Source organism: Plectropomus leopardus, chromosome 12, assembly GCF_008729295.1.
Source record: "Plectropomus leopardus isolate mb chromosome 12, YSFRI_Pleo_2.0, whole genome shotgun sequence".
Lineage (NCBI taxonomy): Eukaryota > Metazoa > Chordata > Actinopteri > Perciformes > Serranidae > Plectropomus > Plectropomus leopardus.
The window spans coordinates 16,965,783-17,037,871 of record NC_056474.1 but is presented as its reverse complement, the minus strand read 5'-3'; the positions used below and the strand labels follow the sequence as shown (position 1 = coordinate 17,037,871).

The window sequence follows — 72,089 nt, the reverse complement described above, 5'->3', positions numbered from 1 at the left end:
CAAGTGGTGTTACATCTCTGACTGTGGTCACAAAAATACCGCACACTTCTCATATTACCTGAGCTATTTCCCATCAAGTAACTCTATACTGAGGATGTGGTGCTCTGACTTTCTAAAACATAACGTTGTTATGCATTAAAAATATATACATGTAGTACTCAAAGTTTGCTCAAAATTTTGTAATTAATTTCATCCTGAAAAGTCTTAAAGTACAAACTTGGGTTCTTCTAGTCAGTGAAGAGTTGTTAGTTGCTATAATGTCTTCTGTTTAAACTGTTAAAAGATCCCTTTCTATCACACTCATAGACGTAGGAAAGCTAAGTAAATGTAATTAAGATTTTAGAATACATATGGTTAGCGGATTTTTGAACAATTCTTTAAAACTGAATAACTATAAAATATATCATATTTATCAGATTTTAGTTACATACTGAAACTGGTGCTGTGTTGTGACTTCAGCATTTATGTATTTTTTTGTGTTTCAAATATTTGCATTACTTTGTGCCATTTATGTAAATACGTAATTGTGTTTTGTAATGTGTTTGTGTTGTAGTTATTTACAGTGGTTATGTGTTTTCTAAATTTGACTCATGTTGTCAAAGTGGTGAAGTCAAACTCCTCTATTTGCCTGAGTTTAGGTTACAGCCCCATATTGCTTCAGCTGCACAAGGACTACAGATTCTGTCCAGCATCTCTAACACTGTAGCTGTTCTAGGAGGGGATCTCTGCACAGAGAATTGGATCAATAATTACAGCGACCCATAACTCTTTTAAAGTGCGTACAGCATGTGCAACCCAATCGGCAGAAAAAAATGTTGGAATTGTATGCCTCTGCAAACCACGAATATGTTACATTTGCACGTTACTGGTGAATTAATTGAAACTTACCGTTTCCACAGTGCTGTGGATAATACTGGTTAGGTTTAGGCACAAAAACAACTTTGTTATGGTTAAGAAAAGATCTGGTTTTGGGGGCATACTCCCTGCTTAAAATGCAGCAACTGGTAGCTACAAAATGCCCTTGTTTGGTACCTAAAAAGCTACTGGTAACAAGCTACAGGTTACAAAATTACAGCTGGTTTTGTTGTATGTTGGTCTCAAACAGTTCAGCTCACATACACTTTGGAAATGTTGATATGATACGTATGAAACATGCAAATTTAATGTATGTGATACCAACATTTCCTCTGGCAACTTGGTTATTAAGGTAGACCTCTTAATACCTATTTATCCTGCAACATTGCTAAAATCCCAAATAAAATTCAATTTTTCCAAACCATCAGGAGACCTTATATTTACTCAGGTATATAAGCAAGTCAAATCACTTGAAAACAAAGTATCCTAAGTAGTATTTAAATACAGAGAAAATCAGAAAAGTATATCTAGACTTTGATACTGCAGAGCTTTTCGACACAGCGCCTCTGTTTGTATAATGTTCTGAATTAAATTTGAACTTTTCCTTTTCAAATTGATACTTGTGTATCATATGTTCCTGTCACTCTCCTCGAGAATGCCGTCAGTGAGGTCTGATAAATGTAGCATTAATTGAGACTTGTGTTTATTGGTGCTTGATTGGGAAAAAGTCTCTGTTTGTGCGGCTCAGACAGAAACACTTTATCTGTGCCTGACAATAATGAACTGACTGCCCTGCAGCTCAGCTGGTGGTCTCAGATAGAGCAGCTTATTCACCACTCTCTCTACCTGAGCCGGCCATGACATGTCAGGTAATAACTTTGTTTTCAGTCCGCAGCCCCAAACAAAATGGATTTACCAAAAAAAGAAAAAAAAGGAAAAAGAAAGGACTTATTGTCTTCTCTTGTTCACCTTGTCCCTCTCTGCTCTTTTTCTTTCTCTGCTCGCTGCTTCTGTTTGGCTCAGAGAGGAAGATCACTGATGACACATTCATTAGTGATGATATTAGGGAAGAGAGGAGTAGCAGTTAGCTGTAATGCTAACTATGTTGGCAATGCAACACCGTTATCTCTTCCTCCGCGCGTGCGTGAGTGTGTTGGTGTTACGGAGAGTCTTATCAGTGGAAACAGACCTGGACGTGAGCAGGGTGGTGAGCAGGAGGAGGATGTGAAGGGAGAGGGGGTGTGGAGGTAGAAAAGCAACAGTGAAATTGAAGGATAAGAAAAGAAATGAGGGACTGGAAGCAGGTAGAGACGTGGAGATGGAGGATAGACACATGGAGGATATCAAAGACGGATAATGCGTTGTGAACGAGAAGAACGTGAGATAAAAGACAAAAAAGGAGGAGAGTGGGAGGGAAAACAGGGAACAAATGGGACAATAGAAGTTGGGTGAGGGAGAAGATGCTGAAAAGGTGATAAAGAAGACTCGGCAGGTGAGGGGAGACAGCCTCTGAAATTAAGTTTTTGATGGACTGATGGTGCCTCGAGGGCGGGCAGATGCCGCTGATCTCTAACTTTTGGCTTAGAGTATTGCGATGCTGGTTCAGATTTGGCCCAGAGACTGAAATTTACATCATGTATTAACATGCAGGACCTTCCAACAAACGGTTTGTATGTTATTCTATGAAAATGCACACGCAACAGTTCATATGATATCCTACAAATTAGCACCCCACGAATGACATTACGTCCTTAACGTGCCAGCACATTGGTCACATGATCGCAACCTTTCAAAATTGAGCATGTTACTTTTTGTAGGAAAACAGTTCATTAGAACAGCCTGAACCGTCACACGGTGGTTTTATGCTGACCTTCAGCGCAGGCAGGTTTGTGGATTCACTGCTGTGCGACGGTTATTTCTTTCCTTTACCTCCACAGCAACTGCTATGCAGTAACGAGCAGTAAAAACTCTCTGGATTGGATGTAAATCTTCAGCATGGCACAGATGCACAGTGTGTTTTTTTCAGTGATACCATCAGAGAGAAAAGGGCATCATCAGCGTTTTGCCCTTTAAACGCTCTGCAGCTATGCAGCGCCCTGAAGACACTTCAGACACACATGGCCTCGCTCAGAAGTCAGAACAGAAAGTCCACACAAAAGTTTGGACATAAAAAGACAGGTGAGGAGAGGGGGAGATGAAAAGGAGTGTCAAAAAATGTAAAAAGTGAGAGGGTCACAGCTAAGAGGGAGGGGATGTTTTAGAGGAGATTGATATAAAAGTAGAAGAAGAGATTAAGAATAATCATATCTGGAAGGGAAAGGCCGATAGAGTGTGTGCCTCACAGAGATAGCTGGAGATAGAAAAATGATAGAGACGGAGGGAGAGATCGTGTTTGTGTGTGAAAATGGAAACAACCCTGCAAGGTGGAGAGAGATGGAGTGAGTGTGGGAATTAAGAGATATGGAGATATGACAGGAGAGGCCTTGCAAAAATCAATACAGCTATGACTGGAGAGAGATAAAGTGGATTGAGGGAGAAGTGGGGCAGGGGAGGAGGGTGACAATCCAGCTGAAAGAAGGGTAAAGGAGGCAGGGGGAAGGGGCGAGAGAAGGAAGGAGAGGGTGACAAGGAGAAAAAGAGAGAGAGGAGAGGGTGTGATGAATATAAGAGAGCGCAAGATGATGTGAGAGGAGCTGTTGTTTGTCCTCAGGCTGCTCTCTTCGAGGAAGGACAAGGATGTGGGGGTGGTTAGCAACATTTACTGACACAAACTGTGAGCGTGTGTGTGTGTGTGTGTGTTCATTTTTCACAGCAACCAGCCACCAATAACATTATATAAGAATGATCAAAACAGAAGAAACCATGGCAACTGTAAGCCAACAGCCACTATCTTCACACACATAGAGCGAACACACAATATTAGGTGTGACAGTGCAATTACAGATGCTAAATATCTTTTCAGATATCAAAAATATGTCTTTAATAATCCACGCCTGATGTTTTTTTTTTTTTTTTCAACCATGTGGAGAGAGGAGCTCGCAGCCTAACAGGGAAGAGATGTTTTTGTTATCGTGCCACTGCAGACCGCAGGGCTCTTAGTCAGAAAATTCCTGACGGGAGCCCAGACAGTGACGGGCATAGCTTCTGGGAGATGAGCATATTTCAGGCCTGAAACAGAGGCATGATGGACAGAAGATCAGGGCATCTGGGTCACCGGCCCAAATGACTCCCTCGCTTCCAAAAACTCAGGCACGAGCCTCCAACGGCTGTCTGGATCCCCGGCTTAGGAGAGGATGAGGGGGATAAATGAGGTAGCTCCAGAGAATGCCGCTTCACTAGCTACAGCTTAAAAGCTCATTTACATCTGTTTCACCCTCACACAGGGCTAAACTGGGCCCCGGATGGCCTAAATACCAGTTAGCCCACCTGTCTTTACTCTTCTGCCCACAGACCATCGAGCCTGATCGCAGATTGCTTGACCCGAACAGAGTTAGATTCACAGCAGCATGTCTAAAGCTACTGACGGAGACACATACCGACACTGATATTTAACCATTTCTATGGATGCAATCTTTGTGTGATTATTAGGTTTATTTTGTTTTCAGTTAACCCTTTGACACCTGGTCAATTTGGCTTGATCTTTTTCAAAAAACATTGTTTATCGTTTTGAAGCCTTGAGTTTGTCAGTATAGCAGTTTGGCCATCGCCATCTTGTTTTTTTTGTTGCCACAAATGACTATATTTGGATGAGAGGGCGAAGCCATGGAGGAGCGAGGGATGAACCTGACAGAGAACAGAAAGACAACAGTGTGGTAGTCATTTGTCACAAGGTAGCAGCTCCCTAAGGCATCCCCTGCTTTAATGTCTTTTCTACTCTAAATGAGACCATCATTTACAAAATGAACATCAAGTGGTACTGAAGAAAACTTTGCAGTGGGTTTCATGCAAAACATGTGATTAAAATGTTACACCTGTCCTGCCGGCTGTCCTGTTCGCACAGACACCATCTCAGCACTGTAACTATAAACGACTGAAAGGCGATTCTGTCCCCTTCTTCTGTAATCTTATATACAGAACGGCGAAGCAGCATGAGATTGTCCTTGGTCTTACTTCTCTTTTAGTTTTGTTAAACTTATTAGGGTTGAACCACTTAAATTCTTATCATTCTTTCTGGTGAGGTCACATAACAGCAGAGGCCTAATCGATTACAACTAAAAACACCTGTGTAGATGCGTGGCTTTAAGGCTGTGTTACTGTTAAGTGGTAAAATGCTCCTGAAATTCTTAGAAAGTAAAGTCAATATCTGTGCTTGTTTGGTCATAATATTCACATTTTTTTAATACTGTATGAACCCTCCAACAGTGAACTACGAAATATTACCACATTATATACCAATATCATTAAAAACATTGTGATATTAGATTTCGCTGCTGTGTTCTCGCCTTATCCTCCTAACAGCCATTAGAGGAGAGATGAATGAATGAATAAACTGTGAGATTACTGTCTGAGTCCATGAGGTCGTTTACCTCCAACACAGTGAGAGATTTAGAGGCTCTCTTAGTTTCAGACTTAAAAAAGAAAGGCCTGGCTGCTTCTTGATTTTCATATCGACTCTAATGGTCAGGAGTCCTGTGGGGACCTGTGGGCCGTCTCAATGAAAATAAGGAAATAGCAGCTTGAAAATGGAGTCAGCCAGAAGGTCCGGTGAGGCCTTTTATGCGATAATTAAAACTTTACTATCAAATGTGAAAATCACTAGAGGCCACTGCAGAGAGGAGAGCAGAGGAGTGCTGTCTGATGTGTGTTTAGATTTCATCAGGAGGACACATGTGGAGCAAAAGCAGAATTAATGTGGTGTTCTCCTCAGTTTTCACGACTCAGTTGTCCAGCTTGAGGTACACATTACTTCCCTGACTCTGAAAACGTTGGTGTGCATGGAGTGTGTGTCGGCGGGTCGATGGTGGAATTGTGGCTGACTGCCTGCCTCTTAACATCACCTGCTGATTTAATATCATCAAAAATGTGGCCGGCATAAACAGAAAACAGAAGGCATCCTCCCTGTGAAGCAACAGTTTCTATTCAGGGCCAATAATAGGGCATCTGTCACAGTTGCTCATGCGATATTCCATCACATCGTCCCTCCATATGGGATAAAGGCAAGTTCTGGGTATTTAACCAAGCATTTCATTACAGTATGTTGTCTTTCTATGCTTTTATTGCAACAGAAGTAATGGTGCTGAGGATGTACAACCACACTCAGTTTACAATGTTTTCACAGACATATTATCCTTCACCTACAGTACACTTGTTTACTCTGTGCAGAGTCACAGGGGCCTGGAGCCTGGCCCGGCTCATATTGGGTGAGGGGTGAGGTACACCTTGAACAGGTTGGTGTCTGTCACAACACATAACAGACGGTTGTTCACACTCACATCCACAGCTACAGGCAAACGCTGTGAGTTTTAGCCATTCTAGTGGCATAGTTACAGATGGCAGATGGCCAGTCAACGTCTTTGTTCCTGACAATAATGGATGGATTTCTAGGCCCACTACAAAATAATTAATAACTAATTAACACGTTCCAACCAGGTGACTCAAAAGACCACAAAGAGATGCAAAAGAACTGCAAAGAGACAAAAAGTAACTGCAAAAACAAGAAAAAACAACCTCAAATGACATAAAATTACCACAAAGAGATTACGAAGATAAAAGAAAAAAAATAAGTAAAAAAAAAAAATAAGTAAAACAACCACAAAGTGTGTGTGCCTCATATGTTGGATGGGTGATGGGGCCTTTACGTATCTGCTCAGAGGGGCCCATTGTCTTATGATCTGCTCATAACTGAATCAACAAATTGAGATGAAATTGTGTTGACGTTGGCAACCCTTTGACTTTTTGTCTTGCACCATCATCAGGTCCCAATTTTAATATGTCTAATACTTTGATTTATGACCAAACAATTATAAAACTAAACATATTCCCATCAACTTCAGCTGTAGGCCTACTTTGTGTTTACTGGTAGCCTGTTAAGCGAATGTTAGCATGCTAACATGGTAAACTAAGATGGCGAACATGGTAAATTATCACTATGTTGGCTTTGGCAATAGTTAGGTTTCCATGCAAAAGTAACACAAATTTAAACCAAATTTTCAGAAAATCTGCAATTGAAAATGTGAATGTATGCACTTTTCTGTCCTCTGTTGTCATGCATCACTGCCCTCATACTTCCATGCGTCCTTTATGATGGTTTAGTTACAGCCAATAGATGACACTAGGAGGCATTGACAAAAGTTTCACATTACAATAAACAAGACAACAGCGGAGGTTGTAATAATGTACCTCTTAACAGAGGTATCAGACTGTCTGTAAGGACGTTAAATACCTTGTTACTTGTGGACCGAAAATTGTTTTCACTATATTACTGATTTGTTTAGTTCCCTCAATTTTTTTCTTTAGTCATATCTTGCTGAAACGCCACACTGCCCCCATGAACTAGTGTTACTGCTTCAGAAAACATGCACACATACGGACGAAATGAACGCAGTATGGAGAGAAGACTCCATCGGTGTCTGTATACGTATCTAACATTGAGCATGAATGAGTCCTACATATTTAAGTAATCACTGCGGTTTTAAAATTGAGAGTTTACAGTGGATTAAGAGAGGGAGTTTATCAATAAATGCACCCAAAATTGCTTTCTTTATATAAAAAATATGTAAAAATAGAATAAAACAGCCTGTAATGAGCTACCAAAATACAGTCAGAAATCTATCTAACAGTGGTTTTTTTTTAAAAACTGGAACAAAAACGTGCATTTTAACTCATCCTGTGTGAGTACAATCTTTCACACATTTGTGTTTCTCCTCATTTCACAATAGGTTTGATTGCTGTGTGGGTACTCAGGTGTGCACTGCACCTTCTGTGTCTGCTGCTGAATTGTATTTATGAATATCATCATAACTGGAAAGACAATGCAGCGATTGTTGAACAGTCTCTCTCTGTTGTAAGAGCTACTCTCTTCATGATACCAACTTCACCAGATGAAAAGCTGCTGGCACACAAAGATAAACAGCTTTTTGCCCACACTCACTTTAGACTTAATTTTTCTATTCATAGAAAGAAACATAAGGCACAATCATTTATGCACATATTCATTGTCATTGCTCCCTTTTTCTGTTCATTATAATGTCTGCAATAGATGGGAGCAGAGCCTGGAGATGAAACCTTGTACAAGCTGGCTAGAGATGAAATGAAAGAAAGATGAGTCAATTAATGGGAAGCAACAAGAATAATGTCTTCTGACATGTGGAATGAAGTGTGAGGATCACATATTGTCACTGCAGACGGGCAAACACAAAAACACAATTATTGCGGCTGTGCTCCCCTGCAGTGTGCTACACGCTCCGCAGTGTGTGTGTGTGTATGTGTGTGCGTGTGTGTGTTGCATCTGATGATCTTTGAAAATGGTTTGTGACGTGTGGACAGCCAGAGGACACCGCACTGAATCATATTGGTTGCTCCTCATATTAAATTCTCTTGTTTTCTTTTTGTCACGTGACGTGAGACACATCTTATACCTGAGGCTGCTCTCACCTTCCTGTTATTGTGGAGTTTAATTTTCTCACAGCATCGATCTGATCTGGACCGCAGAGAAAAGAGAGAGAGAGAGAGGGGTAGAGTTGTTGATTTTCTTTGATTCTGAGAGTCGAAGCATTATCTGCTTTTTAGAGGGTGTTGTTGTTCAGAAGCAGCCGGCTGGAGAGCCCTGCCTGCTGTACCTAATCGGAACCGAGAGCGTGACGCCCTGATTAAAAACCCAATGAAAGAACTCGTACACACACACTCACTCACTCACACATGCACAAAATCCATGTCTGCTTTGAAAACAGCTCTCTCCGTACCTTTTCTTGGGTTCATTTAAACACTTTGACCAAAGTGCATTACTTTGGAGGTGCACAGCTAAAAAGCCATATCATAAAGAGATTTTAATCAACAGTTTGTTCTGCTGGGTGAAAATAATGACTTTAATGTAGCAGGTGGCATGTCTGACGAAGGAGTGCAACTGTGAAAAATCAAGAGTAAGGTACAATCCTCCACTCTGAAGGGTGATCCAGACACATAATAGCACATGATATGGCTGTGACTTGAATCCCAGAGTGTCTGTGTAAGTCTCTATCAGGTCCTAATTTCCTACAGAAAGAAACTGATATATAATTGTAAATTCATAGGGAGGTTCCCAGGGACCTGTTTTTGTAATGTGGATTTAATCCCACAGGGGAAATGGGGACAGTGTTTAATTGTAACACTTTCAGTTAATCTCAATGAATACGAAACATCCGCAAGACATTATCATTTGTCTGCCCCTTCTAAAAATCACTGTTGAAAAACAAATCAGCTTTATGATGTAGCCATGCTATTATTAAGGTTTGGTTAGGATTAGACAAAAAAATGACTTTTGGGTTAAAATAAGTACTTTGTTAAAGGGAAACTTAACCAATTTTCAGCCAGTTCTGTGTCACTGCAGTGTGTGCAAATGGAAGGTGTTTGGTTTTCCCCCATGCCAGGACGGCCCAGAACTCCCCACCTATCCACCGGCAAAAGTCCACCGGGTCTACAAAACCTGGTGGACTTTGGTTGATAGGCAGGAACTTCTCGCAGCATGGGGGTGAGATAAACACTGTCTGTCTGTCTGCACACACTGATGACAAACACCTGAGTGGAAGTGGTCTCGCTTTAGGGTTAGGGGACCTAACCTTAAAAAGTAATAGACAGGTTAAGATTGAGGAACAAAATAAGTAACAAAATTAAAATTTCAGTGACGTTAATCAATATATGCATGAGACTCTTATCAACATCAGCATAGACCCACAATGACCCACAATATCATCATAGAGTGCATTTGATAATTTTGCACCTATCGTTATTGTATTATGACATGCGTCTGTTTACATTATTGCTGTGCCACAATTGTATTTCATTTGTTATTTACGACAACTATTGCACGTCTGTCCGTCCTGGGAGAGGGATCCCTCATCATCCTCTACCGCTCTTCCTGAGATTTTTTCCTTTTTTCCCCCCATTACAGGGGTTCTTTTTTCGGGAGTTTTTTCCTTGGGTGATGTGAGGGTCTGAGGGCAGAGGGATCTCCTGTAAAGCTCTCTGAGGCAAACCATTGTTTTGTGATAATGGGCTCTATAAATAAAATTGACTTGACTTGACTATGAGAATGGCTCTTAAAAAAGTTTAGATGGTAACTAATGGGACAAAAACTTTACACATTAAATTCAACTGTCATACTTGTAACATCGACGTTCATCTTCAATGTTTTTGTAGGCCTTAACTCTTTAAGATTCAAATATTGCTAAATTCTGATCTGTGCACAGAAAATTATGACGCCATCCTTTTTTTAACTAAGCCACTAAGTGAGTGAAAACAGCTCAGACAAAAATCTCTCCTGGTAATTAACCAAAATGGTTGACTTGGGCAAAAACTGTTAAACTCATTATTCTTAAAAAAAAAATGGATGATAAAATATGTTTTCAGGGCCTTTAAAATTAGTTTTTAATAACCCTGTTCTTTTCAGGGAGCATTTATTATCAGGTAATTATATTACCGTAAAATAAAGTGTCACCAAAACACTTTCCCTTGTTAAAAACTGCTGTTGATGTTCCCAATAACAAAGCCTGGAGGCTGAGAGTGGATGAATTGGGCAGTTTCCAGGTGTAAAGATGAAGCAGATGTCATCCAAGCCCGGTAAGCCTTCCCTGGATGAATAAAGGTTTAACAAATGCCAACACACACACACACACACACACACACACACACACACACACACACACACACACACACACACACACACACACACACACAAAAACACACACACACACACACACACACACACACACACACACACACACACACACGTGCTGTGGATATAACTACATCTAATAGCCTGTTAGCAAAGGACAAGGCGGTTATTAATCTTTCACCTTCATCATTCTTCTCCTCTCTCCGCCTCTCCCAGTCTCAGTGTGGCCCTCTCTCTCCACTCTCACCTCTCATTCTCTGCCCTCCTCCCAGTTTTGTGGCACTCCACCCTGTGGTCACGAGCAGTGAGTGGTTAGGTATGCATAAAAAGAGAAGGGGAGGAGAGGGAGAATTTTAATTAATTTCCGTGTCTATATCTCTCTCCATCCACCTGCTCTATAGTCCTCGCAGGCAGAATGTAACCTGGAGTCAAGCCCGAGCCTCCATGACGGGAGAATTGCAATTATTTCTTCAACGCCCTTATCACACCTCATAACCACATTCATCCACCCAAGTTCTCTCTTTTAAAACCTTCATCCAGAAATTGAGGGCTGAGCACAGATACTCTTTCCCATCAGCGCTTCAGCTTAAAACCTCCACGAGTAAATACGTTCACGCCTGAGTGTTACTCGATGTGCCAACATTTTCCATTTACTACGGCACGGCTCTGGTGGCTGCAGCAGTCGGGGATTCAAAGACCAGACATGTTTTAGCCGATTAAGTTAACTACAAATTGAAACTGTTTTAAATTGCAGGCTTCACTGCTTACATTGTTGTCCATTACTAAAAGTATGTGACACAATAAACACTGACTCGGCTTTACTTAAGTCTGTATCTATTTACGGGAGTTTTATTTATTCAGTTTGTACATACAATTTGTACATAAGAATTTTGTTGTTTTTCGCATTTAAAAGGATTATGCAAAAGCAACTTTTGCACACGCATCCTCTAACCTGTAGTGCTTTTTATAAATAAAAATTGTTTTGGTGTGAGCTGCAAAGTGTTGGAGATAACGGTCATAAAGATGTCTGCCTTCTCTCCAATATAATGGAAGTAGATGGTACTCAGCTTGTGGTGCTCAAAGCATCAAAAATAAATAAATAAATAAATAATACATTTGAAAAACTCAGCAGCATCGCCTCCTTCCAGAAATCATGACCTGTTTTCTCATGACAGTCCACAGACCTCGTTGTGAGCAGTTTTGTGTAGGAACTATTTTCTCTCTACCAAACTTCACTCACCAAGTCTATCACACTGCAGAGGGCAGCTTGCATTCCCTGCTGGCTCACTTTGCACCACTGAGCCAGCTGATGTTACAGCTCAGCTGAGGAGGACAACATTAATGTTTACATCTCACACTGTCATGATCCGGCATATCCTCAAACAATGGTTCGTATGACGTCCTATGAATTAGCGCACTGCAAATGACATTATGTACTGAACATCAAGATATGTCATTAACTTAGGGAGATTAGGTTTAAGAAAGAAAACATGGTGACGACATGGTGTAACACGACTCAAAGGTCACTCAATACGAGCACCAGCGTCCTGGGGAAAGTTGTGTTTTGTGACCAATCCATCAGCCCAACCTGACTCTTTAAGTGACGGCCTTCTTCACATGATTGCAGTCTTTCCAAAAATATATTTAATATACTATTTGCTAGCTCATGATTATGAATTATGCATGAAAATTTTGGGGCATCACTTTTTGTAAAAAACAAACAAAAAAAATGTACTAACAGTACATGAGAACACTCTGCATTAAAATCTAGATTGATAAATAACACTGCAGGTAAGAGGAAAAATATGTATTTTTGATTTGCGGACGAACTATCCCTTTATGCCATTTATCAGGTGTGGCTCAGCTGGAAAAGCATCTGCCTAATATCCCCAGTATACCTGGAAATTACAACCATGTTCAGTTTTGACCTTCATGTTTTGGGGTTCTCTACAAACCTGCAATAATGCTCATTTTTATATTGCATATATAAAAACAGTCTTTCACTGACCTTGACCTTCAGTGTTTTGCTTAACTATCTGACATTCATATAGTTGATAAATGAGTGGAAACCAGCAGCTGTTTGGAAAGATGGGATGATAAATGTGGTTTGTACTTGACAGACTAAAAACATCCAAAACAACTGGTGCTGACCTTTAAGAACCTTGCTTAAAGACACTGTAATAGAAACTGCTGCAAGTTTTCTTGATTCAATTCTGCCACCCACACTTTCCAGAGAGTGCGAGGATTCTTTTCACCTTTTCTCACCTTTACACCTCCACTGCTGCCCTGCATTAACTCAAAGAACATAAGGGGAACCTTTTCTGCTATGAAAAAGCACGTACTGAATGTTAAAAAGTTATGCTCCATCCAACGCGGGCATATCGACACATTTCTCCATGAAAATAAGTGCAAACAATATATTTCATTAACTGACTTCCTCTTTCTGCTGCCCCACTTCCTGTCCTTGTGCTGCCTTTCCCCTCCCAGGATGTCCGATATGCATGAGGGGAGAAAAGACAGTGCATTAATCACCAGTGGTACTACTCACACGTCCCCTGACAGGCTCTGAAACACACACACACACACACACACACACACACACACACACACACACACACACACAAACATTAAAGATACTAAACCTCACACACTCTCAAGCTCTCCAAACCCTCAGAAAAGCCGTACAGTTTGTTTAAGCACTCGGGGCCTCTCGCAGGGTTTAGCAAGGGAAGGCTTAGAGCCAGGTCGGAGGAGGTCAGAGAGAAAGGGCACAGAGGGATGGAGCACAGAAAGAGGAAAGGATCCTGGAAAAGAGGGAAGTGAAAGGTGGGGATTGGAGCAGCAGAGGGAGAGATTAACTGTCCTGAAAGAGGGAGGTCTAAATGAGAATATATAAACCGTGAAGTAGAGGAGGATTGACATGTGAGTGGGTAGAAGTGACGGGAAAATGGAGGCTTTGGAAGAAATACACTATGAAATTGGTTGCAGAATTAGATTGCATTTGGAGACACGATGGCGGAGAGGCCAGAAAATGAAAGGATTGTGCAAAGAGGATAAGGGAGAAGGAAGGTGGGAGACTTGAAGCTTTTGGTGGTTACCTCTGTTCACCTCAGACTGAAAAATATATCCTCTGCTATGGGCAAAACACCGCACCCACGTGCACATGTGCTCATTCTTCCTCTTTCACACACATTTAGATGCACACATGAGGTCGGATGCTGATCCCTTGACTCTTGACTCCAATATTGAGCCTCTGCCACCTCACTTTCCCTTTCTGTCCTTGTCTCTCTGTAGCTGTATGGCTGAAGTGAAATCAGGTCTGAAATACAGAGACATTATTCCAGCACACTGCAGTTTATTACACCAGAATCACGCTCTGCTGCAGATGCATCCAGTGAAGAGCTTGGCCAATGCAGCACACAGGCCCTCACCACTTGATTCATTGTTGTTTCCTCTTTGCAAATGATTTGATGTAAAGATTTAGGAGTGGAAGACTAAACCAGGGTTCCCACATATTTTCATGGGCGAAATATCAAAACTTTTTCATTACTTTTCAAGGAACCGTGATAAAATTTCCATTACGGAAAAGTATACGCATCACTATGTCTGCAGCATTTGCCAGCACAGTTCACATACTGTTCTACACACACACACACACACACAGGACAGTCTTGCTTCCCATAACAAATGCTGCCACATTATGCCACATATACCCATAACCTGTCTTTAAGGGGAAAGCTTGGCTGGTATTAGTAACGGAAAATAAAAACCTTCTGTATGAAGCAGCACATGAAGTTGTTTGCATTAATCTGCCTTACTTGACAATGCACCTCTTTCGATGCGACTATTATGCATTGAAATGTCGATTCTGAAATGATTTATCGTGCAGCCTGAAGTCGACACATATTAGAGGTGTGTTTTGTCTTACTAACAGAAAATAAATTCACTGTTATGTTACATAACATTGAAGGTTATCCCGAAAGATTACTGTAACAATTAAAGTCATTGCACACAACAAAATTCCTTCTACAAAACTGTGATTTTTTTTTTTTTTTACCAATTCCATGACCTTTCTAGGCTTTGAAAATTACATTGATAAATTCTATGACTTTTCCAGGTTTGACATAAGCGTGGGCGCACTGCTAATCCTAGATGGAGCCATCATCAAGTGAAGAGCCGCAGAGCCTTTGGCAAACAAACTGTTCCATAAACAGAGACAGGTAGTAACAGCTGGCACACTGTGCATTTGACTGCACTGTGAACTCTGATGTGATGTAACGCAGCATTATAGAGCCAGCTGCAGCTTTACAGTATACAGCTATAGTATGTACAATAATACAGGCACTCAAACAATTTGGTATTGCACATCTATAACATCTGAGGACTCGTGAGAGACAGGCTGATACAAGAATAGTAAAAACTTAAGCCACAGAGGCCGACTTTTAGGACTTTTAGTCTTATAAATGTCAAGCTCAAAAAACATCTAATCCCACACTTCCCATAAAATAACTCAACATCTTTTGTTACGCCCTCCCTACTGCATTTTTCCCAGTTTGTTATGCAGGCCTCTTGTTATAAATCTGAATATAAACCTGAATTTACCAAGCAAAGATACCCCCGATGGAAGGATTACTGAACGGGCACAGGCACAGGTCCAGGAGCATCAAAGCAGTCCCCTGACCATCACTTAAAAAGTGTCACACAAATTAACACATACCAGCAGTGAAGAGACTCAAAATGACCACAAAGAGACATAAAACAATGACAAAGACATGCAACAGCTGCAAAGAGACAAAGTGAAACTTGCATAGACTACAAAAAGGGGCAAAACAATCACAAAGAGAAAGAAAATGGTGACATAAGATGCAGAGCAACTAGAAAGAGACTCAAGCGCAAGAGTGCAACAATACAAAAAGGCAGTTACAAAGAGACACAAAATGACTTCAAAGAGACAAAAAATGACTTCATAAAGATGGAAAGCAACTTCATTGAGACTTGAAAGTACTATGAAAAGGGGCAAAACAACCATAGGCACAAATTAACCTACAGAGACTCAAAACTTCAGGGAGATGTGCAACAACTACAGAGAGGCCCAAGACAACAAGAAGAAGAGGCTAAACGACTATCAAATCTCACCTTCTTGCTCCTATGGAGGAAATGTATCGCTGCCTTTAGCATGTCTGTGCCCAGAGGCATTTTGCAAGAAAAGTTCCCTCCGCATTTGTTGTCACTGCACTTTCATATTTGTGTTTTGGAGAGGCATAGAGAAGTTTGTTTACCACAAGACTTGACATTCTGTTTATGCCTAAAGACATTTAAATTAAAAAATAAGCCTCTGAGTCACATGACTAATCATAAGGTGGTAGCTGGTAAATGTCACATAAGGCAAGATAATGTCGAAGTCCTTCACAAACCTTAATGGGTTTTTTTCCGTTAAATTCAATTTATACATAGATACACTAACTTAGCGCAAACCAAAAAAGTGAAATTATTTCCTGTAGTACTAAATATAATGCATTTATATACAGTACATTTATATAAGAATGTCTATCTGTCCAGAAAAAGTAAAACAAAAAAAAAGAAAAAAATGTCCTTCCAGTTTGAAATTGGGGTATAACATGATTTTAGAGTAAAGAGTAAAAATTGCGTTTCTATAGCAGCTGTCTGGTATTCCAACCACTCTGTCTTACTACTACAAATTCACCCATTCACATACATACACATATATACAATGGTGGCTGAAACTACATGCTCATCAGTTTAACATTCATACACACACTCTGGCGTTCAGTATCTTGCCCATGGATACTTCTACATGCGGACTAAGGGAGCCAGGGATCAACCGCTGATCTTGCGATTAGAGGACGACCTGCTTTACCTCCTGAGCCACAGCCACCTGCAGTAACCTTTGTAAGTATGAGGACAATCGAGTTTCATGGTGCAGCATCAGAATAAGGATTGTTTTTTGTCCTTTGAGAGTCTTCTTCTCCCTTGTGTGTGCATTCAAGTGTGTGTGTAATGCCTGTGTCCCACCAGGCTGGTACAACTGACAAAGACAAAAAAATGTGTTATCCTTTTAGTTTCCTTGATGTGTATGTTTGTGCAGTCAGTATGTGTGTGTATGTGTGTTCAGGGGTTGTGATGTGTGCAGTGATGCATGGCCCACTCTCCGTCTGTGCAGGACATCTGATAATAAGCCAATCACCGGGGCTGATGGAGAGGGGTGAGTGATGAGAGCTCTATCTCCCGGCGTGAAATGAGACTGAGGGGGATAGATGATGTGCTCTGATGCAGGCTGGGCTGCTCTCAGCCTGGCATGACCACCTAACACCTGAGACCAGGGCTACGGCAAAACAGCAAGCCCCATCTGATACAGGCCTTGTTGTTTTAGAGAGCACATACACAGTGAATTATTGTCTCAGCGCAAGTCTTGCCAAAGTAAAAAAAACTAACAAAAACAGTTTGTTTTATAATGCATCACATCTGCAGAAGGGTTGGCACAAGTTGTGCTAACTCTGAGCTCTGTTTACTTTCACAGTGGCCCCCAATTATCGTGTGATATATTAACAAATTAACAAGCACTTGGTCAAGCTTCATGACATTTCATGCATACAGAAGGGAAAACACTGATAAATGAGGCTCAGGTTTGCATTAATCACTGCACTCTAACTGCACTGAGAAAATAAATGGTAATCTTATTTTATTTTGGCACCTGGCGTGGGACTCCTACGCACAGCTGAAATGGAAACAGTCTTGGACTATTATTACGAGGCATACATTGATCACCCTCTTATCACTAGCTGCAGGTTCACAGAACACAAACACACAGAAATGCACAATCAAGCAGACGTTTCATTAAACATAAACAGTATAGAAGCAGTCTGTCACCCGTCTCCCACCTGTATTGATCCCATATTGATTTAGTTTTTTTGCTGCAATTCTGTGTTGAACTGTGCTGTATAACGGGCTCCCTGGATTACTGTAAATGCAAAACATTCACGCGCTCAAGATGCAAAAAAGAAAAAAAAGACATGAATAATCACCAAAATTTCTACATGATCTGCAATGGCACTACAGGGTCACAATCATGCAAATAGCCCAGTGGGGATGAATCAAAGGAAGCGGCAGCAAATCCTTCTCATCTATGCAACTGTTCACACATGCAAAAGAATATACTCAGCTGGACAGGGAGCGAGAATTTGGCTGAAAGCATCCCGAATGTACAAAAATCATTGCTGGTTCTTGTTTTTTATAAACACCTTTCTGCACACAAATACGCACAAGCATGTGCATTTTGCATACGCACTCAACAAGCAGGCAATAAGAAATCTGCCGTCAGGTGCCAGCAAACACTCAGTGGGCAAAACAATCACATATGTGAGCCTGCATGTGAAATCGGAGTGTCTGCAGTGGTGAGATAAACAAAAAGTGAGTCCTGCCCTTTTGTCATTGTGCATGTGAGTTTGCATGTGCATGTCTGAATCTGTGCTCTACCTTTCAGCACAATACAAGCCTGAAGAAGACCAGGAGCACAGTTCAGTTTAATAATCGCACTTAGCGCCATCTTCCCCCCCATAGTTCTTCTACTTCCTTCCTCTCCTCTGGCCGCATCATTTCACAGCCCATAAATACAAACAGAGACCAGTGATATAGCAGCAGGAAGGAAAAAACATCCCATCAGGGCACTTGCCAAAGCATTTATTTCTATTCTTGTTAGACTGTCATAATGTCAGCTCTGTTGCTTAAAAGGTATGTTCAGTATTTTTCAACTTAGATCCTATTTTCCATGTTTTTGTTTGTAAGTGAGTAATGGGAGCAAAGATTATTGAAACTAGTTCAGTATTTAGCAACAAAGCTGCAGCCTGTAGCAGCAAAACAAGCTGCGTTGTAAACACTCGGCTCGTGCACCCTTAGTGTACGTCCAGTAAAAGGTGCTTGTTTTTGCTACTGACAGGCTCAGATTGTTATTATAGGTATCTGACAATATTATGGAAAGGATCCCGACTGGGATAGACTTTTTTGTTAAAGAGAAAGATCTTTTTTGTTTAAACAGAAACAACCCCAAAGTCACTAACTCCTTTTAAATTGGTGAGTATAAAACCACTGTATTTTCACATCTAACTAATTTAAGGGTTTATTTCAACATAAGTTTTTCTAAGTTTTATTTTGTTTCTGTTGACTTTAAATAAAGTGTGTTTTACAATGATAAAACTAGTGTTTATTTAAATGGAGTCAGGTATGTTGGCAGAAATGGTTTCAGGGTTGTTTTTGTAAAACAAAAAGGATCTAACTCTTTAACAAAAAGGTTTATCTCAGTCGGGATCATTTCCAAAATGTTGTCAGACACTTTGAATAACAATGTGAGCCTGTAAGTGGCAAAAACAAGCAGTTTTAGTGGATATAAACTCACAGTGCAAAATTGCCCAAAATGGTTACATTGCAGACTGTTATGTTGCCACCCGTTCTAGTGTTCTTGCTCAATAATGGACAATTTACAATATTGTTTTTCCCATTAGTCTGTTGTTGCAGCGTGCTGCTGGAGCATAGAAAAAAAAAAAATCAATGTTCAGAGTTTGTGTATTTGTAGGACAGTCATGCATGAATAAGAACAAACAAAAGCTATGTCAGAAGAGAGGAGCACCTGAGAAGATGTCTACAACATTGCCATATTAATGCTGCCTGAATGCCAGTAAATTATGCAAAACTCAAGAGTCTTTCTTGTAGATATGATACTACAGTAATGTTATGACAATGCAACCACCAGAATTAATGTTGGTATTTTCCATTTCTGCAAACCACAGATGTGTTACATTTGTACATTTCATATGTTGCCTACATGTTGAAACTTTATGTTTAAATTTTCAATTTAATGTTGTGAAAATACTGTGGTTAAAGTGTGATTAGGTTTAAGCATAAAATGCACTTGATTAGGGGGCTAGGAAAAGATCATACTTTGGCTTAAAATATTCGGTTTTGTCGCAACAGACATGGATGATGTCACGTTAAAAAGTACTCCGTTTTGTTGTTTGTTAGTCTCAAACAGTGGTCTGCTGCTGTCTGTCAGTCAAGCTGCAAAAATCCACCATCCGCTCCACCTCCTCATGAGAAACTTAGCTCATGTACATATAATCCATAATGCATCACTTTAGAAATGTTTAGGTGATATGTATGAAATATACAAATGTAACAGATGTATAACGCCAACATTTTTCGATATTTAAGGTATACTGATGGAATATTTTATGGCAGACTTTTGCATTTGCAGAGGAGTTGGGGTCCTATGAATTATTCCCTGAGTACCAACAGACTTGTCCTTATCCATCTTTTATTTCCAACTTCTGTCAACCCTGCATCTCCTTTCATCATGGGGACATTGTCTGACGGAGTCTAATAAATCATTCACTGAATCTAATCATAAAACCTAAAAAAACAAGTTATTGCTTTGAACTTTTGGGTCCACTTTAAAAGTAATGTTCCTCGTGTCAAGTGAGAGTCAGGGAGAAGGCGTCTATGTGGGAGAGAGATGCACAAAGATGGAGGGAGAGAGAAAGTGCATGTGTGCATTTGTTATCTTTTTCTGCTTTGATCTCTCTCGCTATTATCCACTTTCGCCCGCGGTCAAGTGTGCAGCTGTCATGGCTCCCCATGAAACAAGGAGACAGACAGAAGGGGGGTTCCTGTTGAGTGAGTGCTGTGATGGCTCCTCAAGTCTCCGCTGTCACTGCACACGGCGCAGCTTATGTAAGCAGGAGGCGACGGAGAGGGCGGGAGGGAGATAGAGACGCAGAAAACAATGAGCGGAGAAAGGAGAAAGAAGGGGAAGAGGAAAAAGTGTCAGGCAGGCAGTGAAAGAAAGAGACGGAGACAGAGGAGAGGGGAGCTGTCATCATAAAGAGTCTGACTCATTCCTACTGTTCTGGATATAGCACTGAGCTGAGAGGCATGTAGCTAATGTACGACAGCTCGAGAACAATTACATTCCTTCAAACCAGGATTAGTCTCATAATACGTGAGGGAGCAGGCCAGTCTCTACAAAACTGCACAGAGAAAGAACTCAATCTCAGCTGAAACTGCCACCAGTTTATGTCTAGTTTTAAGTTGTTTCATTCCTCACTGTTATATGGAGACATTCATTTTGAGTGCAGGTTCCTTTTGTTGCATTTCCAATACTGTAAATGACATTGTGTAACATTCCTGCTTGCAAATAAGGGGAATTATTTTGTAATTTGTGCAGAACTGAGCTGCAGCACTTAATGTTTATAAAACACAATAATACTGCATCATTTCTAATGCAAACGTCTGCTGTTTTGATATTGAGGCTGTTACAGAAGGACAGCTTTTTGCATGAATTCCTCATAGCACCAGCATCGGTCAGATATATGAATCATTTTCCCTCTCCCATTGTGTCTGTAGTTATCCGCAGAGGCAGTTAAGGGCCTCCGCTTGGCATGTTCTCCCTCTGTAAGTGCCTCCAGAAAGGACTGGCTGTGAAAGCTGCAGTCAAATAGCTGTAATTATCTACAATCAGTTGACAACCAGGGGCCGGCTGAAAGGCTGCTCGCACACAAACACGGCGGAGGGAAAGAGGCATCGAGGGGGCACGGAGGGTAAAATATTTCTGGAAAAGAAAAGAAAATGGTGGTGATGTTAGCTTCAAAATCAGCCTGGCGAGGTTGTGAGTAAAAGGCGGTATAATTGAGATCACAGATGAAGCTGCAGCAGATGTGAATACTAATCAGAGTGGAAAATGACAGCGGGATAGACTTCTGTCTCCTACAAAGCCTCATGTTTCACTACAAAAACATCCATATATGATAGACGTTGTTGTTTTAAAGGGATTTTACACATTGCACAATTGCACACGAGTATGCGTTGTGTCTCTCTCTTAGTGTGTGAGCTTTTCGTATTCACTAAAAAAAGGCAGAATTTTTAAATCTCAAAAGTGTGTGTTGAGTCTGTTTGATTTGGTCAAGATTTCTGGAAATGACTGTGAGAATCAACAGTAGACAGTAACTTTACCCAAAAATCGATTTCAAAGAAGCAGAAACCTGCGGGGCTGAACAATTAAGCAAGTGCCAAAAACTATAGTTCCTCTAACAGCAACTTGAGGCTGCCTTGAAATATGAGTCAATCCTCATAGACAGCCATGTTAAAATGCCCAACTTTATTGCAGAAACAAACATGTTACAGCCTAGTACAAAAAAAAGGTTAAAAAAAATCCTAATTTCCCCATTCTTGATGACTGTACAAAGAGTGTATTTTTATACCACACCAACAACGTTAGTTAGGTAATGTAGCCATGCCTAGCCCCAGGTTCATAAAGTAGCCCGCACACACAGCCATAGCTGTTGATATTTCAGTGTGTCTTCTCTTCACAAAAGCTGAATCGTATCAATTAGATTGCCTAAAAAAATCTTGTTTGGCATTTGGACCCTCTAAGGAGCTGGATGTTCATTTTTTTCCAGTCAGTACATTTTGTTTCAATGTTTTTTAAGCCTGTTTTTTACTATCTTAAAATTAGCATTAGCATTACCACAGTTTATTTTCGACTACATCCACCGTGCCAGCCAAGCTGGCTGCTAGTGTTGGAATTGGCTTCATGGATGTGTAAAGAGAACTGGACACAGCATTGGAGGCGGGGGCCACTTTTCATTACTATGAAAGTTGCTCTGTAGCGCATGAAGCCAAAAAAGAAATCTACCACATTCTGGGACCCATAGAGTAAGCGCTCTTATGGCGGCTGAGCACAGTGGAAAGGCTAATTTTTGGTTTAGCCCTATACTAAGTTGAATGAGGTTGAAAATGATGTAATCATTTAGCTCTTCTAGACTTGTTACTGGACTGAATAGTTCAAACGAGTCATTTTACAGGGGTTGTGGGGCTAAAAAATGTATCCACTGATTTACAGATGTCTCTTTCACAATGTTAGTCCTAAAAAGTCATTTGAGGCTGTTGCTATGGGCTTGGTTGGCTCAACCCTCTGGCCCAAATATGGTTACTATCATCTCCTCTCTCCAAGATGGTGATGGTCAAAATGCCATCACGGTCATAGTCAAAGTCACAATCAAAGTCAATTATTGTCAATTCCTCCATATGTACAGGACATATACAGGACTGAAATGCCATTCTACCAGACCCCCAGTGTAAACAAGCAAGTACACAAAAAGAATAAAAAGTGGGTAAGAATTAAATAATAGTAATAACATCACAGTTAAAAGTTCAAGTATAGAGCAGTAACTTCTAGTATAAATTGGGGTGGGCAATTATCTCTATTATGCAGTGAATAATTATTGTGCAAAAGGGATGAATAGTACAAATACAATAAATAGCCCAGGTATAATAAATAGTGCAAAACAGCTTACAGCTGTGTGTGTAATGCAAAAAGAAGGATCAGCTCTGAAGCATTTCGCAGGACAGGGACACAATCAAAGCTGAACAAATGTAAAAGTAAATGTGACATTGCCTATTTACATTTTAAAAAAGATAGTTTGGGTGGCTATGTACATTCTTTTTAAACAGTGGTTAGTTTATGATGGTTAGTCTATGATTTTAAATGATTTTACAGTCTATGATTTTAATCAACCTGATTTTCACGTTTATTTATAAAAAAATCACTTTAGAGAAACAAGACTTTCACTTTTGCAGTATTTTGTCACACTTTCCCTTCTACCACGTACAGAATATTACCCATAAAGCCTTGGCAGATAATATGTTTCTAATGCACAGGTTGAACGCTACAACTGATGGCTAAGAGGGGCTGAGAGAAGCTAAGTGCATGTAGGCTCCTTGATTAGGCAGAGAAGAAGGCTGATGGATGAGTAAGAGGAGGGTTTAGGATGTTGTCATGCAGCAGTCATCCCTCTTAACAGCCATCATATAAGAGCAAGATGGCAGAGGAGAGCTATTTCAGCACGATGAAACTGAGCTTGAATTCTGCAAGAGAGAGAATTAACGGTGCTGAGGTTGGATGTCTAAGTAAAGGTATACGTCTGCTGGATAACAGAAAGGGTGAGAGACAGTAAGCAGAGAAGCTTGGGATAATCAGCTCTATATGTTTGTCATATTAAATATACACGTCAAAGCTCTAATGTGCATATAACAGAGAGAGGAGTGGACCGTCTCACTCTCCATCTTCCTGTCTCACTCCCTGTATACAAACGAAAGCTTTATCTATAAGTGCTTCACAAATTCCCAATGAGTTTAAGACAGTGGAATGAGTTATTGATTATATGGGCCTATGTGCGAACAACAAGCAAGAACATGTGTTGATTGGAGGAGGGGAGCTGAGGAACTCAATGAGCACTACAAGCGTCTTATAATCTGTGATATCACATGCTCAGAGCTCAAAAACTGTACACGTCCAGACTCACGGGGTCATCGCCGAGCAGCAGTAATACATCACACTCTTCCTCCGCACATGAGGTTTCACATTACTCGTCTCCCACAGGCACACACACTTCTGCCGGAGCATTAGGGCTGTGACAGAAGCTGTGAAGCATTGGCCTGGAACCACTGCTCTGGAGCACGCTGAAAGGCTGAACAGCCTCAGATGAATAGATGGTAATTAATACACATTGCACTCAGGAGACCGCAGTACAATCTCAGGGCAAATTACCCTATCAATAAAATGGCCAACAGACACAATGAGAGACGGAGAGGAGGGGGGCGAGGGGGGTGAAAACTCTGCATATTAGGGCCAAGCAACTCTTAGGTGTTGGATTAAGAAACTGTATCGGGTCATTTCATAAAGGAATACTTCACCCATCAAACGGTCATTTGTGTATCATTTACTCTCCCACTATGATTGCAGAATGCAAGAATGGAGAAAATTCTTGATGAGTTTAAGTCATAGGGGACCACGCTTACCAACAGCAAAAGAATATTAAAACATCAGTTTACAAACTCTCATACAACTCGTGCAGTTTTAACAAGAATTAAGTCAGGAGCAACTCTGAGAAAGAGACTGAATGTGTAATGTTAAGAGATATACAAATAACCTTTTACTTACTGTTCTCCATGCTGCTTTCTTTATATACTAAACTGTTTTCTGGCTTGTCTCTTATGTCAAACATGGCAAACCAGAAATCAGAAATGCATACACTAGCAATAGAAAAAGCAGTCTATTGCCTCATTTTAACATGTATTCCCACATTTAAAAAACCACATAAACATGCTTATTTTTGTGGGAAAAAGGTATTATCTATGTTTTTTTAAAGCCAGACTCCATGAAAAAAGAAATAGTAATTTTACCCCACTGAACTCGAGGCTGCTGGTTGACAACTACCTCAACCTGTAGTTTGTGTTATTGTGTGACTTTGGGGAATCTGAACTAACCCTTTAAAACACCATAGACAAACAGTAACACAAACTAATGTATAAAGGCAGCGGCAGATCAGCAGCTCCCATATTCAGTAAGGTAAAATTACTGTTTTTGTCAAGGGAGTCTGGCTTTGAAGAGAGCACAGACAGGTTTCCACTCTCAGTCATGTTTTAAACACTAAGTGGATTTGTTGATATAAATTTGCTGTCGTTGATCAAGGTCACCTATGACTTAATTTAATCAAGATTTTTCTGTTTTTGGATTCTTCTTCTATTCCCTGTGGAAGCATCCAAGAAAAACAGCGTTTTCTTCACAAATTCATCAAAAAATGGGATGATTAATTGCTATACAAATGGTCACTTTGGAAGTTAAGCATTACTTTCATAAAAACACACTTAGTCAGTCAGTTGTTATTAAGTTATGAAAGAGGAGACGTTACCATGGAGAAGGAAAGATCATGGGTGGCAAGCTAAAAACAAAACACCGCAGTATCGTAACACCTTAGTATGAAGGTGACATAAAAAAAGACAATGGGCTCTGCAGGGAGATAATAAACTTGAACTTAATGTTCACAATCAAACACTATCAACTGGATTTCCCTCGCCTTTTAAGAAATCCAATACCTCTAACCAATTACTCCTCTCTCCTCTTTGCTTCTCATCTTTCCTCGATCTCCTGCACGCTCATCCCATAATGATGAAACAAGGCTTCAAGATATTTGGAGAAAATGATCAATGGAGGAAAAATCCATCGCCTGCACATGATGAAAATCTAATCTTCATCTCAGATCGTCCCCTCCCCTGTGCAGGAGTCATCCACCCAGCAATGTCCCAGCATTCCTCTGGGTCAGCATCTGACTGCAGCTGCTTTCTCTCAGACCTCCCTCTCTGGACGTTACACCTCTGCTTTCCCCCTCCAGCGATGGCAAAATGAAGGACAGTTTATCACATTGTTTGGACATTTTGAACATTTATCTGCCTGAGGGCATGGTCCGGATTACAGCATGAACGCGCCCCCAGTGATCTCAGCAGGGCTTGCACTCATGATCCGGTCAGTTACATGTTGTGGTCTCCGAAAGATCAAAGGCTGAGCAAGCTGCCTGAAGAGATACAGAGAAAAACACACGAGTCCCACAGTGACTCCACCAGAACATGAAGGCTCTGGTTTGAGATTCAAAGTGAAAGGCGAGCAACACTGAGACATATGACTGAATCCTTGTGGATCCGGTGTCATTCCTCCTCAAACGCAGGTTTTACAGAGTCAGCACATCTGAGAGGGAGGATGTTTAACACACAGGCAGATATCTGTGCTGGGAGGCAGGCAGGTGGTCCTGTGAGGCTGTCTGGTAAATGAGAGTTGCTTGTTCAATCCCACTGACTGCTGGTTTTGCCAAATAATTTATATAAATATTATAAAACATGCCACACAGGGACACAGCTAATGACGCAATAAAAATGCCAGAATAAATAAAATGAGAGAAAACAGTTTTAAGTCTGGTTTATGGGAGAAATAAAGATATATATGGGCTAATATGGGGCAACACATAATTTATAACATCTCTAAGGGGAGTCATACTGCTGGCTCAGCAACATCGCGAGCACAACAGCACATGTCAGTGTGCGTGTAGACAACATCATTTATGCTAAACACTTCTTTACCACCATATATTATGCAGAAACACTGGGATGTAAATAAACCATATTCCATATTCCTCATTTAGACTCACAGCCTATGCTCGTCTCATATGTGAATAATTTGAATAAGAGGTGCTGACGCTGCTCCGAAGAGAGTTGTTTCAGTGAAGCACTACAGTAAGAGCTGAGTTTGACTATAATTAAAAAAAACAGATTTCCGGAATGATCCACAGAGAATAAATCATTTTCTGCCGCTATTCTTTCTAATTCTATCTATCAGTGGATGTACGCTTTCTTCACCAGAGTGATACAGTTGGTAGGTGTACTTCAGTAGAAAGGAAATAGTTCCTACATGAAACTGCTCACAACAAGGTCCCTGGATTATCTTGAGTAACCGCGTCATTAATTCTGAAAATCATGCTGTTGAGTTTTTCAAATGTTATTTTTTCTTCTTGCTTTTATCACCACAAGCCGTGTGCCATCTGCTTCCATTATACTGTAGAGAAGGCAGACATCTCTACGGCTGATACCTCCAAATCTCAAAACTCACATCAAAACAATATCAATGGATAAATAGAACTAGAGGTAAGAGGACATATATGTTTTTTCTGATTTTTGACTGAACTATCCCTTTAATGTCCCCTGTTGATTATGATTGAAACTTGCACAGTGTCCATCTCAATAAAATGTCAAACACCCAGGGCTGTTTAAAGTTTTATGGCACAACTCCTAGCTTTAAGTCTGTCAGAAAAAGTCTCATCTCTCAAATTCTTTAGGACAAGTCCCAAACAAGTCACAAGTCCGTTACAAATTGCAAGTCAAGATGCCATTAAAATGACTGCTGTGTTGATACTTTCACAAAATAACCTCAAGTCAAGGCCCACTAGCTTTTCCTGGAGCTTTTAAAGAAGTTGAAGTGTTTCATTGAACTGCTATTTCCAAGGTCAAGAATAAGCTTTCAATTTATAGAGCCAACATGAATAAAAAGTGTTATGAAATATTTATAAAATCACAACAGCTACTAAGCTTGCACGTCAACAAATCCATCTTTGTGACAAAAAAGAAAAAGTCCATGTGCTGATGAAGACCTTGTGATATGACTGAGAGCCCAAAAAAGGCTATTAGACCTTGAGTTGTGATTGCTATGCTATGACTCTGCAAGATAAAGAGAGAACTTGTGTGTGAATAATCTTTTTAAATATCTACAAAGCTGACACAGAGTCCTTTCAAGGCAATAGGCCTAATGATTTATGAATGAGGTTTTCATGATTTTACTACATCAAAACATGAGACATGAATCTTTTCTGTCTTCTTATCTCAAGTCAAGGTCTTCAGGGAGCAGTGCAGCTCTAGACCATTACAGATGAGGGAGGCAGACTGAGGCCACATGTGATTTTAAAGACGCCAAATATGCTAAGCAGAACTGCTACACACCATCACTACCCTCATTAGGTTTGGCTTCTCAAAACGATACACATATAACAATAAACAAGAATAGTCATTCGGTGTTAAAATAGCCTACGTTCAGCACGTGTACTTTTGCCACTCTAGGCAAAAAGCAATTATGCCACCCCTCTATTTGCGATGTCCTTCACACCGTCTCTTGCAAGAGCTTTCCAAAAAATAGTTTACAACTGAAGCACAATGTAACATCTTTGCCTGCTGAATAAAGTGATTTTGAGAGAGAAGTTTAAATCCTCCCTACTTTCTCACCTCTGACTGTTGGATCATACTTTTGGAAAGATTACTGGTTGCAGCCCTCCTGATGTTGGAAAGGTGTAAGGTGAGGAGATTTTTCACACTGCTATACGATCAGAGAAGCGTTTTGTTTGAAGCATACTGAGGCCTTAAAGCTGACACAAGTCACAGTCTCAGGTGCTTCGACACATTATCTGTCAGTATTAGCTTTGTAAGAAAAATATGTTCTTCCTTTGCAATGACTGAACAAAACAGTTCAATTAACGATCTAATTCAGATCTGAGTTTGAGACAGACTTCACAGTTAATGTTGTTTCATGCTCCAACATACTCCTCAGTGTATGAGGGCATAGAGCAGCTCCCACTGGGTGCTGGACGGTCAGTGTGTCCTCTGAGCACAGTCCCCATTATGTAAGGACAAAAAGGGGACACAAAGCTTCACGGGGCTCGGGTCCCTCCAGTGATTAGATTTGGAGCGTAGATGTCCGCAAGCTATGTTTGCACACCTTATTGGGCAGGACATGTCCACATGGGGATTGTGCCGCCCTTGAAACATTCTCTAAGACTTTAGCCCAAACTTGGTCGAGTTTCACTTTTTTTTAATTTGACACATGCTGAGAAAAAGATAGAAGGAGCTCCAATTACTTATTGACATTGAGGAGGAAATCTGTCAACTTGAAGGCTCAGTTTAATGTTGAAATACTTAATTAATTTATCCAAATCAAAAGCGCTTTTCAATTAGAGCTGCTCCCTCAGATGAAGCACTCTAACTAGCGATGAAGCGGTATCCTTGAGACTACAGTGTAAGCACTGACAAATCAGTGGGGTGAGAGTGTGCACTTGGTCAATTAAGTCTGCAGACAAACTCATTATAAACTAGAATAACACTAAATGAACACATAATGCCACTATAATATTCAGGGTGCGTTCTGCGTGCTGGAAAATGAGATCCTACACCAAATACACATATATGCAAAAAATTGAGATATTCTGACAGTACTCATTGCGGAGGGGCTCCAAACTAGAGTGGATAACACAAAAAAAGCTGTAAAGCCCTGTCTAAACTCAGTGTTTCTTTTTTCCATTCTGGACTATTGTAGACACATTGCGGTGCAACGTGGTGATCTCTGTGGACAAGTACCGGCTTCTGTTTGTAGATTATACACTAAAGAAAACATACTTGTATTAAATTCCATTTCAGCAAATATATCGCCGTAATCCTACACATTGGACCTTTTAAAGGTTAGACGAGGAATCTACAGCCACACCTTGAGCTAAATGCAACTCTTTTAAGCATTTATGGAGGTTTGTATATATTGCTAAATATATTATCATTCAAATTTTTATCATCATCTTGTGTACTCTGACATGTAATATATATATATATATATATATATATATATATATATATATATATATATATATATATATACACATTCCGTATCTTATATATATTTGTTATGATGGGATTTAATCCACCTGTTCTTTTCCAACTATGATAAATCAAAACGTCAGCTGTTGAAAAACGTCCCTTGCCTGGTAGCTGAACACCAGCCTTGGTATATCTGTAAGCTGCTACTTGTTTCTATACGCCCCAGTTAAGAGTTTAAACGTGTAGGCACTGATCCCATTCATTAAAAACATTTTAATTTTGCAAAGCAGTGTGCCTTGGTATTTTGTGGTTCTGACTTATTGATCACAAAGCAAAGTACAAGTCTAACCTCTGCCCTGTTCTATGTATTAATTTATCTATTCAATACATATTCATCAAAGGGAGCTGAGAAGGACCAGGTGCCCTGTCAGGTGACCTGGCCTAATAGGTAATTTAAAGGTGGGTCCCTGTATTGTATTTTGTCTGATGAAGAGCTTGACACTCGAATGTCACATCTGTAGCAATTAAAAATACATACAATGTTCATGGGAGCATTATCTGGTGTGCAGCCTCTTTTCCATCGTTAACAAGCTCTTCTATCCAGTACCTAGAGTTTACAGTCTGGATGTAGGATGTATGCTTTTGTCAGGCTTTTAACATGCCGATCTATTGTATTCACCATTTTAGTTTGTTCACAAGCTAACATTTGCTAATTAGCATTAAACACAAAGTACAGCTTTTGCAGGTGTATCAGGTCATAAATCAAAGCACAGTGCAAACTGAAATCTTGGCCTGATAATGGCACCAGATGGAAAAAAAAACAGAATCACCAGTTGCTAAAATCATCCTGGGGAGGACATGGATGTCTGAACCAAGTCTCATGGCAATCTACCCAATAGTTGTTGAGACATTTCAGGGGACAGGTTGTGTCAGTCTTTGTACATTAGGTCATAGGATGAAGATCTGTGTACCATTTGAGACCCCGGCCTTGTCAGTCTACCCAAACAGGTCACAGAGCTTATGTCCTCTTCAAAGTGATTTCTGATGGGTATAGCAATGTGTGATTCAGCTGGAATTGGGCAGAGTCCCAGCAAAGGTATGAGTCATCAACATCGCCACAAGTCTGTTTACCAACACTTCCTCTCCCCTCCCACATAAAGGTGGCCTGCAACCACCTCACCCTGATAGAACCCAATCATCTTTACATCTGTTTACACCGCTCCTCGTTAGCGGCCCCTCCATCTTTCACACACACACACACACACACACACAGAGAGAGAGAGAGAGAGTATGAAAATATGCACTTGTATCATTCAGTTGACAGGACTGCTGATAAACAACACACCGAGCCAACAAAAAAATTCAAATTTGATTGACAATATGTGTTTGTAGAGTTTGATATAGAGGGTGAAGTTGATGATCAACTCAAATAAAGGAAATGTGTCAGCCCTCCTGTTCATCTGCGTGAAATCTAGTCTGCCTGATAGACTACAGACTTCCGCTGTGGAGCAAAGCAGCCTCTTTTAAGTACAGTGGCGCTCTCTGCTGGTGAGACATGAAAGAGTGTCCATATAATGTCCAACATTTCAGGAGATAAGTGGGAAAGCATCTTACAATAACATTTTTACCACACACTTCTCTATTTGCTTTCTATCTTTTAAACTTTCTTTCACAGTTTTTACTAACAGGGGTGTTGCCTCTGGAAGCAGACATGCAAAAGGCCAAACTACATTTCCTAAATAAGACACAAAGACTTTGTGATGAGGCCTCTTTTATGCGGGTGCACTTGTTGCTGTTATGCAACGTTTTGTGGTTTTACTTCTCTTTGTAGTTATTTTGTGTCTTTTTGATGTAAGTTTGTGTCTTTTTTGTCATTTTGCGTCTCTTTGTTGTAATTGTCTTTTTTGGTCATTTTGTGTCTCTTCATAGTCATTTTGTATCTATTTGAGATAATTTTGTGTCTTTTTGGACATGATGTATCTTTTGTCTCTTTTAGGTCATTTTGTGTCACACTTGGTTAATTTTGCCTTTTTGTAGTAATTTTGTGTCACAATTACGTAAAATTGTCTTTTTTGTCATTTTGTCTCTCCTTTAGGTAAGTTCTTGGTTGTTTTGTGTCACTTTGTCTTCATTTTGTGTCTCTTGGAGATACCTTGCAACTGTCTGGGGTACTTTTGTGTCTTTTTGGTTATTATGTGTCTCTGTAGTCAGTTTGTATTTCTTTTAGGTAATTTGGGATCTTTTTTTGGTCATTCCTTTTGCTAGATATTTTTGTTTTACAGCTCTCTTGCACCTCTTTGTGGTCCTTTTTTGTCTCTTCGTGGTCTTTTTGAGTCTCTTCCAGGTCAGTTAATTAATGGATAATACTACATGAGATAAAGTTTTTATAAGATTTTAATAATGTGGCGCAGAGTTTAGCAAAACTTGGTACAATGTGCTGCCTTTCTCTTCACCTCTCAGCCCTCTCCTGAGATTTGACAGCTGTATGGCACATGTTAATGTCAACCCTCCCTCAGTCAACGCCTCTGACTGACACTCAATTCTGTTTTTGTTTTTTCATTCTGCAGCACCTGTGCTTGGCTGTCAGACAGTTCAGAGCATGACTCGGCTGCCATCTCTGCAGAGGAACAACAGGCTCTGTGACAAAGGTTCCCCGACGCTGCCCGCGGGGACCCCAAATGTCGAGGCAGGTAGGTCCTTGTTTCAATCAGGGTCAAAGGTTAGACTTCATCATGAAGAAAGGCTTGCCGGGGGTATAATGGTAACATCAGCCCTTTTCTTTGTCTGTGTATTTATTTGCAGCATGTATCCATCTGTCTCTCCGGTGGCTTTACTTCATCTATTTATAGGGCTGCTAGGACATTAGCTCACTGTCCGTGTAGAAATGTCATGTAAGACATAAGGGCCTCACAGCTCTCATCTGTAAATGTGAAGGTCGAGAAACTGCTTCAATTTTATTCATAAACTAGAAGAGTTGACCTTTTACTTGCAGCATTTTGTGCAGCCAATGTGGAACTGATGAGACAATGGAAATAACTTTTATCTATAGTTAAAGAGAAGAATACTGATGAGAACAGACATTTCGATCCAATGAATCGTCTTGTTTCTGGAATAACTGGGAAAAAAAAAAATATACAACCAACTGACCTCTGACTACAGCCTGGTTCATATCCTAAGCTTTGTTTAATATGCCTAAATCTGCTAAATCATTCTTACACAAACTCCGTTTGGAGCCACGTCCATCTTGTTCTGCCTCTATCTCTCAGGGAAGGAATGGAAGAAAGCTATGAGACATTTGAAGAGGAGTTAGGGCCACCAAGAGCAGATCCTCCTCCACAGAAGCCTGTTCGACAGACCCGCAGACCAGGTGGCGACACACAAACACACACACACAGAATCTGTAATGCCAGCACATAAAAGCATTCATCCATTGTACATATATTGTACAACGCTATAAATACTTAGGAGCAGCAGCACAGGGAGCCACTGAAATCTGACTCCTGGTCAAAGGCAACGCAGTTATAATGCAGCTCAGTCGTGCCAAATGGATGGTGGGTGTAATAAGCCTCGCTCTCTACAAACACACACAAAGTCCTCCTTGTGAGGCAGACCGCTCTTAAAAGTCTGAAAAGACCATGAGGGAGAAAGTGTTTATATTTGCCAGCACTTTGGTCCACACTGAAATAATTTTGCAGCCTTTTAAGGTCCACAGAGGATTTAGCCGAATGACATTGGGGATTCTCTGACTTCTTATCGAGCACCACCATGAGGTTGACATTTGCAGTTTTGACTGAAATGTCTCAACAACAATTAAACGGCTTACTGTGAAATGCGGCAGAGATATCCGTGTTCTCCTGAGGACGAGTTTTAATAACTCTGAAGATCCCATGACTCCATTTAGCGCCATCATTAGGCCAAATTTTTAACTAGTCCAGTACTTTAAAGGTCCAGTTTGTGGGATTTAGGTCTGTTTGTGGGATGTGTTGGTAGAAATGGTAAATAACATTCATATCCTGAATGTGTCTGAAATTAACTTTTTGACTTATCAGCCGATGTGTATGGTAAATGAAAATATCCACCTGCACATATATATTTGTTTAAGTACATCTAATTGAGATAACAGTGTATTATGTTGGATACAAAATTAAAAAAGGGACCGGAACAAAATCCAAAGCAACATTTTTTCAATGTATTGAACAGCTCATGTGAGTAAATTCACTCCAGTAAGCACTGATGATATAAGATTAGGTGCAGTGTACTCCTAAATGTTACCAAAACACGACAGAGACTCTCAGCATAGAGTTTTATGACATTATAGCATTTACTCGCCAGTGTGGCGATTAGCCTTCTGAGATTTACTTCATCTACATTTTGCGCTTGGTGGGTGTTAATTTTGAACCCTGTTCATAACTTTGTTTTCATTTCTTTATAATCACCTTTAAAATAACAATTGTTTAATTTTGTTACCTTAGAATGAGCAGTTTATATCTAAATACGGAGCGAAGCCTCTGTCATGGAGTATGCCATGTTGTTTCTTCAGTAGCCCAGAACAGACAAACCAAACACTGGCTCTAGATAACACCATCCACACTTTCACATCGTAGTTTTCCTACACACTTGGCACACGGAAGAAGTTTCAGTTCTGCAACCTCACGGCTAGATGCCACTAAATCCCACACTAGACCTTTAATTACTGATCCGATACTTATGTTTATCAAAACTAAGAAGTTGTGTGTAGAAAAAAGAGTTCGTCTGTTATGTCTGTCTGTGGCTGATAAACTTTGGCACAGTGAGCTTGTATTTTGTGTAAATGAGAGGGTAATGAAATGAAGCCGTCGGCCAACGACAATTAATGAATACACATCCAATGAATTTATGATAAATTTCAGATTGAGGGAATGTTGGTTTGTTGATTGTGATTTATGAAATCAATTGTGACTAAATCTCCATCTGTCTGTGTCAGAAATGTACGCTACCAGGAAAGTCAGAGAGGTTAGTTGGATTTTTTTTTTTTTAGTGTTTTTTACAGTGCACCACCTTTAACACATTCTTTCTAATAAAACACAAGTTGTTCTCCAACAGGAGATACCACAACAACCGAGAGCAGAACCCAAGACTTCACCGAGGGAGCCCAGCTTCCCCCGAACAAGTGAGTCAACACCATCTCTCCCCACAACCCTCATCAGTTTCCAATATTTACTTACAGAATTAGATTACAGCGTTAGAAAGTTAATAGTTAATTTACTCAAATGCTTTACTTGTGTGCAATATGGAGGTAGCCTCCTTTTGATTTACTTAACTATTTCCATTTAATGCAACTTTATACCAGTAATCCACCACATTTCAATGGGAAATATTATTGCGATTAAGAATACAAAATATAATAAACAAATTATTATGACAGATCCTCAGGGGGGAACAATATCCATATTTAAAAATGAAATTTAAATTAAATTAAAAGAAATATTTAAAAAATGAAATATTGATATTATGTTAATAATACACACAATATTATCATGAAAATAATCCAACACCTTTAAATAATATCTGATTTTTTTCCATCCTCACTCTGTCTCCGTCTCCCAACACTATCTGGTTGCTTTTTAATTTCCATTAAGTGTAATTTCTCTTTTTCTACAATTTTTTTTTGTACAACTGTGGTAACAGACCTCACCATCTCCCGGACACATTATTTATCTATTTACTTACTTATTTTTAAATTTATTTCAATTTTTCTATAGATATTGTGATAACATCATTATCATGAACACTTTTGGCCCCAATAAAGTGGGGAAAATCTAAATTAAATTAGAAATTAGCCCTACATTTGCCAGCTGCAATATTAAAGTGATGTACACATAATGCCATTATTCTGAAATAGGCCATTTTACAAAATCAGTACTTTACTTTTGGTACTGGGGTGTATATTGATGCTAATACTTTTGCACTGTAACATCACATTTCAATGCTGCAGTATTGCTACTTCTACTTAAGCAAAATACTGTATGTGGAATCCTTCTTCCACCACAGATGGATTACAATAAAAGCTTCCCCTCCTCTTTTTTGCAGTTCCCTCAGCACCCTTGCAAAAAGGCTTGACCGTCCAAAATATGACCCCGATGGAAACACCGTGGGAGAACGTCACTCTCAACCGCTGTCTGTTTGTGGCCATTACCATCCTGGTGCTGACCTCCGGCTTTCAGAGGCTTCACGGCAAGTACACGAAAGTAAGACCTCAGTTACAAAATGAAGTCTGTGACTGAGTTGTCTCTTTTTCAAAAACACAGAAACTCTGCGTGGTCAGGGGACAGCAGAGGAGGAGGAGGAAGTTGGACTGATAGTGAGACGATCAAGCACATTACGACACAGAGGACAACCAGCAGAGGTAAAGACAGTTAAAGATTTCCTTATTTGTCTCTGTTGTCCTGCAGTCTTCAGATGAACAGCTGTAACAGTTTGCACTGTGTCAACTACATATTGTGTCCTCACGCCTCTAGCCTGAGACATCTCTGTGGGACGTCATGTTTTGGTGGCTGCCGGACCTCGATGATGAAGACGATGAAGAGGACGACGAGGAAGACGATAACGGAGAGGTCAAAAGAGGAAAGTCAAAAAAAGGGGCAACAGCGCAGACATCACGTCTCAGAAACAAGCCGCTGACGGACAAAAAACTCATGAAGCAAAGAGAGGGGAAATTAAAAGACAGGAGAGCCAAGAAAGCCAGGCACGAAGAAATCAAAGTGAAGAAAGAAAGAGATAAAAAGGAGGAACCTGAAGAAGCACCAGATGATGAAGATGAAGGAAATGAAGAGGCAGAGCCTGAGAAGAACAAAAAGCCAGAGGAAAAGAAAGAAAAGAAAAAGACTCAAAAGGGATGAGTTGATTCCTCTGTGGAAGATCAGATTTCTTAACAGTTTTCACCTGAATAGATTAGACAACATTAATTCAAATCTTTCAAATACATGCCAATCAAGGTGTGCCTCCTGTTAAACGACAGGACAGTCAATGTGTTACAGCTCTTTGTCGCTTTACTAGTAAGATGTGATTTGGTGTAACGGAGTCTTAAGTTAATTTAATGTGCTGACTGCTTTATTTAAATCTCCATGTTATCATTTGACTCCCTTTACTGTTGAAAGATCTACATCTTTAATAAACTGCTTATAAATCATGCTGGTTCAGTTAACTATTAATAGAGCGGAGCTGGTTGGGACCTAACATGGCAAACTAAAGAAGGTTTTCAATCATTTGACCCACTTGGCTGTTATGTCACCGGAAAGCTGCTTCAGATTAAAGTTTAAAGGCCATTTTTCCAGTACAAGTTTTTATCATGAATAGCAACCTCAAGCCAAAATATTTCAGAAACGTGTGCAGTGTTGCTCTTCACATCTGCTATGACCCATTCGACAGGATACATGAAAGGTCCAGTGAGTAGAATTTAGGTAGATGCATTGGCAGAAATGGAATATATATTTTTTTAGTTATCACCTTAAAATAACAACTGGTGTTTTTGTTACTTTTTCACGAGCTGGTAATCTACATAGCAAGTCCCTGACAATGCAGATCGCCACGTTTCTACAGCAGCCCAAGAACAGACACACCAAACACTGACTCTAGACAAAGTCATTTATATATTTGCGTCAGCCAACATAGTTAGCAGCCCATTTACAATGAAAGCATTGGATGGTTTTGTTTTGGAAGGGGGGGGGGGCTCTACAGATAATTTGGCTTCCAGTTAAAACCTCCTGAATCAGAAATAAGGTGAGCAAACATTAGCAGAAAAAAAATGAGCACACGATAGCCGGTGCTAGCCTCTGACATGCCAAACAGTGCAGGAGACCCACTGACTGTATTGTGAAACTAATTTGTTCAGTATTATTACAGGTTTTAATTACCTGATCCAAGGAAGAGACCTCTGCCTAAAATTTGTCTCCTGGTAAAAAAAACTCTGAAACTTTGAACACTGAAGGAATCGTGGAAACTGGGGGAAGTTTTAGCTGGTTGCAATACTCAGCACTAGATGCCACTAAATCCCCCGAAATCTTACAAATTATTCCTTGCTGTGTGTGATGTCATTATTAAAATACAGACTTAAAGAGGCAAATTGTTTTTCTCCACAAAATTTAATTACAAAAACAGAATCTTAAAAGATGAGCTATCTTTAATCATAGCTCCATATCCAGAATCCAAGTATTTATACAAAACAGCGTGGTCGTACGGGCTGTCCTACACATTTACATCAACAAAACAAATGTATAAAAATCTACTAAATGTAGACTTTAAACATCACTGAAAAATACCATAAAAGAAAATAATCATGATAAGCTGGTGGAAGATCAATTATTTGACAAAAGGCCATCAGGAGGAGGCGGCCTCATTGGCATGGGGGGCAGTGGCATCTGCGGGGGCATGTGAGGGGTACCTGGGGCACCTGGTGGGAGAGGGGGCATCCCTCCTGGCGGAGGAGGAGGCAGAGACTCATTTGGTGGTCGAGGTCCAACTCCGCTCATGAGAGGAGGCGGAGGGCGCTTCACACCTGCGGATGGCGGGGGTCCACTGGACTGAGGAACAGCTTTCTCCATTTTAAAGTGGAACTGTAGGAAGAACTGGGAGGAGAAATGACAAAGACAAGATAAAACACATTTCTCTCAAAAAACATGCAGGTTGGATTTGTGGTGATAAAAGTTAAGCTCTTCAGTACCTGTTTAGTTTCTCTGTTCCAGTGGGTCCAGAAGCGGTTTTCTGCTTTATCAATTTCTCTACTGGGGACCTAGAGGAGCAAATATGTTGATATTACATAAAAAGCAAGAAGGACAATACTATAAGAGCTAGGACTGAAACTACTGATTATTTTTCAATATCAACTGATCTCCCAATTATTTTCTTGATTAATCTTTGTGTCTACAAAATATCAAATGATGCAAAAAATGCCTGTTATAATTCCCCAAATCCCAAGAGGATGTATTCAGATGTCGTGTTTTATTTAACCAACAGTCCAAAACCAAAATATATTCAGTTTCCTGTTGTGCATAGCAAAGAAAAGTGTAATATCTATATCTAGTGTTTGAGACACTGGAATCAGCAAATGTTTTTCTTTAAACGTTACAGCAATCATTTGATTGTCAATATATTTCCAGTTTAATTTTCCATTGATCTTCTAATCAACTTATCATTGCAGCTCTAATAAGGGAACAACAAAAGTGCTCTCACTCACCTTAAAGGCAATAGTCTCATATGGTTCAGCAGCCAAAAGCAGGTACTGCCAGCGACGATCAGGGGGCTCGATGCGCTGCTCGTAAGCAGACATGAAACGATGCCTTGGTCCAATTCCTTCAGCGATTTCTGGGTAGTCAATCTGAAGAAGTGAGTAAAGAAAAACAGTTTGTTTATAGATTTTTCTTTCAAAGTTAGACCTCAACATTTAAAAACAAAATTTGGTCATTAAACTGTGGTAAGCAATTTTGTAGGTTGAAGCTATTTCAGTGTACAGCTGCTTTTTTCATCTGGCCAGCAGAATGAAATTTGTCTCAATGACAGAAGCAAAATCAAAGGTATAGGACCAAAAGTAAGTCTGTAATTAACTTAAAGTCAGACAAAACAATGTAGAATAAAAAGCCAACATCTGCTATGCTGTGAATCACAAACTCCTCCATAAAGAGACACAAACGGTGAGTACTGACTTCAGCATGTGGTGCTGTATTCAACAGCTGTTTCAGACTGAAAAAAATAATTTTCTAAGAATTATATAGTCAGCCTTGGACGAGCAGGGAGAGCAAAGCTTAAGAATATCTGTTTGCAGCTGTTTCAGATGTAGGAGGTGAGACAAGACTACACTACTACACAAAAGCAAGTAATTTGAATAAACTGGACATCTTCTTCATAGAGTCCCTCTTAGTGGAGCATTAATATTACTTTAATAATTTTCTCAAAACAACAAAATAACCTTTTCAAATGGTCAGATTTTACATGGGAATTCTCTTCGAACACACTTACCTGGAAAAGTAAAGACTGCTGTCCGGTCTCTGGGTCCCTCTGTTTTGTCACTATAAAGAAGGAGAACGACATGGATCATATATTAGAATGCAATTCATTTGCAGTGATGCAATTATCAACATATACTAAAAAAAATGACTGCACTGATAAATAATGTTGAAACCAGCTTACCTTTGTATCCTGGTCGACCAATTTTGACAAACTTCTTGACTTCAACCTTCACTTTTGCTGGAGCTGGCTGAGCAGGAGCTTCTTTTGCTTCTTTGGCTGCTCTCCGCGCTCTGAAACAAGCAAAATAGAGTTTTTTAACTGCTTATCAACGCACTTGATACATTGGGTTGCACCATGAACCATGAAACAGCTGATGATCAGCCACAAGTTGAGTATAGGGAAACTGGCTCATCAGTCATGGCAAGGTGAGGTGAAGTGAATCAGCAGCAGAAAACAACAATCAAACAATAATCAAATAAAAATTGCACATTTACTTACAAGTTGGTCTGGTGTTTCTTTCCTTGTGTGTGAGCCAAGTAGCTGCCCTGTAATGCAGAGAAGAGCAGTTTTTCAAACAAGACTCTCAGATAGCTAGAAATAATACCAAATTCAGATAACGTAATCTAGGTGTCAACATGTGTCTCCTCACCTCATTATTGTGAAGTGTCAAGCAAAGTTTGCACTCGTACGATCCTAAATGATTCTTCATAAAGTATGGGTCTTTGTTGATGTCGATGGTCTCCAGGGCCAGCTGACGTAACCGCTCTCGTCTATCGCGGTTACTCTCAGAGGCCGAGGCCACCCCACCGCTCCCAGTCTTCCCTCCAGCTCGATGCTGGAAATCCATCTTTGAAAGATAATGGGCTCAATCACGCAGGGACACACACAGGTTAGTCCAGCCAACACTGGACAGGAGCTCAAAGCAGATCCTTCCTGATTATCTGAGGATAAATAAAGCACACACTGTTACCAAGGATGAAAATAAACAATAGTAATTACTGTTACTTCCCTATGTATTGCCTCATTGTGGTGCACCATAGTATGTGTGAAGTTACACTACCACTTAGAAGTAAACATTACATAACTACTGTCTCTTATATGTCTTTTTTCTGTCTATAGTACACGCACACCATCAAAGAAGCAAATGCATAATCTGAGTGCACTTTTACAAAAAGAATGTCACAACACAACCAGAATAAGGTCATCACATTTAGGTAACTGGTCGATTTTGTATTTCATTGCTTTTAAACACAATATAATGATATCTCTTGGCTAAGGTTCTCTGTGCTAACTTCCATTGCAAGGGTTTCGGTCTAATTGCTGGCAAGTAAAGCTAAACGGTAAAAGCACAGTTATTTAGCCAAATATGCCCTTATTACTTGAGATATTATAAAGTTGCCAAAGTACAGAGGAAGTAATGAAGTGGTCTCGACAAACTCTAGATAGCTGTAATGTGTTAGCATCACGTAAAGCTAACGTTACTGAAAGCACCATGCTAATGCTAAGCTACCGGCTAGTAATAAATGGATTTTAACGAATCCGAATGATCAAACTTAAGTTTAGTAACCGAAGCTAGCTTTGTACATGTGGTATTACGTTAGTTATTTACACGATGACTTGATAACTATGCATGAAGGGGTAATATATACACAGTTTCTTTGATTAAAAACACTCACCAACAGCACGACGTTGAGATCATGCCAATGTAGATGTGTAGTGCGCATGCCCACATTGTTTCTTCTTCGGCTTTTGGCGGTCGGTAAATGGCTTCAGGTGAATTACCGCCACCTGCTGGACTGGAGCCCAGACCGGCTTTCCATACAAAAAATTAATGGACCATATGTCTTTCCGAGGAAGGTTAAATAATTGTCTTTATGAATAAAAAAACCGAACATTATCAGCTTTCCAAAAGTCTAACTGAGAGCTCACACAGTATTTTTTTTAATACCAGGCCGTGATAGACTTCTTTGCTTTATGCCAGTCATGTCCAAAGTCTGCACTAGGGGTCAACCGTGACCCTCTGCTTGTCTTTCAGCATATGCAATATCAATAACAATATATTTTGCAACACAAATCAAAATTTGCCTCAGATTTGCATTTAACATCCCTCTGTCCTTGGACCCTCACAGAGGATAAAGAGAAACTCCCCCCAAAAAAACATTTACCAGGGTAAGAATATGGTAGAAACCCCAGGAAGAGCAGCAGAGAAGGAATCCCTCTTCTATGAGGGGCAAACATGCAATATCATAAGATGTCTTAAAGATGTACTGCTTACGTGACATGGGTCAGTATTAAAGTAGCCTACTAATCTACGCAGTTGTATACAAAGTATCTAAATCTGACTCTACATAGACAAATTCTAACATTAAAATACGCTTAGATGCAAAAAGATAACAGATAACTACAGGAGCTCATGTTATGACCATAGAAATAATATTTCTATGTTTTTAATACTTCAAACAGGCTTTTTCTTGTAAGGGAGTACTTTTAAACTGTTGACTTTCTACTTTTACTAAAGTAAAATTCCTCTGAGTACTTATTCCATCACTGGTTACCACATCATAACCAAAATTTCAGGTATTATTAGTTGACATGTCATTTGATAAAATGCTGCTTACCTCCTTCTTCAGTTGGGGTCGGGCTGGTTCGTTGGTGGGGGGTGTTTGGGGAGACGGGGCTGCTGAAGATGAAGCTACATCTGTACTTTGCTGTAATAAAAATAAGTGAACTGACATTAACAGACTGAAAAATGTATCTTATTAGATAAAACAGATCTTGACAAAGTTTTCCTTTGGGAACATAATTAACAAATGAAAAAATGTAGCATATTGCAATATATGTTATCGCTATACTAAGCATATCACAACATGTTTAATGCAATAATATTGTATCATGACTTATCCCTTTAACACCTGAATCAACATCAGTTTTATTATGCTGCATTAAGATGCCTTTAACTAGCATTTGTATGTATGTACGTATGTATGTATGTATGTGTGTATGTGTGTGTGTATATATATATATATACATATATAAGATGCTTGTTGTTGTCGGGTTTTTTCTTTAATTTTCTTGAGTTCATTTCCTTAGGGGTTTCTGGTTTGTTGTTTTTTTTCTTAATCTTTCTTCTTTTTTTCACTAATTCCTTGCAAATGTTTGAGCCGTTTCATGTTGCTCGTCGCTCTCAAACACAATAAAAAATAAGCCATTTTGGCCATGATTGAGAAGGATTAGAAGGCCTCTGGTGATTCCCAACCCAAAATAGCTTCCTTCGTGTATTAATTAAATGGTGGGTAAAGGAGGAGGAAAGTGTAAACGCATTATTTTTCGTGAGGACAAATGTTAGGGGAGCAAACGTAGCTCATTTCGCTACGGACCAAACACGTCAAATTCCACCGCTCACGGTGACCCACCTTTCTTTGTGAAGAATTGGTTGAAGCTATTGGTTGTTTTCTCTCTCCTGTCTTTCTTTTCGTGTTCAGTTGACAGATTTTTCCTTTGGAAACTAATCCTCGAGGCTGAAATCCAACGACGGTCCCCACTTCACCTCGCCTGCAATCACCGTTTGCGCCAGGTGTTGGGCAGGACTGAACCATTTCATAAAATAGGAGGGGAGAAGGGCGATACTGGGGCTCTCTAGATGTTTACATATTTTCTAAAACCAAGAGAAGACAAAGAAACCATCAGTATTAGTCAACAATGTAAATAAAGCAAACAATGATAGGTACATGATTTTCTATTGTAACTTTTTTCCTTCATTTTTCAATATTTTTAAGAGCCCATATCAATCACGGTCCTTTGGTATCTTCCTGATTTACAGATTACAAGTAGGCTACCCTGTTAGAAATGTAATGGGTAATGCAACTATTTTAATTACTTCATCAAAGCAATGTAGCCTATTACATTTGATTACTTTTATAACAAATGTTTTAAACAATAAAACTGAAGAATGTCTTTAGCTATGCTGTAACAGCATTCCTGCACAGCAAAAAGATGCAAAGCAACAAAATGACTATTATATTATACATATAAACTTTTAGCTGAAAAGTATATTATATATTTAGAAGTAAGCACTTTTCGTTTACATTTTCCCCCTCTTTTACTGATTACAACCTGTCTTTATTATGTAATTTAAAACATATTACATGTAGGCTAGCTCCCACACACTGCTCATATATTAAAGGGATAGTTCATTTTTTAAGTAAGTGGGGTCACATGGGGTACTTACCCATAGACAGTATACTAAAAACAGTAGGTGTCAGACAGCATGCCCCCAGTTTGGAGAAGCAGACTTGTGAGTCCAACACTGAAGCTAAGCAGTGTAGGCTATTTTTGAGGATGGGGGTCAGCAACAACAAAACATAAAAAACTGTTTTATATATATATATATATATATATATATATATATATATATATATATATATATATATATATATATATATATATATTATATATATATATATATATATATATATATATATATATATATATATATATATATATATATATATATATATGCTATATTGAGAGTAATTCACATATTCACCTTAATGCTACAGTTATTTTCAGTAGGAAATTGAAGCTGTAATATCGCTTTCTTTAGAGCTTTACGTGATGTCCCACTGTGCCTGAACTTACCCCAAGTTACTGTAATTTAATTGCAAAATTGTCACAGTAACTGACTACAATTGCATTTCTTTATCAGCTTAATTACTGTGACTAGTTATGTGTATTCCTAACCGTGTATGTGATAAACTGTGCATGGTTAAGTACCTCATACAACTCTACTTAAAATAATCTGAACTATCCCTTTAGGCATTTACACTGTGTAAACTTCGCCTATTTTGACCCTCGCCAACTACCGTACTACAACCAGCGAGGTGAGGAGTGTCTGCCAGTGTGTGTGTGTGTGTCCGGTGTGTGTATGTGTGTCCGGTGTGTAGCATGAAGGAGAGGACCGACTCTGTTGTGTTTTCTTAACCGCAGAAATGACCAAACACACTCCGTCACACCTCGAGGACACCAGATAACGAGGCAGAGACGTTTAACCGACGGTTTGGACGCAACTGTCTTTAATTACTGTTGGCGTCTCACCGCGTTACTATGTTTTCGGTCGGTATGTCTCGGTCGTAGCCAAAGTGTCCCCTCAAACCAGCCTGTGTTTTACTGCGCCAGTGACAGAGATGCGTTTCAACGAGAAGGAGCTGGTGTCCCTGAGCCGCCAGCCCTCAGAGATGGCAGCCGAGCTGGGGATGCGAGGACCCAAGAAAGGAGACGGTAACACGGTTTATCACATCGATTCAGCTTTTATTACACCTACTTCCGTTTCATGTGATGAGGGCAGCAGCTAATGCTACAACCGACAACCATCAGATATCCTTAATGTCGTTCTTCAGCTGTCTATTGTCTGTGTTGTCTCATCTCAGTTCCCTTTTTGTTGTTACACAGTTGTAAAGAAGAGGCTGGTGAAACTCGTCGTTAACTTCCTCTTTTATTTCCGGACTGATGAGGAGGAGGTTAGTTTGGATCAATATTTGAACACCTGTCCATACTGCATTTATTGTCACAGCATCTATTCCCCAAGTAATTTACTGTCTTACCTAATGAGAAAGTGAAACCATACCTTGTAAAGGGCAACATCACTAAGTCATTATTTATTTGTCAGCCTATTGGAGCTCTGCTGTTGGAGCAGTGTCGGGTGGAGAGGGAGGACAGCCAGGCCTTCTCTATTGGTGAGTTTCATTTCACACAAACAACTCACCTACACTTTCTAATGACTGTGTTTTAATTTTGAGACTTTGAGAATAAAGTTGTAGTATCGTGAGAAAAAAGTTGTTATATTTGGGAAAAAAAGGAGAACAAACTCGTAATTTTATGAGAATAAAATTGTAATATCATGAGAATAAAGCTGTAATTTTACAAGAAAAAAGCAGGTTGCCTGTGCTCCCACCTGTTATATAGTTTGCAAGCGACATGTTTATTTCTGTAATATATCCTCTTTCTCGTAAAAATATGACTTTTTTCTTGTAAAATTGTGACTTCGTTCTCATAATATTACGACTTTATTCTTGTAAAATTATGACTTAATTCTCGTAATATTACAAGTTTATTCTCGTGATATTACTACTTTTTTTTCTCGTAATATTATGACTTTATTCTCATAAGCTGACTTTTTTTTCTTTAACGTGGCCCTAATCCTCTGTCATAGTTTCTCACTTGTAGACTGGTTTTAAATCCAGTGGAAAATAGTGGTCACTCGTGTTTGTGCTGATGCTATTCAAACTGCATTGATGCCTCACTGAAAAGCAACAGAGAAATGTACCAGAGTTCATTACTTGTGACTTTATATTACAGTTATGCATTTGTATTATTTGTGTCTTTTCATAGCATTTCTGGATGAAGCAGAGAGGAAGTATTTGTTTGAGTGTGACTCAGAGGAGCAGTGCGGAGAGTGGGTAGAGTCCATTATCAAGGCCAGGTAGGGCTGACTCTTTTCCATCATATTGCAACATCCTGTAACCAGTCCAAGTCTCATTTATCCAGTCGCATTCTCAGTGCTTCCCAGATAGACAGCCCTTTTTGATGGGATAATAAACAATAGTGAAACTATATTTATGCTCTCTTTAGACCAGATTCCATTGAAAAAAACAGTCATTTTACCTCGCTTTGTGTGGGTGCTGCTGGTCTACCACTGCCGCAGTCAGTCAGCATGTCTGTGTCATAGTGTGACTTTTGTGTTTTAAAGGGTCAGTTTGGATTCACCAAAGTCACACTATAACACAAACAAACTAACTGATCAAGGTAATAGTAGACCAGCAGCTTCGGTGTTCAGAAATATAAAATGTCTGTTTTTATCAATAGAGTCAGGCTCTGAAGACAGCATGAATAAATTTCACCTTTAGTTCAGTTCCCTGTAACAAAGGGCTGCCTGTTTTGGAGACACTGAGTACATGATTCGAGTTTGTAAATGGATGTGTTAATAAAGTTTTGTTGTTAAATGTGGCCCCCTTTTACAACAGTTCATCAAGAATTTTGTTGGTTTTTGGTTTCTTTGTGCAACAAAGGTGTGCAAGGATTAAGTTTTCTTCATGACTTCAATGTGACAAGTTTAGTAACTGATATACAAATGGTTATTTTGGGAGTGAAGTATATCCGTAAGACATCACTTTAGGCTCTATGACCTGTGATTTATCAGCATTTTTGAAATTTTAAAGAATATAAGTGTTTTAAGGGAAAAAAAGATTAAAACAAACTGGTAATGAAAGTAGTCATTAGCTGCACTTTGGGGTGCAACTGTACACAAAATGTACGATTTGGTACTTAACTCATATTTGACATCACATGTTTAGTATAGTTGGGAAAAAAGGTTTTTTTGCCATATGCTTTTTAAAATGTCAACACTGTGGTGGATCATTTTTGCTATAATAACTTAAAACATTCATAGATATCACACATGGTTTGCGTTATTTGATCGACAGTGTAGAACAACTTGCCCCTCATTGTGTTTTAGCCTCCGGTAATAGACTCGCATGGGTGAAACGGTCACAAATGAATGTTGTAGCTGTTTCGAGACACAAAGTAAACAGTGTGACTTGTGTTTAACAATTTTCAGCTGATTCATGACTACTTGACCTTGTATTTAAATTTACTGGGAAAAACATATTGCTCTCAAACAGGGTATGATATCCTTCCTCAAATGTCAAATTAATGTGTCATCACATCTCTTGCAGTTACGAGTTCATGAGGAAGAACCTGATATTCTATCGAACTGAAATCCACAGGCTCACTGGCAAGGTGAGACCCATCACAGCAGCTTCTTAATGCACTAAATGCCACACAGATGGTCCCTCTATCCAACAGCGTTGTTTTAGGATTTACGTGTGAAGTGTGTTCGTGCCATGCTTGACTAACTGCAACGCACAGACTCATCAGTGTCAACAGAAGATAGATCAGCACAGGAAGACTCAGTTTAGGTTTTATTTTAACAAGGTTATGCTATTGAGATTAATGCCACAACCCCAAAAACAGAGATAAGTGAAATTTTAATTTGTGGTGCTCAAAGCAAACATGAAGAATATAAGAAAAAACTGTCCGAATGGATACCGATAGTGAAAACCAATGGTGAAATTAGTAGTTTTGAGGGGTTGTGACGCTCAAAATATTTATCCACTGATTTATAGATGTCTCTCTCCCAAAATTAGTCTACAGAAAAAAGTATTTTTGGGGCCAGTGGCATCACGTGATGGACCCAAAAGTTCTAGTTACACAGTTTGGCCACTATGTCAAAGTGGCTTCAAAGTCAGGTGCACTTCCTGTGGGCCTAGACAGACACACACACACACACACACACACACACAGTTGTACACGTGATCGGACAGTCCACCACAACATCAGACAGATAAGCTTTTATAACGACTCACAATGAGGTGACGTGAATATATCCTCTGCTCAGGATGCCATTGCTAAATCTGTACATAGCAAATAGTAGTTTGTTGCAATAATAATACTCTGATTCGTATACATTTTTAAGTTCACTCACCTACACTGTACACTGGTGGAGGCAGAAGTGTCAAAGGTCTTCAAACCTACAGATACTGCTTCAATAACAGGGCACTTTACACTCTCAGCATTTGTTTTCACACAGTCTATACTCATCCTCTTCTTCCTCCACAGGACCCCCTGGAGCAGTACGGTATATCAGACGAAACTCGCTTCCAGGTCAACAACAGCCTGCAACTTACGCCTAGTGATGCATCCTCCCTGTAGACCAGTGTCCTGTGTACACATGTACTTTATTTTCATTTTAGTTCGCCCTGCCATTCCAACATTCACTCCTCACTGGTTTGAAAACAGTGGCATTAGCATAAGCACACCTGCTTTTTAGATCTTCGCTGCTCTGACTGTGTTTAGTGTTGCTCCAGACTTAGAGAGGTTCTTGTGCAAATGATAGCAGAGTTTCTGAGGCCATGCAAAGTGATGGCGTGATAACGCCGTTTATTTCTTATGTCAGTCATTGCAGGTAACATGGGGGTGTGGAAAAAGTCGACACTGTCTTATTTTCGGTTTAGAGGATTTTACATGCCATTTTCTATGCTGTTTTTAGACTTTGCTTCGGTTAATTGGTTGTCTGTATAAAACATGTTTTATACTGTTTTCTACTGGACACACTGTACTTTTAGACAATGTGATTTTGAGAGCGTCTCATTATATTCGCGCTGTAGAGCTGCAGCTGTGACTTTCTTTCAGGAACATTAGTAATATGATCACAACTGGGCTTAACAAGAATCAATCCAGGATGTATGAATATTAATCAAGTAAATGAATGCTGTTTGAAGAAGCCTATGATTATTAGATACAATGCCCAATTTAGAAAACTTGTGATGGTATTTGCTGTTTGATTTAACCTGCATGGGCCCTTTGATCTGCTGAGTTGAGCCACTTATTTTACTTATGAGAAAGACGTTTTTAACAATCCCCACGTCTGTTTATCATATAGGCCATTTAGACTATGTAGTTTTAAAAACTATACTTTTGCACATATTACTTTACTGGGTGTTGGGAGGGCTTTTTAATAATTAAAATTTCAAAAACGTACTTGAACCTACTGTACCCTCTCTGTGGCACTTTGAAACAGATTCCTTTAGATAAGCTGTTGGACCAGGCTCTTGACATAATTTGTCAATATCGCACCAACTGCTTTGTCAGTGTAGCTACAACAGAGTAGCAGCTAATGTAGAAGTGAAATTTTGCTCAAGCACATTTCATTTTGCAAATTAAAAAAAATCATTAAATAATTAGATTGCAGTGATCAGGAGTCTACTGACAAGCAGGATATATGTAATTGAATGTGTCTTTATTTCACCTTTTGCACATGAAATGTGTTAAGTCTGTTCTTACTTCATGTTAGATTATATTTGTTTCACTTGCATCTCTTTTTTTTTTTTTACTAATAAAGCCATTTGAAAGATACTGTAAATCAATGCAGTGCGTATATTTGTATATTTAAAGGGTATTTTTCAATCTGAACTGTATTTGCCTGTTTTGTTTCTAAGATTAAAGGCCTCATGGGAACAGCATTTTAAAAAATTTGTCCAGTATCGAGTTAAAGCGCTTTAGCTTACAGGGGCGAAACAGAGTTTTATTTTGTTTCTGTAGAATTGAATAAAGGGTGCTTAACAATGATAAAATGACTGTGAATTGAAATAATCTGATTGGTTTGGCAGTCCCGATTTCAGGCTGGTTTCTTGTTAGAAAAAGGATCTTAATCTTTGACAAAGCAGTTTTTGTCAGTAGTTTTCTTTCCATAATACTGTCAGATACTAAGAACAACATTCTGAGCCTGTCAGTTGCAAAAAACAAGCAACTGCTGTGGATGCAAACTGATGGTGCACAATTAATAATAATATTAATAAAGTTGATTAATATAGCTCTTATCACCAAACCAACGTTACAAAGTGCTGTACACTTAAAAATCACAAAAACGCACAGAAAATATTTATACAGCACAAAAGAAAATTTAGAATCAGTGGTTGAGAAACAAAATCAAAACTGCAATGCAACACTCAGGTATATATTAATAAATCAATCTATTATAAAGAGCTTATAAGAATGCCTTTCGATAAAAAGACGTTTTTAAAAGTGATTTAAAGGAAGAAAGTGATGTAGCAAGACAGAGATCTTCAGGCAGATCACTCCACAGCCGAGGAGCTCTAACTGCAAATGCTCGGTCCCCTTTGGTCTTTAAGCGTGAGGTGGGAACAGTCAGCAAGTTTCTGCCTGAGGATCTCAGGTTGCAGGCTGGTCGGTATGGGGACAGTTGCTCAGATATATATTCAGGGGCAAGGCCATGAGGGGCTTTAAAAGTAATGAGTAAAATCTTAAAGTCAATCCTAAAACAAATGGGCAGACAGTGTAAGTTCATTAAAACTGGAGTAATGTGTTCCCAGTTGCCTAATACATTACATTACAGTCTGTTTTGATGCTGCCAGCTCACACTTAGTACTGGACCAATTTCAAATACTGTTGTCTCCATTCATCACTTAGACACAAAGCCATGGGAAAGGATCCAGGTTGAAAAATATCGATGTTAAACTCTAATGAGGGGCAGTCCAACAATTGTGTTTGACAGTCTGGCAATGATGCCGCTTCGTTTCAATGATATAAAGCCACATGTTGCCCTCGCATAACAAGCTTTATCACTCATGTGTGATGAATGAATATTGGTTAAAGGAGACCTATTATGTTTTGTTTTTTTCCCCTTTTATTTATTGTTTTGTATAGCACTTTTTGTGCTTGTTAGTGGTCTCATAAGTAATAATGATGATAATAAATATCTAAGTACTAGGTACTACTACTACTATTACTGCTAGTACTAGTAGTAATAGTATTGATGCCGAAAATGAGCACAATAGGGCCACTTTAGGGCAATACATACAATGCTAACACTACAAAATAATGATACCTGAAAATATTTTATGCTATCACATGGAGGTGACTGATAATTAGCTGTATATTTGATTCGTAAAATGCTTTGTGTTTCTCTTTCTCTGTAGTCTGCTGCTGAAGATGTGGGAGGCAGTCCGCTGTGACTGTGACACGTTTCCTTAGCAACGCAAAATGTGTGATTCAAAAACAGCGACGTCACACTTTTCCCGTGATGCTTAGCGAGCCCAAATTGAACGTTCGGCAAAAGAAAACAATTGTATTTTACATACTCTGTTTTACAGAGAAAAACGCATAAAACGAGATACTTCAACTGGAATTGAAACCGCTGACAAAAACTATTCAACGACGCGAGACGGGGAGAGTTTATCCGGGCTCGGTGGGTGTTTATTTATGAGTATATTATGAACAAACAATGTTGCTAATGCGTTAGCCGGACAGCTAGCGTATATTAGGCTCGGTCAGCCAGTTGAGCTAGCGTTAGCATTAGTAAAAGCTTTCTATCCTGGATGATTGAATTATTTGTTTTTTTCGATCATTTTAGCGCAACGATTGCAGATCAATTATAACCACCACAGCGATGTTTTTGTTTTATGCAACAAGCAATTAAATGCCTACAGTAAGGAAGGATTTATAGCTAGGATAATGTGCTAGCGTTAGTTCATATAAAGATAGGTTTGTGTTGATAGCAGACGGCGAGTTCACTCGTAGCTGATCATAGGCACTGCAACATATTGTCATTGAAATGTAATAACAAAGTTGCCTCTAGTTCGTTTAACTGGGGTTTAAATCAAGCCACTAACGTTAGAGTGTATCAGTTGTTTCATTTGTCTTTGTAATCGCATCGATGTTCTCTTTATGCCATTATCTCTGGATGACTGTTGAGTTTATTTGCTGAATATTGTGATACTGTTTTTGGCTGTGATGAAATTAAAGGCTTGTCTGTTTGCCCTCATTGGTCAGTTTAGTAACGTGAATCTCTCATGTCACGCTACACTGCACTATTGCTGCAACAATTAGTCTATAAATCAACCAGTTGATCGACAGAAAACCACAGATAACAAAAATGCTGATAATCTGTTCAAAGTTTGTAATCATATAATATTATACAATTAAATGTGTATAAGTCATTAATGTAAAATTTCAAGCAAAATGCCAAACATTTGCAGGTTCTACCATAGATATGAGCATTTACAGCTTTTCTCCGTTTCATATTGTTAAAAAATGACAGATTTTGACTAGATTTTTGGAAGTTATCACCATGGGCACTTGAAACTTGCAGTTACTATTTTTCACAACTTAATATTTGACGGACTGAACAACTGATCAATATTCTGAGAAAAAAAAGTCAATTGAGATTGACTGGTTAAAAAAAATAATTTATGGAAAATTCTAGTGTTACATTACACTGATCAGCCAAACATTAAAACCACTGGTGGATGAAATAAGAACATTGATTGATTGTTTTGTTACAATGCAATGTTCTGCTGCACCTTGGGTGCTGGTGTTCATGTGAATGCCACCTGACATGCTTCACTCAGACCAAGTATGCCCTGTCATGGCAACAGCACTCCCTGATGACCAGCAGGACAATAAACCATGCCACACCTTAAAAACTGCTCAGGAATGACCCAAATAATGTGAAAAAGAGCCCATGTCATCACTTTAACCTCCAGATCCCCCCTTATTCACTTGTGAGGCCTCCTTGGACAGCCTCCCAGCATTTGGCTGGTGCAGATTTCCACCCCTGCCACAGATACTCTATCAGATTGGGATCTTGGGAATTTAAAGGCCAGGTCCACGCCTTGAGCTCTTTGTCACATTCCTCGGGTTATCTGTGGGCAGTTTTTGCAGTGTAGCATGACGCTTTGTCCTTCTGGTGGTGTCACTGCCATTGAGTAGTGCTGCTGACATGAAAGTGGAGGGTGGGTGGGCGTACTTGGTCTGCAACAGTTTTAATGTTTTGGCCAATCAGTGTTTATCTTTGGTTTGCTCAGTGGTCATTTATGAGCTAATTTTTCTAAGCCAACAGAGCGTTAGAGGGACCAACCAGAAGTCATCAAGTCATATCTCAGTGTCTGTTTACAAACCTGTGTCATCTGATGTGTGCATTTTGTATGATATTAAAAATATGTTGATGAGTCTTCTTCTGTTTTTAGGCATCATGGATCAGGACTATGAGTGTAGGCTACTCCGGCAGATCAACATTCAAAATGAGAATGCAAGCCCTATAGTAAGTAAATAATACACACACTTGTACACTAAGGAGCTGTATGTCCACTTGAAGAAATAATCCCTAAAAATGAGCAGAAATTTCTTCACCGGTATAATTAGGTCATTAACAGTACCATAGCATGATGGTAGACCCCACCAAAGAGTAACTAAAGCAGGACTTAAGATGCGCAAAGATGGTGTTACTGTCCATGTGTTGCGAATAAACAGTTTAACAGGCCAGTCTCTTCCTTTTGACAATGTCACTAGTGTTGAGGGAAAACAAGACCTCACCGGCCAAATGACTGGGTCTTGTGAATGATGCCTCCTGTTGGTAACACCTCAGACAAATGCACCATCTGCCACCAAAATGATCTTCACTCCCAAGTTTTCACATCACTGTCCAACGCCTGTTTGTGTTTGGCCTCCAGTCAGAAAACGCTCTCTCCTCTCCCCACTTGTGTAGAAAGCGGTAGGAGCGGTGCGAGCTCTGACACCCACCAGCTCCCCCCTGTCCTCCCCTAGCAAGCATGGTGATCGCTTTATTCCCTCCCGGGCTGGAGCCAACTGGAGTGTCAACTTCCACCGCATCAATGTGAGTCTGCTGCATTACACTCAGAACCTCACTGTCTTTCCTACCAAATGAACAGTGTTTTAACAATCAAAGTGTTAAGGAAAAAAACACTAACTCCTCACCATTTGTCTTTTGCTTTTCTGGATCTCCTTAAACAATCATTTATTCATTTAATTTTCTGTTGTAGGAAATTGAAAAGTCACACAATCAAAACAGAAAAACCAAAGATGGCACAACAGACAGCAACAAAGGTAAAAAAATCTAATATCATATCCAGAGACTACACATGAGACAAGCTAGTACCATAACAGATCATGATACAGAGTCTTGTAATGTGTTTTGGGGACACTGGCATTCGTTCTTTACTGCAGACATTTGAACTCTTCTTTGTTCTGGCTGTTTGACGTGTGTGTTACAAAGACTTAGACTTCGACCAAAGGGCTTTATAATGCAGTAATTAACATATTTCCCCATTTTCGGGGTGTATGTTTCTCTTCATTTTCATAGCTTCTGTGAAGTTTAGAGAATGATGACGGCTGAAACCTAACAGTAATTTTTTTTTTCACAAAAAAAAAGAATTTTAATTGCCGGAAAGATGCTATTTTCTCAAAAAAGGGTTATCTATACAGATACAAATACTTATTACCAGAGACAACAGAGGAAAAGGGTTTTGGCATCGCTTTTGCTCAAGCAGTATAAAACCTACAACTACCAGAATGCATTGTGCCACACCAGACCAATAAATGATCCAGCTAGTGGGTGACGTAATGTCAGTTTATTTTGTCCGGCTTGTCCAAAAACAATGGCGACCTGGTAAAAGTCAGTCACGTATCACAGTTAAACAGTAAGCTAAAATATATTCCTTAAATGATTGTAGGTGAGAACCGACAGAATCTTATTCTCATATTTGATTATTACCGCCTTCTTTTATTGTTTGAGCTTAGATAATGCAGCCTCCATTTTTACGATACAGGAAAGACTTTTGTTCCCACTTCCTGATCACAAAGTACAAGGCATAAGGAGTCTCAGATAGTCAGGTACAAAGAGTCATATATCATGTATTAAAATATTTTTCAGAAGACGATCTAGGTGAGAAATAGGCAATACAGTTTGGTCTGTAAAATGTCAGCAATTTGCAAAAAAATGTCTCAGTTCAAAGAGAGTTCAAAGTTCAAAGAGACCAAGGTGATGTCTTCAAATGTATTGTTTCCTACAGCTAACAGCCCAAAACCCAAAGATAATCAAGTTACTATCATAGAAGAATACGAGTTGGGCGTAGAAAATATTCACATTTGAGAAGCTACAACATTTGGATTTTTTTTTGCCATATTTGCTTAACAAAATACAAATGACTTATTATCAAAATTGTTACTGATTAATTTTCTTTCCATTGACTAATTGTTGCAGCTCTAAAGATGACTGCCTTAGTATAGTGTGTATTGCTGAATTACCTTTTACTACAGTTATCTTGGGAAATTGATCATGATGGTAATGCAATCCTGACTTATGCTATGACTCTCTGCCCCCCAAAAAGACAAATAGCCTCTGCTGTGATGTGTATCTGGTGTGAGTATTATCCCCTTTCAGCTCATTTCTACAGGTTTCTGTCTGCTTTAGTCAAAGTTGCAAATTTGACCTTCTCTTGTTTACTAAGCCTGGGCAGGCCCGTGGAGACTGGAGATAAGGACTAAACAAAGCTTTGTGAAAAATTCTCACTTATCTTTAGAGACGAGAGAGAGCGACAGCATTGCAGAGGAAGCTCAGTGTTTGAACTTACTCATTCCGACAGCCCGGTTTGATTTCCTCTCCGTCTCTTCCTCTGCCTTCAGCGGATGGTCTGGCTTACTCAGCTCTGCTGAAGAACGAGCTGCTAGGAGCGGGCATCGAGAAAGTCCAGGACCCCCAGTCAGAGGACCGCCGCCTGCAGCCATCTACTCCTGCCAAGAGAAGCCTTTTTAGTGTAAAAATAGTTCACGTCTGTTACTTTTAATGTAGTATTCTCATAGGGAGTTTTTCCTTCATCAGTAACCATCTGTTTGTGTTTTGTAGTATTCGGTCAGTACAAAAAGGGCTCTGCCAGAAGAGGATGGAAACACCGTCTCTCCATATTCTTTATCACCTGTCAGTAGCAACAGGTAATATGTTTTTCATGTCATTATCTTAATGCATCTCCTCCACTTGGGAGCATCGGTCTCCTTACTAAATTTTGTTGTGTGCATTGCAGCCAGAAACTGTTGCGGTCGCCAAGGAAACCTACACGCAAAATATCCAAAATTCCTTTTAAAGTCCTGGATGCTCCAGAGCTTCAGGACGACTTCTACCTCAACCTAGTGGACTGGTCCTCTCTGAATGTGCTCAGTGTTGGACTAGGGACCTGCGTCTACCTGTGGAGTGCCTGCACCAGCCAGGTGTGTGTGTGTGTGTGTGTGTGTGTGTGTGTGTGTGTGTGTGTGTGTGTGTGTGTGTGTGTGTGTGTGTGTGTGTGTGTGTGTGTGTGTGTGTGTGAGAGATCTGCAAAGCAGTGAAACAGGTTCTACCATAGATATGAAAGAGGCATCCAGCAGATGTCCACACTGTGGTTAAAAATGGTGCAAGAGTTACATTTCTTTCTCAAATAATGTTTCCAATCACACGTGATCTCTCAATTATAGATTTCATGTATTGTTTATCACACATGTTAACAAAAAGAGTCCTAGGATCTCATTGATCTGCCTCTTGGCTGTCATGTTAATCTGCATTTTTTTCCCCATTCCCCGTCTTTTAGGTGACACGTTTATGTGACCTTTCTGTAGAAGGAGATTCTGTAACATCAGTGGGCTGGTCAGAGAGGGTGAGTATTCTCAGTCATCTGTTATTGTCTTAAAAACTGTTTGCAAGTTACATTTTTCAGGTACACTATCAGGTATACTATTTTGCCTTGCCACATTTGCATTTTTTGGTGCTATATATATATATGGGTTTTTTTTTTTTTTATCATCCGGCATCTCAAATACAGTTTTACTGAACAAGCACTAGGTTAGTGACAAAAACAATTTTCTCATATGAACCAAAGTTACATGTGTGAGTTTCCATTTCACACATGTAGCACACCACAGGAGATTGTCTGTTTCAGAAATACTCAGTTTGGTTTAGCCAATGGTCTGCGCTTAAACTGCAGTCACATAGCCAGTCCGTAATTTAAGTCTCTTGCTTTTCCTTGAATTTAGCTGATGATTTGGGCATCAGTCCATACCAACAGAGATACCGAATCTCATCATCGTCAAGACATTTTCATTGCTTTCTTTGTGTAAATGACCCTTTGTCTTCACCGTCAGGCGTTTGTTTTCTTCCAGTTTCGCACAAGCCGCATGATAGAAATTTTAACAACACGCCCACTCCCTCGCTGTGAATTCTCCCGAAGATTACCTGCACTATTCACACATGGGCTGAGTTGGACATTACACAGACTTTGTGCGAGAAAGCAAATGTCCTATCCACTGATTCTGACTTTTGTGTTCCCACACACAGCTCCTCTGAGCATGTCTAGGTATTTTCAGGTTTGCAGGGCAAGTGTGTGAAAGGAACTAAATTACTCAGAATGATCAAAGATCCATTATGGAAAAGAGTTTTAATGTGTAGGCTTTGTTTATAACTCCTGTTCTTTGTTTTATGTAAATGCTGTTTCAAAGTCATTACAGACTCTTCAAATGTCAGTGTGATACTCAAAGTGTACTGTCTTATTCTTAGGGTAACCTGGTGGCGGTGGGGACTCATAAAGGCTATGTACAGATCTGGGATGCAGCAGCAGGGAAGAAACTCTCCGTATTAGAAGGGCACACAGCCAGAGTGGGTGAGTTGAGTGGCGTGAGAGCTGGAGGTGGAGACAGTCGCAGGAGTGAAATATCATTCTTTTCATTTATTTTCACACAGTTGTTTGGCAACATCGCCCATTCATGGCTGGTGAATCACCTTCCCTTTGATTTCATTCTTTGCTGCAAGGTGCGTTGGCATGGAATGCAGACCAGCTGTCGTCTGGGAGCCGCGATCGGGTGATCCTGCAGCGGGACATCAGAGCTCCACCTCTCCAGTCAGAGCGCCGTCTTCAAGGACACAGGCAGGAAGTCTGCGGGCTCAAGTGGAGTACAGACCACCAGCTGCTAGCCTCAGGTGGAAATGATAACAAGGTATGTGAAAGGAGAATCTCCCTTGTCTGTGAGCCACACATCAGAATCAGGACCTCTTGTTCATAAAGCATCACGTTTCCGTATTTCTTCTCCCATCGTTTAAACCTGCTGTCTGCAGTTACTCGTGTGGAACCACTCGAGCGTCCTCCCGGTGCAGCAGTACACAGAGCACCTGGCCGCGGTGAAGGCCATCGCCTGGTCTCCCCACCAGCATGGCCTGCTGGCCTCTGGAGGCGGCACCGCAGACCGCTGCATTCGCTTCTGGAACACTCTGACCGGCCAGCCCTTACAGTGCACAGACACGGGCTCTCAGGTCTGCAACCTGGCCTGGTCCAAGCACACGAATGAACTGGTGAGTCAGTGAAAGCTTTGATTTGGACAGCGCTGTTGTAAAATAGAAGATATTGTTTCTGTTAATAAATGAGGCCAGTCAGTAATAAACAAGGGTGTGTTTTGGGCATGTTAATCTTTGCATCTTATAAGTTATGTTTTCATTGTAACGTTGCTATTGGCACACCAGGGTTGGGCAATATTAAAGTTTATACTGTGCAATGGTAGAAATGTGTCAACTGGTGGAGATTTGGCTATACAGTTACTATCCAAACACCTATTTGGTGAGGGCTGTGTAGCAAATCAGGGCTGGATACTCGCGTGATCTAGCAGCTGCCACACAAAGGTAACAGGATTTGGGCAGACATAGAGGAAGAGAGTAAAGTTGTAAATCTAAAAACCTGTAATACTTAAAACTGTTGTTCTCAGAAGCCTTAAAGCATTGATATTGATATAATTTGTTTAATTTTTTGAGTCCGTTTTTTAACTCGAATGTGCTCCTGATAGAGTTTTTTGTATGGAAGGTGCACATAAGATAGTTAATTAAGGTACTGTTATTTAAAGCTGAATTTAGCGCTTGATAGAAGCCATGATAAAAAAAAAAAAAATTACAAATTACATTTATGCCATATCTCCCACTCCTACTGCACACTGTAGCAACTTTGAACTCAGTGGAGTTGACTTTTGGACGTGTTTGGGACTCACTTGTCACCCAGCAAGATGCAACATGTGAATAATCCTTTTAGTGTGGCTGAAAAGTTTGACAAAAAATTGCTGCTTCCACTCTTGCAGTTAAGTTAAATACATCATACACAATACACATGTACCAAACTAACAAAGTTTTCTACTGGTCTGAGGCAAATATGTAAAAAAAAAACCCTTTTGTTTTCTACAGGTCAGCACACATGGTTATTCCCAGAACCAGATCCTGGTGTGGAAGTATCCCTCTCTCACTCAGGTGGCCAAACTCACAGGACATTCCTACAGAGTCCTCTACCTGGTCAGTATATACTGTGTTTTATCTACGCCTGTCTGCAGAACATTGTCCCATGTTTATCTAGTAGAGAGGGAAAAAAACAAACTATGAATTTACATAAAATAAAGTGCTGATGAAGTTGTTTTTTTTAATAGTCCTTTGTTTATATGTGCAAATCAAAGAAACAGAACAAACATAAAATGTCTGCATGTTATTACCGAAGTGAAAGTATTGAGAGTTTCACACAAGAAAGGAACTAAAATAACAACAAAACCCTTAACTGCTTTGATGTTATATTGTTATAATACTGTATATTCAGCAGGGGTGGGAATCACCAGAGATACTTAAGTCACGATGCAATATTATTGCAATATTGTGATATGCTGAGTTTTGCAGTAACATATATTCACATATATTGTGATTTATTACCGTTTTAAAATGGAAACTAATTCCTAAAGAAAAACATTTGTCAACATCTGTTTTATATTTATCTTGTATAATAAGAGAAAGTTTTAATTCTGTGTATCTCACTTTATCGCAGCAAACCATAAAGTGAATTGCAACAGGAAATTATTTTATTATTCAAGTAGGCAACCAAAAGATAAATTTGTCAGCGTTAATGTGTTAATCGAGATGCAATTAAGGTCCGTACATAACACTGTTTTTTTCTAAAACACGTTAATCGCCAGCTGAAAATGGGTTCAGTGGGTACCCACGAGTTTCCCCCTCACAGATACGCCCACTTTATGCTAGCCCCATGCAGTTTTTACTGACTTTTGATTCCTAATTAGGACAACCTGGTAAGAATTGCTTAATTTTGTTAATATGAACCTCATAACTGTTTTGCAATGTAAAATAATAGAATTTAAAAATAGGCATTAAAAAAAACGATTAATCGCAACTTTAAAAAATTAATTGTTCCACAGCCCTAATTTGCAATATTAATCATTTATACAGTTAAAAATCAATACTTGGCCCCCATGTAGTGATACAATATTGATAAGCAAAAATATCATAATACTACATTGTATTGACTTTTTCCTCCCAGCCCTAATATTCAGTGTATAATAATGACTTTCTGTGCAGGCCATGTCTCCTGACGGAGAGGCCATTGTGACGGGAGCCGGAGATGAAACACTTCGGTTCTGGAACGTCTTTAGCAAGATGAGATCCACTAAGGTGAATTTATAACCTCTGTTTCTCACTTTAGGTCTAAGCTAAGTTATCCATCTGTAATTTTGTTATTCCTAATGGTCTTTTTCTGACTTTGTCCTTCTGTGTCTCTACTTTAGGAATCTGTGTCAGTGCTGAACCTCTTCACCAGGATCCGGTAGTGAGCCCGCCTCTGTGCTACGAGGGAATAAAGCCAGGAAGGGGATTTATCTTTGCATGTATCGAGCTGTAAACGAGCCCTTTCTTTGAGTATTCACCTCAGTAGTCTGCAGAGGGCCCCTTCGATTGCCCTGCGTTATTTAGCCAAGTTGTAGCTGGAGACGGAGAGATGCACGGCGAGTGTCGAGGGCGGAGGAGACACGTATGTACAGTATTCCACTTCCGCCTGAATGACGGAGCCACTGCCGCCTCCAACAGACCAGTGATCTTTGATGATGAGGAGAATTTGGGGGGCATTTTCTCTCCCCATGTGATTATGTTTTGTTTACAGACTGACATTGTGCTTACCTGCCAAATATTGAGTTTGTCCTTTTGATTGTCTAATTTATTTTATTTTTTGTTTTGTTTTTTTTTTTTTAACATTTTTTACATAATTTCCTCCCGTTGGGTTGTTTTGGAGGCTGTTAGATTTCCTTTTTCTCTGTGTAACTGCAGTTTTTGGTCAGATCTGTGGAGCGTGTTTGGCTTTGTTCGGGTGGTCTTTTGTATTTTACTGAGACGATAATGTTTCATGTACGCTGATAACAATTAATAATCCTGTGCCAGAACTGTTAATACATAACAAGAATCAAAGCCTGATCTCCTATTTTAAAATCTCACATTCAGTTGATTTTTAGTCTAACGATGGTAAGCACTATTGGCTCGTTGTTTCATTATCTAAAGAGAAATCCTCTAGTGGCAAACGGGACATCTTGGAAGGAAACAATAATTTGGTAACACTGTATATAAGAACAGTTGCTTAAAAAAGTAATTCACGTTTAAATGAGAACATTTTAATGCAACCTGTGCGGAAGCTTTTCACTTATCTCGTTTCCTCTCGTCTTCAATGAAAAATCAGGCGAGCAAAGTTCAAATGAACACACTTTGGCTTATCAGCGTAGTTTTTAACAGCAACTAAAATCACACAGGAAAACATTTGGGATCAAATCAGAGTGAAATGCTCTGTGCAGAGCCTCTGCTTTGTGCTGCGTCTGCTAAGATATTCAAGCTCGGGGCGCTTGTCTTTTGCTACTTCAGACCATTTCTATGTCGAGCAGTCATGCAATTCTACCCGTTTTATAATCTAAGATTTCATATCATCTGCGCCATTTTCTCCCAATTTTTGATTATCCTTTTTTCCCCTGTTTGAATGTTTGAGTCCGCTAGTGTGCCACATTTAAGTGAATGATATTTATTTGTGTTGTGAAGAAGGTTCTTGTACAGAAATGGCATGTTTGTTTACTAATTTTACCCAAGGGAACATGATGGGCAGTTTCACTGCTACACTTTATGGAAATTTCTTTTAATGCCACTTCAGAATCAAGACAATGCTGCCAACTTGAATTACAGAAAGAATGTTAAAAAGAATGAATATTTCTGTACTGAGAGATAATCAACAATTAAATGATCATATCTTGTACCTTTTGTGGTCGCTGTTTTATTGTCCTATAACTCGAAAGTCTGTAAAATCACTCTGCTGCTGTGAAATTAAACGAGGCGATATCGTTGTTAGAGCCTTCCCTCCAGCTCATATGAGATTCACAGATCAATGGATTAATCCAACAAGTACTTGCAGTTTAGCCAACGCCTGATTTAACGTATTCCTCTGAGCTATATGGCTCCAAAAATATTACATGAATGAGTCACCATGAACACAGGTGCTGTAGTTTATTTCAATTCAGTTCTAATACTATAAATATTCACTAGAGAACTGAAAGAAAACTAAAGAAATGAACTATTTGTTACTGTTCAAATGATGTTTGCTTGAAGCTGCAGCAGTCAGCTGTAAATGAAAATTGTTTGCCTTTTTTAAAAATAAGTAAAACTATATTTGTGACTGGTCTAGAGGATTTATTTATTTAGATGGAACTCGTGGCTGAATGTCTCAGAAACAGAAAGAAAGTTAAAGTATGGAGAAACTTATTGGTTTAAATCTCATTGGTGATTTGTTGACAGTTGCGTGAACACAGAATATCATTACCAGAAAAATAATCTCCTTTTTCTCAACGCCATACTTAGATCCCCAAAGAGGTTCAAGTGAATTACTGCACACCTCTTTGTTTTCTAGAGCAGGAAAAAGCTTTAGATCTACTCTACTTTTATCTACTTATTACTATTAATTGTTTACTACTACTATATTCAGTGTAGTTGTATTGTTGTATTACAGTTACCATTATTATTACTTTTTTAATTTATCTTGTTTTATAATAATATTATTGTTGTTACTGTTATTATTTAATCATTATTTTTCTTTTCTTTTGCTTCTTATTTATTTTATTGTTTACTATTGAATTTGTATTATTTGTTTCTGTTGTGATGTAATGTTATATTGTCTTGGACCCCAGGAAAACTAGCTTGTCGCCTGGGCGTCAGCTAATCAGGATCCTTATAATAAACAAATTAACTTATTATCTTCTCACTAGCCCCATTTAGGGTCACATTCACATTTAAATGAAAGTCATTTTAGCTTGTATAGAGCCAGCATGTTTTCACATCAAACTGAGTCAGGGGTCAGCAACCTTTTCTATCAATAGAGCCATTTTTGGCCCAAATCAATTTTTAAAATCTGTCTGGAGCCGCAATATATATTTGAGTTGTATATTAAAGGTAACACAGTCTGTCAACTTTAAATTATCCTTTCAACATTTCTCATAGGTCTAAATGAGAACTCAATATGTTTTACCAAAAGGTGCACCAATGAACTCTGTAGTGGGATATTTATATTAAAGTCAACAAATCAGTCCGGGCTCTATTGAATAATTTAGACTATTTTTAAAAAATATTTGGAATCAATAGACAGTCTAGCTAGCTAGACTCAAGACTAGCTGCTGCTGTTGGAGTTCAGCACAATTTAGGGAAAAGCACAGACTTTAAACGTATAGAGCATATTTTAGTTGATGAAAACATTTTTTTTGCCACTGTAAATAATTAACATCATTTATTTTGTGTGGACTGTGCTCATTAGGTTTTCATTTATCACCAGAGCATTTCTTAGTATACATGTGGCTTCCTGTGTGATCCAAATTCAAAGTGAACACCAGAGGGAGCCATCCTGTGAACACACACTTCACTGCTACCACCACACCCACCACACACTCACCACGTTACCCTGAAGGTGACAATCAGACCAAACACTCACCAAAACAATATCCTGCAGCTAATGTTGACTGGCTTTATAACAGACTATGAAGGAGGTTAAACGTCCCTGCAGAAGTTGGATCTGGTTTCATGTTATCCAACCGCGTTTTGTTAGTTTTTAACGGACACAAAACATCCCGTGGCCTCACGTTTCCCTGGAAGTCTGCTTTTTTTTTTATCACTCTACCAGTCCAACCCACACAAGCATAGTTTTCACCCAGAGCATGAAAAATAATGAATGCTTACCGCCTCCCAAAGCTCCTACACCTCTGCTCATGCCCTGTGGCCTATCCAAACTCACTCTTACACATTTAAGCAGCAAATGGATTTTTGTCAGTGTTTAAAAAAAAAACAGCTGAAAAAACAGGATCTTAAATGATTCTGTGGTTTTGCTATACTTTGCTTCAAATGGAAATGGCTAATATGAACACTGGCTGATCAGACTGAATAAAGAAAACAGCACTGCTAATTTAATGTCTTCAAAAAAAAAAAAAGTCTTTTTCCGCATGATGAAGATCAGGTGCCTCCATGACTCAGCTTCTCTCACCGCCATAGAGCCTTTCTCCCCTTCAGACTCCATTATAATGTCATCTAAATAACATGCATAGTCCATTATAGTGATCAGATAAATCATGTGAATGGAAGACATTCACTACAGTCCTCCAGCTCATCTGTGGCTCTCGGTGGGCAGATGTTAACATTAAGCCCTGAAAGCAGACGAGAGAACAGAGGGGGATCGCTAATATGCATAATCCTACCTCCTGATTTCTCTATCAAGAGGCGCGGAGTGAGATGTTCGTTATACAACTAAAGCCTCACAACAGAGAGCAGGGTCTCCCCCCCATGTTCCTCCTAAGCCTGACTCTTGAGTTGTATTGATAAGGGGTATCAAAGGAACAAGGCTTTTGTGAGAAGTAATGGCTGCAGCCACCCCGGCTTCTTTTTGGTCATTTTGTGAGAGCACGAAGAGGTCACTCACCCTGACAACACCTTTGCATTCATAAGATGGGGGGTCGGTGTAGGGTGTTCTTCCACGGCCTGAAAACTGTGACGAGCTTTTCAAAGAGCAGGTGTCAGGGAAGATGTTGATTTCAATAACTCGCTGAAAGACAAAGAAAGGTCAACAGAGAAACATAAAGGGTCAGTTGGGCTTACGTTGTCTGGAGGCTTTAAGGTTTTGGTAAAATGTTACACAGACACCTGAGAACAGCGGGTATACATCATTGTCACAACCTTTGTTATTTAGTGTCTCCCTTGGAAATGAAACCATCCTTTAATTAAACCATGCTGTGATGACTGCGCAATTAATTGATTAATATATATATGTATATATATATATATATCCTATATGAAAAAAAAGTGTTCCAGGTTTAGTTGTGGAAAACAAAATGTTCAGGACAGTTCTGCAAACATGAAGAGTTGCTTCATTTCCTCTGCATGAATATCAACAATTTCAAACGAGGGCGTTGGTAACTTGTTTAGAGAATTTCACTGATGAAGTGAAAATGGTTATTAGATGGACCCCAAAAATGTAGACTTGTCAACATGTAACCAGAGGCCTCACATGGATTTATGAACTTGATTTTGTTTGTGGTGGTTTTCAGATCATTGGGGCTGTATGTCGACTTTTTCATTTTCTTTCCAGCGGTGTTGTTAGGCCTTGACATCCAAGGCCTTAACCTGTATGTTTTATATATACCTCCAGATCTAAATTTATAGTTTTTTTTTTTTTTTCAAAATTATGGGTAGGCCTTATGATAATACTTTTTAAAAAGCCCTGGATCTGATAATCTGTCACTTAGTTCATACTTTTACTTTTTAAAATTACAGCATGTTGCGGTAACTTGAGTGCAAAGACAAAAACAAGCTCTCTAAAATTGTCAGTATTCCAGGGAAGGTGATTAGCAAGTCACAGAAACAAGTCAACAATATATTTGACGGTGATGTACACAGGAAGGCCTAACATCATTCCAGATGCCTCACATCCATTACACTCAGATTCTGAGCTGCTCCCATCTGGCCGTTGATTAAGAACCAGTGGTAACATTTATAAGAAGTCCTTTATTCCCTGTTCCACACGGGCATTTACCACAGAAAGAATATCAGGGAACACGGCTACTTTTGTAAAAATGTGCTTAATTTAAAAAAATAAAACTAAATGTATTGCTCCTACCTGCCTGTTTGCACTGTTGTATATTGTACATTTTTTTGCGTATCTAATGGTGTATTGTCTTATGTGTTTGTATGTAACTTTGTTGTGTTTGAGCAAAGCCAAAGCCAAATTCCCAATGAGGGAGACAATAAAGTTTATCTAATCTTATATTAGTTAAGGACTGTTCATTATTTTTTTATGAGGAGAGGGGGTGGTGAAAAACAAGGAAAGGCATTTAATATGTTTTTTAAGCACTGGGGAAGGAGTTATGTGTTTTGATTTGGCTTAGGGGAAGGACATTTAACTTTAAATGATCTTTTTTTGCATTTATTTTTTCTTCTCCTCAAATCTCCAAAACCATTTATCAATGTCTGAAACTGTGACATATGGTTATTTAATCTGATAAATAAAATATACTCCCTTACATGGTTAAAATGCATACATTAATCATCTTTTCCACCTCTAGTCTATCAGTTGTTGCTGAATGCATTTGAAAAGTGTTCTGCATTCAATATTAATGAGGCTACACTACTAAACACTATATTTATCTCATCACAATGTATACTAATGTGGACAGTTTAAATAATTAAGGGTAATAAGGTGCCAGAGTGCGTGAAAAAAAACATAAAAATAGAGTTTGTTCATCAAAAATATTTCACAGTGAAGTATCCCCCCTGGATCCTCGACTGAGGTCCAGACTAAGCCCACAATGTCTTCAACTCCTACAGTTGCCCCCCTGCGTGTAACAGTGTGTATGTTAAAGGGACAATTCATCGTAAATAACTGTAAAATATTCTGAACAGGGATCTTGGATTTACACTACAGTTACGCAGTCTGGCACAGTGAGACACGGGAATCCTCTTTGGTTTGGTTTATTATGGTTGCACATCAGAAAAGGTCTGGCACTAATTCATTTTACTGTTTTTAATCTAAACAGAAAATGTAAAATGTAATTAATTACCCTTAAAAACAACAAGCCAACTACAGCTAACAAGAATGTATACTGAAAATAAAATTGTTTTCACTTAATGCACAAACAATGAAACTCACATTTTATTCAGTCAAACTAACGCTGCCAGGGAGCCCAGGTCTCTGCTGCAGGCAGGAAAGAGCCCACACCTGAACTCAATCCAGTATATAGACTATCAATCAAGCCAGACTCCTCCTCCTCCTCTCCGCTCCTCCTACAGGCCTGCTCCTCACAGCATCTACCTTCATAAGGCAGAAGCCAAAGCTTTTAATACCCTGTTACCTGCTAACAGTCCAATCACCCCCCCAAAAATGTGGGCATTGTACGTCACTGCAAACCAAGGTTATGTTATATTTGCATGTTAATATGTAGTGGATATGATGACACTTTACGTTTAAACAATGCTGTGGTTAACTTGTGGATAGGTTTAGGCACAAAAACAACTTGGTTATGTTTAGGAAAAGATCAAAAAGTCATGTTCAAACTGTATTTGTTTTTGTGATATATTTGGAAAATTAAAAAAAAGACCTCGATCAGGAAAAACAGTTACATTTCTATAAAAAAAACAACTTTTGGTGTCTACAGAGTTGCTGGAAAAATTATAACGGGTTGCAACAAAACTCAACTAAATCACAGCCAGTTTTGTTGTTTTTGATTTGCTGGTTTTGGACAATAATACTCTGCAGCTTGGAAGACATGTCACCTAGGCGACAAACTATCTGCCTGTCCCACCTCCTCCTAGATCACAAAGTCAGCTCATATATTTTGTCACTTTAGAAATTCTGATCATGCAAATTAAACATGCATATCAAATGTATTCATGGTCTGCCAAAACATACAATGCCAACATTATCTTCTGGCAATTGGTTTGAATATACCTGTGAATTCTGATTCACAGTGATTTTAATGATAATTTAATTCTTACACATATACCACTAAATGTCCAAACTGCATTTGTACTTATTTAAAAAAACACACATCTGACAGGTAATCATAAGGCAGTTTTGCTTTGGTTCTGATCAGATGAGCAAGAAGTTATGAAGCTCAAAACGACAACAGACACCTCCATTGACTGTGCTTTACAGTCACTACTGTACTAGAGGAAAAATCCAATAATATTATACCAATAAACCCAAACTCTTAAAATTACAATTGCAAATTTAAATCACTCTCTTTCACCTACCAGCCCACAACTGCAACCAAACTGTCAAGGAGGTCAAAAACAATGAGTAACAGTATAATTTGACTACAGTGTCATTGCACTGTGTCATAGCACTAATGCAGGACTTATGATTATCACTTCCCAACCCACTCTACTTACCTGTTTGGGAGACCCTGTCAGGGTTTTTTTTTTTTTTTTTTTTTAATGTTTATACTTATTATCATGTCATTCTTTCATGCATCAGCGTTTTAATCAAGCCACAGTCTGTTCACCGTGCTGCCATCTGGAAAAAGATACACAAGTATCTGCTGCCGAACCACCAGACTACGGAGCAGCTTCTTTCCGGAGGTTGTGAGACTCCTCAACTCTTCCTTCGATGCCAAAAGATGCAGCAGGATTTAGGGACAAACTTTGATTTCTTTTTTTTTTCTTAAACTACATTAAAAAAAGACATAAATCTACTTTCCTTCTACCTTCTTTATTGTTGACTACGGTCAGTTTATATTTTATGTCTCAGTCATTGCCGGTTTCGTTGAGGCTGCCTTTGTAATATTAAACCAGGATCTCCCCCTGGCCCTCCTGATAGTGATAAATGTTTTCATACTTTTTTTTAACCCATAATTTATGCCCAAAGATGAGACAGGGGCAGTGATAAATAAAAATTAAATGAACCCTGAATGAGTCTTCTTGTGTATATCGTTATATGTGTATTGTTTGTCTTTTAGAGGACCAAAACTATGGGGCTGGTGGTGGTATGAAACAGCTGTGCTTTGGTTGTGCTCAGTGTGCTTACTCATTGTGTGTGTGTGTGTTTTATGAAGGCTAAAAGCGATCCACTATCTTACAGGTCCAGTGTGTAAGATTTGGGGGAATTCAGTGCCATCTAGAGGTAAAGATTGCAGCTTGCAACCAGCTGAAACTTCTCCCGGTTAGAAACTTCTCCTTCATTGTCCAGGAGGTTTTTACTGGGAGCCGCATTATCCGCAGATGTCTCCTTTCCAAAACAAAGTCCAGGGGGCTCAACATAGTTCAACATAGCCAGGCTCTTTTTGACTGAGAGACAACAGGTACCATGAGGATGGTTGTTTATCTGTCTCTGTTAATTCAGACAATCTGCTTCAGGCTTTGAGTGCTTTCACAGAAAATGAGTCAAATGACAGCACGTTATTTGACACCTAAAAATGATAAATCGAGTGTGGCCTTCTTCCGCCATTAAAAAATATGAACACTTTCACTTACTAATTGTGTGAAGCAATTTACATCATTTTGTATTGTTGCCAACAATGTTCACCTTTTACGAGAGGCTCCCATCCAAAGTGCAAAGGTCTTTAAATCAATAATATAGCTGATTTATTTAGTCAATCCATTATTACTAATGTGAAAGCTGTTTATTCTGCAGCTCTTAAACTTAAAAGTTGATGCAGTGGATTATTTACAGTCAAGAACTATATCTATGTCTGGCACTGTCCCATAGCTTGATGGAGGAGACATATAAATCGCTTTCTTTTTTGGACAGATCAAAGTAAAATTAATTTTGCTGATTGAATATTATTTGTGATAAATATCAATAAACGTATCTATTGGCTGTAATACAAACATGATCTGCCATTGGACGAAAAGCATACAGTAAGCTCTACTGCACAGCTTCATTTGGTGGCATTTATGCAACGTTACATCTCAACGACCAGGTTAAATTAGCAGCATAAGTTACCATGGCGATCTAACCAAGACGGAAAAACCCTGCTTTAGACCCAGCATACCTAACACAGAATAATACAGTTTCACATTAGCACAGTTTGGCATGGCCGAAACAGGTCCACAGTCCAGCACCAACTCATGGGTGCTCACCTTTTTTTCTCTGATAACTTAAGTTACAGACGTTCAGGAGGTTTTATCCAGGAGCCGAATTATAAGTAGAGGTCTCTTCCTCTCAAAAACACACAGGTCTCGTGATTTAAACCAGTAAAAACACAAAATAAAATAAAAAATCTCTGTTTTCCGATGCTCTCGTCTTGGAGGGGCTGCTAATCACAGTGGCCAACATGAAAACTCTAAAATACGAAAGGCCCCATCTAAAGCCAGTGTTCAGTTTGTCTATTCTGGGGTACAGAAACATGGCGGTGCAACATGGTGGATTCTGTTGACGAGGACCCGCTTCCTATTTAGATATAAACGTTTCACTCTAAGGTAAAGAAAACACAATGCTTCCTGTTTCCCTGTGATTGCACACAAAAGAAAACATACTAATTTTATCATACTCAATTTCTGGCAATGTATACCCCTAAAACCTACACACTAGACCTTCAAAATGGCACTGACTCTCCAGGAGGATCAACTGGGCTTTTAGTTTAAACATGTGTAAAACACTAAGTGTGTAAATGTATTTGCGCAGGAGGATAAATTAAATTGTTTTCAGACCAGTTGTTTTTTTTTTCCACCTCCAAAGCAATTAATTTTACCATCTACAATTTCCACAGCCCTTTAGGTATGTAACATTTTACTCTTGTTGTTTCCCTCACCAATTAATTTGATGCATAATCTTGATCTGCACAACTCAGGTTTAATTCAATTACATCTGAGCTGCTCACCACAGGTGCTCAGTCTTTTTGCACTCTTGGGACACATGATTTCAATTTAGGGTTTGTGAGTGTGTGTGTGTGTGTGTGTGAGGTGTTTCCTCGATCAGATTAAAAAATACGCGCTGGCACGAGGTTAGAAATCATTGATTTAACCCGACAGTAATACAAACACAAGTGTTTACCATCGACATACATCTTGAGCTTGCGTATGTTTGATTCACATGTATCCTTAACCTTCATATAATGTAATTTGGCTGCTGGTTTGGGCCGCACCCTTAACAAGGTCTGGAGGAAAAAAAAAAATCCACGTCAATTGGCCTCCCCTCGCAGGCGTCACTCCACCTCGTCCCGCCTCCTCCTTGTCTTCTCCGGGCAGCAGACGTATATAAACACGCTGATCCATCTTCCTCCAGCCTACCCAGTAACATCATGATAACCATTACGTGGAGGCTCAGATGGGAGGGCGCAACAGCCTCAGATCGTGGCTGATTTCCACAGAAAACACCGAAAGAGACGCAGCCTTGGCTACTGACCCAGCACGCGCTGCATCACATTATGTCACCTGTTGTTCCCGTCGATGCACGGTGAGTCCTGCTTTGTCCTCTTAATACGCGAATGCAATATTCATTTCACGTGTTTTCGCTCCACAATATTTCCTTTTTTGTGCACTTCAGGATTGAAAAAACAAACAGGCCAATGATGAAGCAAAAAAAACAAAAAACAAAAACAAAAACAAAAAAAAAGAGCCATTAAACGAAAAGCGTGTAAAGGAAATTAAATGACATCCCCTTCCTTCTCTTCCTGCCTCGCCTGGAGGGGGAATGTTTATCATGTCGTCATGTTGATTTGAGAGAGAAGAGGTGAAAAAAAGAGCTTACTTTAGAGCAGGAGCATGGTCGCTGCACGGTATATGTGTCAGATATCAGAGGTCTGACGGCTTTATAACCTCCTGAGAGAAAACTTCGGTGCAGCAACAGGTGGCATGTTTTTTTTTTTTTTTTTTTCCCGGGCCGGCGAAAGGCGAGATGCTGAGCTGAGAGGAGGAGATGGACGTGGAGGAAAAGTAGGGCGTCATTCAGCACCGAGACACTGGACAGCTCCCACATCGAGGGCATTTCTCCTGAGCGATCTGAAAGAAGAACAGGTTTATTTGACCCCTTTTAGAGCTCGTGTTGAAAAGCATGTTGACATGAATATTAACATTCAAATGCCTCCATTGGACTGTTTGTGAGCGGCAGATGCTTGAACCTGCAAGAGTAACACATTTGTTTTGAATCAATATTAAAATGACTCCGGTGAACATTATTGATTATCTCCTCTGGGGTCTCCTCTTGGTCTAAATAGAGTGTTGTCT

At 39.4% G+C, this 72,089-nt stretch overlaps 4 protein-coding genes across 4 annotated transcripts; 3 read left to right on the top strand and 1 right to left on the bottom strand.

The window, feature by feature from the left end:
• The first annotated feature begins 32,288 nt into the window (after positions 1-32,288).
• Positions 32,289-36,854, top strand: LOC121951549 (junctional sarcoplasmic reticulum protein 1). Its single transcript, XM_042497914.1, has 7 exons — positions 32,289-32,376; positions 32,953-33,053; positions 34,650-34,678; positions 34,769-34,835; positions 35,756-35,899; positions 35,974-36,071; positions 36,184-36,854. Exons 2-7 carry the CDS (start codon positions 32,960-32,962, stop codon positions 36,562-36,564), a joined length of 813 nt encoding a protein of 270 aa, XP_042353848.1. The 5' UTR covers positions 32,289-32,376; positions 32,953-32,959; the 3' UTR covers positions 36,565-36,854.
• A 936-nt stretch (positions 36,855-37,790) lies between these two features.
• sf3a2 (splicing factor 3a, subunit 2) lies at positions 37,791-41,429 on the bottom strand. Its single transcript, XM_042497913.1, has 8 exons — positions 41,344-41,429; positions 40,317-40,608; positions 40,166-40,212; positions 39,848-39,957; positions 39,677-39,726; positions 38,898-39,038; positions 38,385-38,453; positions 37,791-38,289 (listed from the first exon to the last, which is right to left on the bottom strand). Exons 2-8 carry the CDS (start codon positions 40,512-40,514, stop codon positions 38,020-38,022), a joined length of 885 nt encoding a protein of 294 aa, XP_042353847.1. The 5' UTR covers positions 40,515-40,608; positions 41,344-41,429; the 3' UTR covers positions 37,791-38,019.
• Positions 41,430-44,565: 3,136 nt separating this feature from the next.
• plekhj1 (pleckstrin homology domain containing, family J member 1) lies at positions 44,566-49,743 on the top strand. Its single transcript, XM_042497915.1, has 6 exons — positions 44,566-44,944; positions 45,116-45,183; positions 45,333-45,399; positions 46,055-46,145; positions 47,398-47,461; positions 48,341-49,743. The coding sequence occupies exons 1-6, from the start codon at positions 44,851-44,853 to the stop codon at positions 48,431-48,433; spliced, it is 477 nt and encodes a 158-aa protein (XP_042353849.1). The 5' UTR covers positions 44,566-44,850; the 3' UTR covers positions 48,434-49,743.
• A 1,587-nt stretch (positions 49,744-51,330) lies between these two features.
• On the top strand, positions 51,331-61,131 carry LOC121951840 (fizzy-related protein homolog). The gene is made up of 14 exons (XM_042498327.1): positions 51,331-51,488; positions 53,269-53,342; positions 53,787-53,915; positions 54,082-54,145; positions 55,724-55,854; positions 55,944-56,029; positions 56,119-56,302; positions 56,659-56,724; positions 57,621-57,723; positions 57,873-58,057; positions 58,176-58,409; positions 59,283-59,387; positions 60,450-60,542; positions 60,656-61,131. Exons 2-14 carry the CDS (start codon positions 53,274-53,276, stop codon positions 60,695-60,697), a joined length of 1,491 nt encoding a protein of 496 aa, XP_042354261.1. The 5' UTR covers positions 51,331-51,488; positions 53,269-53,273; the 3' UTR covers positions 60,698-61,131.
• Positions 61,132-72,089: the final 10,958 nt, after the last annotated feature.

Coding starts and splice junctions, on each gene's coding strand:
- LOC121951549 (XM_042497914.1), top strand. CDS start 32,960: ATGGAAGAAAGCTATGAGACATTTGAAGAGGAGTTAGGGCCACCAAGA. Junction 33,054..34,649: donor TCGACAGACCCGCAGACCAG/GTGGCGACACAC, acceptor TGTCTGTGTCAG/AAATGTACGCTACCAGGAAA. Junction 35,900..35,973: donor CGGCTTTCAGAGGCTTCACG/GCAAGTACACGA, acceptor TCAAAAACACAG/AAACTCTGCGTGGTCAGGGG.
- sf3a2 (XM_042497913.1), bottom strand. CDS start 40,514: ATGGATTTCCAGCATCGAGCTGGAGGGAAGACTGGGAGCGGTGGGGTG. Junction 39,039..39,676: donor AGCAGTCTTTACTTTTCCAG/GTAAGTGTGTTC, acceptor TCACTTCTTCAG/ATTGACTACCCAGAAATCGC. Junction 38,290..38,384: donor GGAACAGAGAAACTAAACAG/GTACTGAAGAGC, acceptor TTCTCCTCCCAG/TTCTTCCTACAGTTCCACTT.
- plekhj1 (XM_042497915.1), top strand. CDS start 44,851: ATGCGTTTCAACGAGAAGGAGCTGGTGTCCCTGAGCCGCCAGCCCTCA. Junction 45,184..45,332: donor TCCGGACTGATGAGGAGGAG/GTTAGTTTGGAT, acceptor TTTATTTGTCAG/CCTATTGGAGCTCTGCTGTT. Junction 47,462..48,340: donor TCCACAGGCTCACTGGCAAG/GTGAGACCCATC, acceptor CTTCCTCCACAG/GACCCCCTGGAGCAGTACGG.
- LOC121951840 (XM_042498327.1), top strand. CDS start 53,274: ATGGATCAGGACTATGAGTGTAGGCTACTCCGGCAGATCAACATTCAA. Junction 55,855..55,943: donor CCAAGAGAAGCCTTTTTAGT/GTAAAAATAGTT, acceptor TGTGTTTTGTAG/TATTCGGTCAGTACAAAAAG. Junction 59,388..60,449: donor CCTACAGAGTCCTCTACCTG/GTCAGTATATAC, acceptor CTTTCTGTGCAG/GCCATGTCTCCTGACGGAGA.